The sequence below is a fragment of the Pseudorasbora parva genome, chromosome 14 (assembly GCF_024679245.1).
Source record: "Pseudorasbora parva isolate DD20220531a chromosome 14, ASM2467924v1, whole genome shotgun sequence".
Lineage (NCBI taxonomy): Eukaryota > Metazoa > Chordata > Actinopteri > Cypriniformes > Gobionidae > Pseudorasbora > Pseudorasbora parva.
Window position 1 is genome coordinate 22941233 of NC_090185.1, and position 72089 is coordinate 23013321.

The 72089-nt window shown below is 36.8% G+C and overlaps 3 protein-coding genes, 2 long non-coding RNA genes and 1 pseudogene across 5 annotated transcripts; 4 read left to right on the forward strand and 2 right to left on the reverse strand.

Moving 5' to 3' along the window:
- The window catches only part of LOC137039762 (mast cell protease 1A-like), an 18748-nt pseudogene extending 16206 nt beyond the window's left edge, over window positions 1–2542 (forward strand).
- A 20687-nt stretch (window positions 2543–23229) lies between these two features.
- Window positions 23230–41302, reverse strand: LOC137039515 (uncharacterized). The gene is made up of 4 exons (XR_010897678.1): window positions 41206–41302; window positions 25329–25449; window positions 23379–23415; window positions 23230–23302 (listed from the first exon to the last, which is right to left on the reverse strand). It is a non-coding gene; the product is annotated as an uncharacterized lncRNA (long non-coding RNA).
- On the forward strand, window positions 25389–27928 carry LOC137039514 (mast cell protease 1A-like). Its single transcript, XM_067414820.1, has 6 exons — window positions 25389–25452; window positions 25613–25763; window positions 25883–26021; window positions 26393–26647; window positions 26732–26870; window positions 27918–27928. The coding sequence occupies exons 1-6, from the start codon at window positions 25389–25391 to the stop codon at window positions 27926–27928; spliced, it is 759 nt and encodes a 252-aa protein (XP_067270921.1).
- A 5224-nt stretch (window positions 41303–46526) lies between the features above and the next one.
- LOC137039518 (granzyme-like protein 1) lies at window positions 46527–47790 on the forward strand. Its single transcript, XM_067414823.1, has 5 exons — window positions 46527–46599; window positions 46704–46854; window positions 46972–47113; window positions 47211–47462; window positions 47545–47790. The coding sequence occupies exons 1-5, from the start codon at window positions 46536–46538 to the stop codon at window positions 47701–47703; spliced, it is 768 nt and encodes a 255-aa protein (XP_067270924.1). The 5' UTR covers window positions 46527–46535; the 3' UTR covers window positions 47704–47790.
- A 4584-nt stretch (window positions 47791–52374) lies between these two features.
- LOC137039516 (uncharacterized) lies at window positions 52375–54559 on the reverse strand. The gene is made up of 4 exons (XR_010897679.1): window positions 54168–54559; window positions 53770–53837; window positions 53473–53596; window positions 52375–52514 (listed from the first exon to the last, which is right to left on the reverse strand). It is a non-coding gene; the product is annotated as an uncharacterized lncRNA (long non-coding RNA).
- Window positions 54560–57645: 3086 nt separating this feature from the next.
- LOC137039517 (granzyme B(G,H)-like) lies at window positions 57646–69261 on the forward strand. Its single transcript, XM_067414822.1, has 5 exons — window positions 57646–57727; window positions 63769–63919; window positions 64048–64186; window positions 68721–68969; window positions 69055–69261. The coding sequence occupies exons 1-5, from the start codon at window positions 57664–57666 to the stop codon at window positions 69199–69201; spliced, it is 750 nt and encodes a 249-aa protein (XP_067270923.1). The 5' UTR covers window positions 57646–57663; the 3' UTR covers window positions 69202–69261.
- The last annotated feature ends 2828 nt before the right edge of the window (window positions 69262–72089 follow it).

Below are 72089 nucleotides of genomic sequence, written 5' to 3' on the forward strand. Positions count from 1 at the left end.
GCCTCGTCTCTCGTCCGTCCTTCGACGTGCCTTTAAACCTTCTTTAGCCACTTTTCCACTGGCCAGCGCGAGCACAGAGACTGAAATCATGCCTGCGGCACTTCTGTTAAAATCCGCAATAAACACATAGGCCTACGCCTTCACTGGACTATATCACACAATATCCAAAAGTTCTCCAGCAAGAGGGAGATGAATTGAAGTATTGAATTGAAGGAAAATGAAGTAAATCGCTATACAAAAATATATCAGAAGCTGTCATTTAATATTTAATTACTAACCTGGACACCACACGCGGCTATTGAATGAACACGAACAGGTAATAACTTGCATTTTTCATGCTTTAATGTGTGCGTCTTTTTTTTCCTTTTTATTGTATTGTTTTTTGTTGGGGGGGGGGGGGGGGGGGGGGTAACGCAAGCGTTACTGAAAATGTACCGAGTAAAATATTACTGAAAATTGATTAGTAATGCCTTACACTACTGCGTTACAGCAAAAAGTAATAAGTTACTGTAATGTATTACTTTTGTAATGTGTTACACCCAACACTGAGTTTGAACACTAGCATTATAACAGTTAATAATATATATGGTTAGGAACTGTAAAATATTCTAAATGCATGCTTACATGGTTAATTCTTATCACCCAAACCATCTGTGGCTTTATTGAAACCGCAAGAATTAACAAAGAACAATGCTTTCTTATCTTCTTATCTTACTGAATGCTTTTGTGTTGTGTTGCTCATACTGCAATACGTAGACTTGTGTATAAAACTGTAAGTAAAGGTCACCTCAGTGACTCCACCCACCTTCAAAGTATATTTATACTGTGTTCATCCAGTGAGAGCTCACTGATCATCTTCATCATGAACATCATCATCATCTCTCTGATCCTGCTGCCACACCTGACCTTCACTGGTGAGAATGATTATATAACAGCATATGTATTGCAATGATTATTGAAGAGCTTAATTGGTTTGTGCTGAATAAGTTGACTGACATCTCTCTCTCTCTCTCTCTCTCTCTCTCTCTCTCTCTCTCTCTCTCTCCTCTCTCTCTCTCTCTTCTCTCTCTCTCTTCTCTCTCTCTCCTCTCTCTCCTCTCTCTCTCTCTCTCTCTCTCTCTCTCTCTCTCTCTCTCTCTCTCTCTCTTCTCTCTCTCTCTCTCCTCCTCTCCCTCTCCTCTCTCTCTCTCTCTCTCTCCCTCTCTCTCTCTCTCTCTCTCAGCTCATGTAAATGTGGGTATAGTGAAGGGGCAGGGAAGCCAAACCCCACTCCAGACCTTACATGGTTTCACTTCAGAAGTGTGGTTCTCATACATGTGGTGGATTCCTGATTTATGATCAGTTTGTCTTAACTGCTGCACATGCTGGACTGGGTAAGAGCTTGTTTATTGTGAATGCTGAGTTAGATTAACTTTTACCTGTTAATGACTGAAGTGCAACCAGTATATCAGTTATGACATAAATGAACATTTATAATGCGCTCTTTCTACAGATGTGAGTTGCTGACGGCTGTTGTTGGTGCTCATGACTTAAGGAACAGCAGCAGTTCAGATAGCATCAGAGTGATGTCCTACATCCCGCATCCAAACTATTCAAGCAATACGTTTGAGAATGACATCATGCTTTTGAGGGTAACAACATGCAATACTTTTATTTGTTCGAAATAATATCTGGTCAGGAAACAGAAGCACAAACCACTATGTTCGAAGTTCTATTGCAATTTCTTGCTTTAAAAAAACTGAAGGAATATAAATAATTTCTATGGAAATGGTCAAGTCTGTTTCCTACATTATTAATGTATTGTTCCTGTGTAGCAAAAAAAATAAAAATTGTGGTTGTTGTTACGAAGCAGAAAATAAAGAGGCAAATAAAAAAGATAAAAAATACATACAACTTGAAAGAAACCTCTATGGCGTCTGTACTAAAATCAAAACCAACTGTATAATCCAACAAATTTCAGTCTTTTAATAGATTGTTTATTTTTAAATGGTTGTAATTTTGAATTACAGCTAGAGAAAGAAGTCAAACTAAACGACAAACGTTAGTCTGATACCATTACCAAAGGAAGGAGAAGACGTCGAAGCTGCTACTCTCTGTAGTGTTGCCGGCTGGGGAATTACGAAGACTAATGGCTCAGTGAGCGATGTTCTAAAGGAGGCAAATACGTTAATAGATTATTCTTCAAATTGTGAATCTAAATGGAACAAAAACAATAACTCCCCATTAAAGTTCTTGGACCCACAGATGATCTGTGTAGATGATAAGACGATCGGTGGCGGTGGTGGTGGATCCTGCTTGGTATGTACAAAAGATGATTCACAGACTTTATGGTATTTTAAAAACTGGTTTCACTGGTGACGTGTTGATCTGTGTTTCTTAACAGGGGGATTCAGGAGGTCCTTTGGTTTGTGAGGGAAAAGCTGTTGGTGTCACATCTTTTGGTGACAAAAATGACTGTAATTCATCTAAGAAACCTAATGTGTATACTAAGATTTCAACATTTCGTCAATGGATCAAAAAGGAAATTCAAAATAAGGAGTGATTTCATGTAAACTAAAAAGGAAGAAATATTTCTCAAATTCTTTCATTCTTTAAATAAACATATCTCATGGCAAGCATCAATTATAGTCAATGTGTTCTCATTGTCACAACCAAATATATTTTAGGCAACACCAGTCATGCCTGTAGACTCGTATCTAATTGGGGAAAAACTGAAATACCCAAAACTGTTGACAAAATACAACAACAACAACAACAACAAAACAATTGAAAAGAGGAATGATATTGTGCACTTTCCAATCAATAAAATAAAATAAAAACGTTTTTATTTGATACTTTTTTTTTTTAAAGACCGATCAAAAAAAGAAGAAGAAGAAAATACATGAAAAAAGATTCCCGGAAAAGCCTCCATGACTTGAGTTGTAAAATAAAGAGCTTCATAAAATCTTCCTACAAAATTACCAAAAAAAAAAGCTCTCAACTGATTTCTCACATCTACAGAATTTACAAAGAATTATTAGACATGGATTACATCACACATGGGGAAGATTCATTGACTCCCATCGAGAACACAAATATAACCGTTATCAGTAACACTTTAGAATAATTGTCCGTCATTAATAAGTAACTATGCAGGAAGTAATGCAGGACTAATGAGTAGTACTACATTAACACTTCAGCTACTACTATTAACTAATATAGAAACAAGCTTAACTAATCCATAAGTAATATCAAATTTATGAGATAATTCCTTATTAGGTAATCAATAATTACTTAACTATTATCTAACTGACAAATCATAAAGAAAACAATCAGACATAATTCTTACTCTAAATAAATTCATAAAATGCTTCACTAATTTCTTGAAATTCCTGCATAGTGACTATAACACTTGAGCAACAAGTGATGCTTTTTATGACCACTTTGAGAGTAAAAAAAAAGATAATTGCTTACATCTTAGACACATTAACATTATGAAATTAATTAATTGGCCATTTGCTATTAGTTCTTAAAGGCATCATGAACTTTTGTATATACTGTTGTCTGAGGTCAACTAATGACGCTTGCGTGGTTTTTACATTCAAAAACATCATTATGAGTAATAGGCTAATTTTGACACTGGTTTGATGCTTTCTCATGGAACTCAGTTTTTATGGGCATGCACTGAATGCTTGAACGTAAACGCCCACGGCTATGATTGGATAAGATTTGCCTATTTAATGAGCTTCTGCTCCCCTGTCAGTACATGAGGGATTGTTTTGGAAGCGTTGGGGGAAACGCTCACAGGGCTCCAAGGGCGAGGGCGTAGGTTTGATCTCAGCTTTTGTAGGGACATCCCACCGGTATATTCCAGATTATATTGTCTATTATTTATGTTACTGAGTATGGAAATGCACCATAGTTTAGGAATTAATACATCAATTAATTTATGAGGCTCTTCAGTTCAAATTATCCAGTACCAAAATAGTAATAAAACAAAATACTCCTTTAATTATCAAGTTCATAAATGATTTTCAAAACTGATTTGGAAAGAAAACAACACACACAGAGAAAATGACTTATTTTCAATAACAAAAATGATTGTTGACTGGATATTTTTTATACCTCTTACCACATTATTAGGCCTGTCAAATATTAGTAACAAATTTACACTGTTAAAAATTACCAGCATTTCACAATAATTAACAGTGTTATTTTACAGTAACTTGTTGTAATTAAGTTTCCCTGTAATATCCCACTGAATACCTGTAAAAAAAATACAGTATCCTTGGATTTTACAGTATTTAACTCTTATTTTACAGTAAAATCTTTTGATCTAAAACCTGTTATATCACAACAACCCTTGTGAAAAAGAAGTGTGCTTAATTGTATTGAAAGTGTCTTTTTTGTGCACTTAATATATTTAAAGTGTATTTTTTAAAAACTGCACTTGTAGATAATATGATATAATTAAAATTAAGTGCCACTTCAGTGTACTTAAAGAGAATACACTTTAATGACAATATTTCTAAACACACTTAAGTACACTTTTTTAAAATTCACTTTGTAATAATATCTAATTAATTTGTATTTTTAAAAAGTACACTTTCATGACAATATTTATAAACACACTTTAGTGTACTTATAATAAGTGCACTTTATTAATAATATCTAATTAATTTTTATTTTTAAAAAGTACACTTTTATGACAATATTTATAAACACACTTTAGTACACTTATAATAAGTGTACTTTGTAATAATATATAATTAATTTGTACTTTAAAAAAGTACACTTTCATGACGATATTATAAACACACTTTAGTGCACTTTTAATAAGTGCACTTTATAATAATATCTAATTAATTTGTACTTTAAAAATTACACTTTCATGACGATATTTATAAACACACTTTAGTGCACTTTTAATAAGTGCACTTTATAATAATATATAATTAATTTGTACTTTAAAAAAGTACACTTTCATGACAATATTTATAAACCCACTTTAGTACACTTATAATAAGTGCACTTTGTAATAATATCTAGTTAATTTTCACTTAAAGAAAGTACACTTTCATGACAATATTTATAAACACACTTTAGTGCACTTTTAATAAGTGCACTTTATAATAATATCTAATTAATTTGTACTTTAAAAATTACACTTTCATGACGATATTTATAAACACACTTTAGTGCACTTTTAATAAGTGCACTTTATAATAATATATAATTAATTTGTACTTTAAAAAAGTACACTTTCATGACAATATTTATAAACCCACTTTAGTACACTTATAATAAGTGCACTTTGTAATAATATCTAGTTAATTTTCACTTAAAGAAAGTACACTTGTATGACAATATTTATAAACACACTTAAGTGCACTTTTTAAAAATGCACCTTGTAATAATGTCTACACCTAAATTTACTTAAACCATTTTAATTATGAGTTTGTTACATAAAGTACACTTATTTTACTAATGACAAAGCACATGGAAAAAAAAATTGTTGTCCAATTTTACATTGGTTAATGTATTTTTCTTCAAAATTTTACTTGCTTACACTCCAGTACAACATACTGTTGAAATGTTATAACTAGCTCATATGAACTCAACTACAAGTGTCAGTTTTCTACATAATTTGACATTGTCAATCTTTATGAGAGGAGTTGTCTAATGTACTGTAGGCTACTTTACATCAGTGTACAGAATAACCTACTTTCAATATTATGTAGTTGTATGGCGATTAAACACACATTTAATTGCATTAATTACAAGAAAAAGTTGAACAAATCTAAACCAAATTAATTTGCATTAAAATTCAGTTAAAATAGGCTACATTTCATTTTAATCAGACTCACTGTAAACATGATTGACTTTTAGTTAGGTGAATAAGTCAAGTTCTCTGAAATACAGTCCAACTACACAGTGTGTTAGAACAACCTGAACAGAAATGGATACATAATAAGTGATTTATAATCAACATTTAATGCACGAAATATCTTATTTTATATTTATAATTAATATTTCAATGCGCATGCGCTAAAAATACTACGTCATGATTTTGAAAAATGCGCGGTCCGCCATGATTGCGTCATCGCGTGAGGAAAATGAAGCTGAAGAGAACAGACAACAGAGGAGCGAACCGTTTGGATCATTACAGATGAGACGTTATATGCTACAAATAACGAGTCAAGTAAGTATATCTTGATATAAGCTCTCTTGATTTTTCATTTTCACCGTAACATGGTAGCTCTCTATTACGGTGTAGTTATTTAGTTTAATCGCAGATAGGATAGACGCACTATGGACTCGGGAGGTGAATTAACGTTAATCATGTTTCCTATCATGTATTTAAGATTGCATTATAATAATTTCTTAAATCGGATTGTGATCGCCGGTGTGGGCATGTTCAATGAATTTGCCTGCTGTAAATACAATATTTTAATCGAACTCCTACTTTTTAAATGGACAGAAGACATTTAACGTTATATACATTTATTCCATATATTAACTTAACGTATAACAACAACCAGTAATGAAATAATGATTTTAATATGTTCTTTTCTTTTTGCATTTGGAGAGTAAGATGTTAAAGTACTATTTGTGTTTTTAATATTTTGTGCTTATTTTATTTTATTTTTTATTTTGTAGGATCAATACAGATGTGTTATTGGAGATCCAGTGCAAGCTGTGTGGAATCACAGAGCCATCTGAGGTCAAGTTAATGTTAATTATGAATTTATTGTTGTGGTCAAAAGCTTACACACAACGTGCAGAATAAACTGCTTCATCAGGGCAGTACTAGATAAAAAAAGAGACAACATGCTCATTTTTATGATCCCTCTTATGGCTATTTCTTTTTTTTCTTCTTTTTTTCATACAGATACTGCGGTGTGAATATAAACTGTACATCTATCGTTTTAATTTAATTGAGCCAATTATAATATAAGGGATAGATCTGTTTTATAAACAAGTTTTTTCTTTGCGTTTTCTTTTTCTTTCCTCAAGGTATATATTTTTTTCTTTCCTGCCTCTTTGGAACATGTCCATTCACATCTACTGTGGAGAGATGGTGCGCCAGTTTCCTACTGATGGAGAGCTTCTGGGACATTGACATCAACAGCACTTTCCAAACAACTTGAAAATAGTTGGTGACAAACAATTTTGTGTGCCTTTGGAGTTCTTCAGTTTTTTTTTTTTTTTTTTTTTTTTTCTTTCACTAATGCTGGAATAAGATTTTAGAATAAACCTTTTGGTCCTAATTTTGGTGCTAGTAAAGGTTTTTTAAGCTTATAAGTTCAGTAATACTTTACAATAAGATCTAATTTGTTAACGTTATTTAATGTATTGACCAACATGATCTAACAGTGATTTCTTTTTATTTAATTTTTTACAGTGTTTATTAATAGTTGTTGACCTTGCTTAATAAATTATAGTTCAAAGCTAGTTAATTAAATTTATAGTCATTGTTCATGCAAGTTAACAATGCATTAAATAATTAACATACACAACTTTTGATTTTAAGATTGCATTAATAATAGGGGTGTAACAGTACACAAAGCTGACAGTTCGGGGAGAGAACACTAAATATAAAAATGTTTTTTTTTTTTTTATTGGTTTACTGAACAAATTGTAATTGTCCTAAACTAAAGGTTTCTTAAAGAATTAAAAATATAATATAAAAAATATCTCTGCTAATTATGATTATTATTACCTTTATTTAACCAGGAGAAAAACTCACTGAGATTAAAATGTCCTGTCCTGGCCAAGATAGGCAGCTGTGTTTGCAAGTACAGTTATACATAAAAAATCACATAAAAAACATAAAACATACAACCAGTCAAAAACAATTACACACCATTCATTTACTCTCAAAATGTATGTAGTAAAATTTTAAAATGACTAAATGTCACCAGATCTTTTAGCTTCAACTCAGTCTGGAGCAAATTCCAACCTGAGGCTGCGACATATGTGAAGGACGTTTTACCAAGCTTAACTCTAACAAAGGGCACACAAAGATTATAATTTGATTCAGAATGTAATATATAATTGCCTTGTTTCCGTTTAATCAACGTGATCTCATGAAAATACGTGAGTATTTTTACGTAAAGTGTGATTCTACTATACGTACATTTACTAACGTTTTCACACACAATAAAACGTACAATATTGACTTATTAACAGCACTAAAATGTACAATATTGACGTATTGACAGCACTAAAATGTAAATTATCTACGTATCCAAGTGTGAACGTGTAAGTTACCAGCCCCCGGCTCCCATAAATCGTGGCATTAATATTGTTTATTTTATATCCAATAGTCACATCAATACATGTTTTCAGTCACATTTATTAAATGTATTTTACTAAGTTAATCAATCTAATATAAAATAACAGAAATATAAAATAACATTTTGCTCTCGTGACTTCTGCTACAAACTCATTTCGGATGACTAGATAATGTTAAAGGAAGACTAAATTTTAAAACCGTCAGATGAATAGCATTCTTGCCAACCATTTTGTAGTATTTAGCTTGTTGTTTGCTGTGAGACATAAAAAGGCATTTTCTCCTATTTAGCAACTGGCGATCACAAGACACACCAAAACACAACATCAATTCACAAAACACAACACTTTATTCGTTTGCTGTAATCCAAATCATTAGAATGTCCATATGTTTGCGAGAAACAAATCCAAACTGAGCCCAGTGATCTTCATCTCCATTAGCCTTCCATTAGTCTTCATCTCCTCTCAGTAGCGCGACGGTAAACATCAAATCTCGCGCTCGTTGTGAATTCAAATTTAAAAAACGCGCCCTCATGAAGCGTTACGACATGATTTACGGCAGTGGCATCGAACGCTCATTGGCTCTCGCCTGCTTCGTCACAGATTTTAACATGCCGTGTTTCGGTCGATTTGTATTTGAAATGAGAAACGTGCAACTTCACGGAGAGAAGCGAAGCCGGATTAATATTTTCATTGATTAATAGCTAACATTCTGCTCTGTACCTCATACAAAACTATTAACGTTTTGTTAACCCACCAGAGAGGACTGCGACTGCAACACATCTTCATTTGAACTACTCTTGGTACCGCTTTTGACATTTTTGCAATAAATAAATTATTGTGATTACACTGGACTGTCTGTTATGCTTTGATTTATAACAGTACGTTGTTTTAATAAATGCTAATGGGTAGGTTTAGGGGTAAGTGTAGGATTAGCCGTTCAAAATATTTTTTTAATGCTATATTGTTATCAAAATCGTCATTTTCCAACGTTTTACCTTTTATTTTCTTTATATTCTGTATTAAATTGGTAGGTTTAGGTTTGGGGTAGTGTTAAGGGATCGTACATTAATAAAATGGTCAAAGGGACGTTATATAGATATCTTTTTGATATAACAAAAAAAAAAAAATGTTTTTACCAGTATAAAGTTTTGTATTCTTAAAAAAAAAGATTTCATGATGGATTCGTAAATATTTTACGTTTTTTAGCTGTAAAAATGTAATAATACTACGTTTAAATGTTGCAAATACGTGTATATTTTACATTTTAGCACTTCTCCAAACGTACTAAGATGTACGTTTAGTCTCTTTGAAAGTAACGTATTAATACCTACGTATTAACGATGAGACCAGGCTGGTTTAATCAAACGACAAAGAATGCTGTGTAGACTATATAGGGAGGCCTTACTTGCACTCGCATTGTATACAAACATGTAAACTTCTCATAAGACCGTTTTTGCATTAACTTATAAATCTAATTATAAAATGATGTTCCTACTCCAATTCGTTGTTGAATTATAATAATTTATACACAGTGGCTGTCATTTTCATGACAGATTTATTTAAACATATAAGTTACTCCAATAAATTTAAATAATCAAGATATCACTAACAGGTTAAGTAGAATATGATGAATATATGGGCTAATATAATGCATATATTTAGTGAAAGAGTTCATCTCTCTAGTAAATTAACAGCCGTGTTTTATCGACATCTTTCTGCTGTTAAAACACTGAACGATTACAAGATGTGTTACGTTTTAGTAAGTTGTAATGTATCCTTAACATACCTTCTGATGTTAATTCATGTTTATTCTTTGACTATGACAAGGTGATCACATTCACTCGTGCCGCGTTGCTGCTTGACCTGATGTGTCTTTACAGTGATCTGTCATGTCACATTAAAGAGCATCAACATGGCATCACTTGAATTTCATGATAAAATTGACAGAATACATATGTTCTTATGGAAACTTGTATTGAAGTGTGTTCCACTCATTAAAACAAGCCGTCTGTTAACTGTTCAAGATTGCATTCGTACCGCTCGGTACACATGTGCACTGTACCGGAAGTCCTGTACCGAACCGGTTCGGTATGAATTCATGTGCCGTTACACCCCTAATTAGTAAATGTTGAAATTAACATTTACTAAGATAAATAAATGTTTATATTATTATTCATTCTAAGTTCATGTTAAATTAAGTAGTTAACTAATTAAACGTTACCCAAAGTTTTGAATCTTAGTGTTGTACATGAAACGATTCTTTTCTTTCCATTTGTTTGTATTTATTCATCTGTTGTGTGAGGTACTTTTCTGTGATGGGTAGATTTAGGTACCTTTGAATGAGGGAGATATATAATAATGCATATAATTACATATAATTGCATATAATCCTCATTGTCCTCCAGAATCTTTCTAAATGAATTTGTGTTTGTGTAAATAGTTTTTTTGGGTTTTTCATGGGCATAAAAAAAAAGTTTTTTTTTTTGTATATTTGTTTTACAGATTGTTTTGTCAATAAATGTAGAGGATTTAAATTTGGATGTGTTTATTATACGAAATTGCAGCTGTATTATTTGAAAAATGTAATTATGAATGTATTTAATTCTATTAGAGTGTACATGTAAATTACGTTAAGGTATATTTTAATTCACATTAATTGCTTGTTTTTAAGACAGTAGAATGGATTATGAAAGTACGTATAAAGGTGTATTTAGGTCCCAATTAAGTTGTTTCAAGAAATCACTCTTAATGGCAACTTATTGCATTTTATTTCAAATTAATATGTGATAAATTTGAAATCAATTGCATATAATGTGTGTTAAGTGTGTCGAAAACATTGCATTTAATTCAAACTTAAGTGTATATTTAGCTGACATTAAAGTATGTTTTAGTTCACATTAATTGCTTGTCAGTACATTGAGCAGTGCACTTTAATTACAATTTTAATACACTAGAAGCGATTATGAAAGTACATATAAAGTTGTATTTAAGTCCCACTTAAGTTGTTTCAAAAAATCACTCTTAATTGCAAATTATTGTATTTTATTTCAACTTAATATGTGATAAATTTGAAATCAATTACATATAATGTGTGTTAAGTACACCGAAAACATTGCATTTAATTCACACTTAAGTGTATATTTAGCTGACATTAAAGTATGTTTTAGTTCACATTAATTGCTTGTCAGTACATTGAGCAGTGCACTTTAATTACAATTTTAATACACTAGAAGCGATTATGAAAGTACATATAAAGTTGTATTTAAGTACCACTTAAGTTGTTCCAAAAAATCACTCTTAATTGCAACTTATTGTATTTTATTTCAACTTAATATGTGATAAATTTGAAATCAATTACATATAATGTGTGTTAAGTACACCGAAAACATTGCATTTAATTCATAATTAAGTGTATTTAGTATAAGTATATTATCTGTGTAATAAGTACACTTTATAAAAGTACACTAAAGTGCACTTTTTTTCACAAGGGAAGGTCTGTAATATCACAGCTACACAGTGAAAAGGTGCCCTAGAATGAGTTGAAACAATATGGTAAATTGTTCTCTGATACCTACAAAAGAGGGTATGTGGCTTATTTAAGGGCAAAAATGTCCAGATACAGTTGTACAGGTCCATTTACAACCCTGTTTTTGCCATATTTATATAAGAGTCTATTAATATTAAAGAATATTAATGTGGAACTCTGCTCTGATTGGCTTATTTCAGCCGCTCACAGCAATATGCATATAGCGTTGTGCACGCTATACATAATGGTCAAGCCCTTACGAAAGGAAAATATATTTACCAATATATTACTTGAAATATATTATAATATATTGTAAATACATGGAATAATATATTGATGTATTATACAATATATTATATATTCCTGTAATATATTGCAAAATATACAAATGATTGTCCTTTCATATCCTGCAATATATTGGAGAATATAAATATTAAATCCCATGTGAATATATTGCCTAATGTATTACATGATATTTTCCAATATAGTGCAATATATTTTTGTTTTGTAAGGGGGATGCGCCCTTAAAATAGCATAATGAACAACGCGCAACGCGCCACTGACTTTAGACTAGGTTTTTTCTGGTCAGTGGTGCAATTGTTTAATGGAACAGCAAAATCGCACCAGGGATTGTTTGCGCCGGAACACGCCTCCTTTTTTGCGCTGAACCGCCCAGGGAGCGCAAGTTCATTCACTAGTTTAGTGACGTGCTTCTGTGGAGGGAAAAGCGCGCTTTGCGCGGGTGCAAAATAGGAATGACACATGCGTCGGTGTACAAAGTCAATTGCACTGGGTGCAAGATAGGGCCCATGATATCATATACATTTTTAGAAATCATTACAATGTATTGCTTTCAATATTATTATTTTTTACTCACCATTAACTTTATTAATGTGAACAGTGATGTTGTGCCATGGATTTCAGATTTCAGGTCAGGAGTAAGTCGTGTAGTAGAGATACGAAGCAGATCACAGAGATGGGTGTCAGTGGACTCTTGTTCAGCATCATCAGCGAAAATGTTTGCTCACATATGTATGTGGAACCAAACAGTCTCATTATCCTTTGTGCACGAGCTGGTGGCGGCTGCGGAGAGAGTCATCGCACTGCAGTTATATGAGTTCCAGCTGCACATTCTCTTGCACTTCTTCTACGTTAACCGAGAAAGGGGTTGCGAACAGTTTGATGTCATTACCAATAGCGGAAAAGTCTTGAAAACGCTGATTAAATTCTGTGATCAGGGATGTGAGCACTGCCGAATATTTATCAATTTTTCCAGGTATGTTGGAGGCTGGAAACCTTGAGATAATCTCGGACAAACTAGGAAAGTGCACAGTATTGCAGTCACTGATTTGTCTATCAAAAAGTCTTGGCTTCACAACAAAGGATTTCAAGTGGGAATACATTTCTGATATCAGCTGGTCCTTGCATTGCAGGCTTTTATTCAGTGCGTTCAGGTGACTGGTCAAATCAACTAAAAAAGCAAGGTCTGCCATCCAGTCAGGGTCATTGAGTTGATCAAGTGTCAGATTTTTGTCTTTCAAAAACTGGTCAATTTCAGTTCTACCAGAAAGACTCGGGAGAATTAATGCTGTAACATTAACATTTATTTAGGAGCTCAGCAAGCAATCAAGTTCTTTGGCGTAGGCCCTGTTCGTAATTAGCTTTCCGAGGTTACGGAATCTGCGTATCCTGCCTGAATACGAAGGCAGGGGCGCAGCTCTCCTGCGAAGTAAGGAAGGGGGCCATCTGGTGGTGGTGGGGTGGATGGAGGAAAAGACATCCTGAAGTCTTTGGGGTAGAGGGGAGATCCCATCTGGTGGTGTTGAAGATGATAGGAGAGCCCGGCTGGTTATGTAGGGGGGGATGGGGGAAAGGTCCCATCTTGGTGGTGGTGGGGAGGATGGTGGTGCTGAAGTGCAGTATCTGCGAACTCAGACATGAGTAAGTACAACCATTATATGCTACGGTAAAGGATATGATTAGATAGATGAGAAGGTAATTAGTGACGTAACAATTGAGTCTTCCTGTCAGAACTTGCGTTAGCTTCATTTCATCCCCCCTTTAATTTTGCAATGTGCTGCGGCTGTGGCTGGATGTGCAAATGTTTGGGCTTTGTTTCTGTTTGATATAATTGTAAATATATCTATTAAAATACTGATATTCTGTCTATAACTCCTCTCTGAACCTCCCGCTGCCCTGTATCTCACTTTCTCATTGGCTGTCGGTCATCGCCGATGTAATTTTCAGTCAGATCTCATTTCACACAGCAGGCTTTTGAATCGCCGACAGGTCCAGATATTTAGCATGCCAAATATCTTACGGGTGTCGGCGACTCGTCGGCGATTCTCTCTGATCGCGATCATTCACACTGTGTGATTGTCACTCGCGTGCACGAGCACCGATTTGCCTATGATTTCGGGCATTTGTCTGCGATTTCGCAAAACCTGTCGGCAAGCCAAAATCGGGGCTAAAATCGGGCAGTGTGAACTAGGCTTAATAGAAATGTAATTTGAATCTAAAATTGTTTTCTGTATTGTTAAAGGGTTAGTTCACCCAAAAATGAAATTAGCCTCTGATTTACTCACCCTCAAGTCATCCTAGGTGTATATGGCATTCTTTTTTCAGACAAATAAAATCAGTTATATTTAAAAAGTCTGGCTCTTTCAAGCATTATAATGGGATTAATTGTTGTTCTGTCTTTGAAGTCCATAAAAATGCACCTGTCCTTGTATAATTGTCCTTATATAGGATCTATATAACATTCTTTGAAATGATGTAACTCTACTCTAGATGTACAAAAGAAGTCTATTCTAGAATAACTACCATGCACATGTGACATAAAGGTAAAATCCTTTTCTTTAGGATGCAAGTGTCGCCAAATATTCGTTAAGCCTAATTCTCTATTTATTCCTAAAAGAGCTTTTACTTTTTTTTGGCTGTGGTCCCCTTTCTGCTGGTAACCTATCAACATAGCTGTCTAATACGCAGTTAAAGTCTCCACCAATTAAATAAATTCCCTCGCCTTTCTGTGCCAAAAGAGAAAAAACGTTTTTGAAAAATTTTGGGTAGTCCTCATTAGGTGCATAAAGATTAAGAATAGTAATTTTTTTGCCTGAAATTGTTCCAACTACAATGACATATCTCCCTTCTTTATCTTTGTATACTTGCTCCATATTAGCAAGTATACAAAGATAAAATCAGTTTTTATACAAAGATAAAATCAGTACCTCCTCAGTTTTAAAAGTTCCCCATCAGACAGGTGTGTCTCTTGAAGCAGTGCAATAGAGCATTGCATTTTTTTAAGCTGATTAAATACTTTCTTTCTTTTAATTGGGCTGCTAAGTCCTTTCACATTATAACTGACACAAATTAAATGATCCATTTATATTATTATAGATATTGTGTGTGCTATTCGCCAGTGTGTTCCAGTAATTTATAAAAACAAAAAACATGTTAGCTGTCAAGGGCAAATAATTAACGTAGGCAAAAACAACAACAGAAAAAACTATGTACATGAACAAGACTTCCACACATCCATTCGGCCAAGTTCTTGTCTTGTAGGCCAAATCACAATGTAAGAAGGGCAGGGAGTTGTGACGTTTTCTCCCTGGGGTATCAAAAGTGCACCAAGTGTGTGCAGCCATTTTCGAACCACGGCCGCCTCCAAGAGTGATTTCCACTCAGCGAAATGTCAGCAAGCATCCGTCAATTAAAAATAACAATTATTATTGTCCCGAAATTAAAAATATTTTTTATTTCTATAAAGAGCCAGTCTCTTTTATAATTTAGTCAGAGTTTACTCACATTCTGAAGCAGAAATATCCAGTTTAGATGTACCTCTTTGTTGAGCGAATTTACTCCTTCTGTAAAAATGCTTGAAGATCCGCATCGGACAACATTGCTGTGCCCGATCCACGTCCACCTTTACCTTGCACTGACCATCTTGCCTTCGATATTTCTCTTACTTGTCGGTCTCGTTCATCCACTTGAACTTTAATTCCCAGATTTTGCAGCGGTGGTAAAGCATCCATCAGGGTAGGAAAGGTTTTTACTCCGGTCTCTAGGTAAATCCTTATCTGTGCTGGATAGACACACTGGGCTCGCACATCCTTCGTCTTGAGCTGTTTCATAACGTCTCGTACCTGCAATCTTTTCCTCTGCAACTCAGGCGAGTAGTCATTGTCAAAGTAGATCCGTTTCGCGTTGTACAGGACCTGTTTCTGTGACCAGGCTTGTCGTAAGATTGCATCCTTAACAGCATAGTCCAGGAATCTGGACTGGTTTGACTTTTGGTTTGGCTGCAAGGGCCCGGTGTGCCCTTTCAATCTTTATATCCATGTCCTGAGGTAACTGTAGAACTGTGGTGAGCAGACCCATAACAAATTCCACTGTATTTCCTCCTTCACAGCCCTCTGGAACTTGATATATTCTTTGATTATTCCGGCGAAGTCTATTTTGCAAGTCATCGCATCTACCTGTGAGATCCGCCTCACGTTCCAGTAGATACCGTAGCGCTCTTTCGTGTCTCATCCCACTCTCCTCAGCAGCGCTAATCCGTTCCTCCGTTTCCCCGATTCTGCTCTCCAAACCATTTATTTGGCATTTTAAGTCCTCAATTGAGGTCTCCAATTTTGTCAGTGATATTTTCGTTTGTTTATGCCCCTCTTGATTTTCTTTTCTTAACGATTTCAATTCTTCCATCACTTCAGTAAGTTCGGGAGCACGCGGGTTAGCTTTAGTAGGCCTAGGGCTAGGTGATCTTTTCTTATCGTCTCTTTCTCTTGAATTTTCATTCTTGGAGGTATTCTTTTGTCTTGTTGCCGCACTCATTCTGAAAAACTCTGAATTTATCTGTCTCTCACGTACGCAAAATACAGAACACTGGATTTTGATAGCTATGATAACAACCCATTAGGACTAAAGCTGATGCCCCAACTGTTGTCGTTAATGCAGATTCTAATCTATTATTTTATTTCGTTCAAAAGTCAGATTAATTTAGGAAGAAAACAAAAACCGATGTGAATACTTTTGTCATTGACAATTACAGACACTATTGAAAAAAGAAATAGCAAAACAGACGGCTGCTTTGGTAAATTTTTTTACTGATAGTTATAGCTAAATACATTGCAATGGATTAGCTAGCTAAATATATGTGGTGTGTTCTTAGCTATTACACAGTATTCTCATACCTCATTCTCAGTACATGCTTTATTTTTTTTGCATCCCTCTCTGACCAGCAGTTAAATATAGTCCGTTGTTTTGGTGAAAGTGCGTCTCATTTGTTGGCCGTTACCAATCGGTTCAATGAAGGGGGTGTATTTTTGTCCTATTTATTATGACAAACTCATATTTGATCAGGAACAAAATTATTGTTTCAAAACAAATTAATTCTACATATTTTTCTTTTGATCTACTGTGAGTCTCTTTTGATCTTACATCCCCCCCCATAAACTACACCCCTGAGTCACGTGCAGTTGCGCTTAAGAAAACCACACATCATTGGAAGTGTCAAACATCAATTATTAACTAGAAATATTAACATAGAGTAATAATCATGAATATTTTGAACGGGACTCGAGTGGACTCGGAAATAAGTCAGAGTCCTAACATGTTCGAGTACGAGTCAATTCCGAGTCCAAATGCACACGAGTCCATGACGAGACCGAGACCATTAAAATATGGTCTCGAGACTGAGTCCAAGACCGAGTCCGAGTCTCGAGTACAAATCACTGCTTGGATTTACTTAATTTTTTTTATGTCAACAGGTTCCACGTAATTGGGTTATGTTGAATTTAATTAACATTGTTTATTTTGGTAAACATATTTTTTTTATGTAAAGCTAATTCAATGCCATTTAGTTAAATTAGGTTAACATTCTTAATTTTGTCCAAAACTATTACATTTGATTACTGTGAAATTAATATAAAAAAAACAAAACAAGTAAGCCATTTTAACTGTTTATTTTTATTTAGTGAAATGCTATTTTTTACTAGCCTGACAAGCCAGACCCACATCAAGATGTTTGGTCTGGAAACTCACCATAGACAGGGCTCAATCCGAGGGGCGGGATAAACGGTTGTCTTTCAAACTCCCTCTGCACGCAATAGGATAGCGCTACACCAACCGGAGCAACGACGGTGAAGGGGAGTTCGCTGACTGATTAAACATTCGCCGTATACGGTCGGCTAAACTCCGAACACATCTTCCCTTTTTAAGAATGACTTCAGTGCCGCTCTTTGTTCTTTTCTCAGAGGAAAGCTTAACTCCAAGTCTTCCGGAGGCGCGGGCAGAGCTGATTCGAAAGACCGCCACCGTTCGCCAGTTTCTGTGTTACTAGAATCGCAAACGCAACTCGGCCGTCGTCATTATGGCCCCGCCCGCCGACTCTATACACGATGTGATTGGGCCCTCCAGATTCTGAGGAATACAGCTCAGATAGGAATTGAGAGTTGCTAGACCACACTTGCGGGCAAATTAAATTTGCTGCCGCTAGGGTGCGTCTAGATTTCTAGGCTAATTTTTTACAACATTTAGAAAACCTTCTACATTACAAGATTGTATTGGCTAGATGGTTTTGTTACATCCATGGCATGCCCAAAGTAGTTGTTTTTTATTATTAAAACAACTTTAATTGTTATCAGCAGATCCTTACTCCAAGCACATGCTCTACACTTCACCACAATGGTAATGTCCACAAACACTAACATAACACAAACTTTTAAATAACAATAAAACAAGACATTAAACATTAAAAAGTCTCCATTTTCTCATCTCGTTAGAAATGCATAAAATAGCACTTTATTTAAACATTTACTCTCCAAATTCAGCCCATCTACAAAGCATGATGGGAAGTGAAAGTCCTGTTTGTTCGGCTTACTTGATTGAATCATGAAATTTCAAAATAAACACATCAAGTTATGTCAAAGAGTAACGGTTTTAAGTCAGTTTAACATGAATCAATTACATTTGAACCAGAAACCTGATATAATGGTGTTAAATCAAGATGAATTGCTTAAAGTGAACATCATAAGTTCATGTTTTTTGAGTGTATCTAAAGATGTTACAAATCTGCCTGAAAGAGGACGTGTGTGTATATTGTCCTAATGCACGCCGAGGAGGAACGTTTGAGTGCACACAGACTCTCCAAGGATCACAGATGGAGAATCACAGAGATTAGCTGAGTCTTGGGGTCAGAAAGCCTAAAAAAAAATCAAACAACCCCTACATCACCACATGTTGTTTGGGAGGGTTTCAAGAAAAATCCTCCTTGCTCATCCATAAACAAACTCCAGCATATTCAGTGGTCAGACATTACTGGAAAGTCAAAAGGGACCTGGTTCTGTGGTCAGATGAAACTATAAAATAGGTTTTTGGCAGCAAATCTACCAGATGGGTTTGGTGCATACAGGGATATAAAGTACCCCATGCCCACGGCTAAAAAATAACACTGGATCTTTAATGTTGTGGGCCTATTTTTTTTTGCTGGAGGTCCTGGACATCTTGTTCAGAAACATTGTATCATGGATTTTAGCAAATACCAAAAGATAAAAAATCAAAACCTGATCGATTCTGCTAGAAATCTTATAATGGGCCGTGGTTGGATCTCCCATCAGGACAACGATCCAAAACAAACATCAAAATCAACACACAAATGTGTCACTGGGCACATAATAAAGCTTCTGCAATGACCGTCCCAGTTTCCTGACCTGAACCCTATAGAAGATGTAAGGCTGAACTGAAGAGAAGAAGCACCAGCATGGAGCTGGGAATCTAATGGATCCAGAGAGGTTCTGTATGAAGGAATGGTTTCTGATCTCTATTCAGGTGTTCTCCAAACTAATTAGGCATTATAGAAGAAGACTCAGAGCTGTTATCTTGGGAAAAGGAGGTTGCAAAAAGTATTTAATAAAAGGGTACCAACAATTGTGGCTAACATGTTTTGGAGAAAAGCATTCATTTCATAATGTGATTTACCCTTCATCTTAATTATTTTACTTTAATGAAAGGGTTAGATTCTTGTGAATTTTTTAATAAAAGATCAAAAGGATAAACAATGCAGATTTATTTTTTACAGCCATATTTGATCATATTTACCAGGGGTAGCAACAATTTTGACCACGACTGTATGTATGTACTGAGAAATATTAATTAACTTCATGTACTTACTACATGGTCACTACATGGTTAGGGTGGGATTTGAACTTGGTTAAGGGTTAGTTGCATGCAATTATGCATAATTTACTGTTATTACTTGATAAGTACATGTAACGTAACAATGACACTATAAAATAAAGTGTAACCATAAATGTGTATATTGCTTGTTTCTGCTTCTTCTTCACCTGTGTTTTGAGGAGATTTTGTACTGTTTCAGAATATGCAAAATAGTGTAATGTGTGGCCTTCAGATCAGCGCAAGAACAGTGCATAGAGAGCTTTATGGAATAGGTTAGATGGCCGAGCAACTGCATCCAAGCCTTACGTAACCAAGTGCAATGCAAAGCTTTGGATGTAGTGGTGTAAAGCACACCACCAATGGACTCTAGAGCAGTGGAGACGTGTTCTCTGGTTCTTCCATGTCTGGCAATCCAATGGATGAGTCTGGGTTTGGCTGTTGCCAGGAGAACAGTACAGTCCCCAAACTTTTGGCAATATAGTGTATCTGGTTTATTTGATTCTAAATCAATATTTGCAAACAAATCTATTCCACTGGATGCCAAACATGTTTGTACATTTATGTGACAAAAAGTATTTAATAGGCTACTCAATCAAAAGAGTAAACTCAACTATAGTCCAAGTTTACCTAGACTACTTAATTAAACCGTTAAGTATATATTGATCAAAAGATTGGCCAAAAAACTAATGGTCCAAAAAAGACTTTTCTCCGAGTAAGTCAAACATACTTAAGTGTAATTTATTACTTCTGAGAAGTAGGTCTACATGAAAAGTAGACTGAAAGTTTACTCACATATTTGTAGTTTAAAACAAATATACTAATAGCACACTTGATTAAACTATTTTTTTGTAAGGGACATGCATACATGCTCAATTATTTTCATCTAAAGCATATTTAGTCTGAATGCAAGACCAGAAGGCTTAACAGGAACTGTATCTTTTTATCACTGTTCTGCTCATACCGCAATAAGAAAAAAAAGAAGATAGATATGACATTCTGACAGTTGTGGTTGGTGTTCATGAATTAAGGAACAGCAAGAGTTTAAATCGCATAAACGAGAATTTTCTACATCCCACATCCAAACTATACTAATAGTTAAATAATTTTAATATAAATATTACTAATATTAACTACACTAATATTGTCATTTAATACTAATCAGGATGACATCATGCTTTGGAGGGCAACAAACTGTAATACTTTTACTTGTTCAAATATTTTCTGATCAGGAAACAGTGGCAAAATAAGATTGTGAATCGTTATTGCAATTTCTTGCTATAAGAAATAGAAGGGATTCAATACATTTCTAATGCATAAAAAGGCCAAGTACCTCATATTGAGTCTATGTCCTACATTTTTAGCTATGTGTAGCAACAACAAAACAAAAGGAAAAATGATTAAAATCAGAACAATTATTGGTATATACAATTATGTCATTGTTGTTGCTATACACAGTGAAAAAATAGTGTAGGAAATATACGTTTTTAAATCCCCCTGTAATGCTATTTTAGATTTTCTCATTTTGTTTTGAAGGTCTTCTACAACACGTCTACATGCATCCAAGGTCAACACACTTTATTTTATCATAATACACATTGCACATCACCTCATTTCTCAAAGAGTCTGAAACAGTTTGTTTGAAGATTCAATCTCTCTAAACTTCTACCCGTGAGCCTACTCTGCTATGATTGGTCAGACGTCCTGGTCTGTTGTGATTGGTCTATAGTCGGAAATGAAAACCACCTATTATCGGAATATCAACTCTGGAGGCTTCTTCAGCAGTTTTGCTCAGAAATTAACAGTATAGCATTATAGGGGCACTTTAACAATAAATATGCAAGAAAATTCACCTTAGAGATTAGGGCTTTTACTAACCTCACAAACAGCAGTATAACCAACCTCAGTTCAGTCTTAAAGGGGTGTTGAGTTGAGAAATTAACTTTCCCTTGAGCTTTTGATATATGAAAGGTCATGGTAATATAAGAATATCCTGTAAGTTTCAGAGCTGAAAACTGAAAACGATCGTTTGCGCATCTATACGTCATCACGTGACAAAACACAGCCTCTACAGAATAATAAGCACGTCTAATTCAGTAGCCCCGTCCACCAACTCATGGAGCTGTTCGGATTGCGCTAGCCAGCAGCAATAAACAAGCCGGAGATAGCAAGATATTGGGCTATACCTGGTTGTGGAAGAACACAGACGCTGCATAAGCTTCCTTCAGATCCTAATATTAGGAATGTGTGATACTTCATTTATTTTTAATGAAGTTCCAGCTCACGTGGGGAAGACATTTGTGCCATCGCTTCATTTAACTGCGGAATCATCAGATGCTGGATTTGAAGACATATTGAGATTAAAACACAATGCTGTGCTTTCACACTTATGTGAGTAAAACATGTTTCTGTATGTGATAGTATTGCATTGTTATATATCGTTCTAATTATGTGTAGCTTACTTGTCTAACAGAACATACCTTTAGCCCACTGGACTCAGACGTGTAAGTTATGGGCCAGGGCTCCCAAAGCCCAACGTCCCAGGACTGTGTGTTTTCCAGACGGGCTACCAAAACGTAAGCCCATTGACAGGCCAGTGAATCTCAAATAGTGAAATAATGTTCCTTTCTTGATCTCCGCTGTTCACTCTCCCTTGACTTGACATTTGAAGGGTGCGCGCGCATGTGTGTGTGTGTGTGTGTGTGTGTGTGCGCGGTTCGTGCTTATATCCACCGATCAGGTAGGCCATGTAATACAAAAATAATATTCATCTCAATCATGGGTGGATTAGAAATAAATCATTGTGTTTGATTGATAAAGACGTTACGAGCCCTGTGAGAGAATCATTCCGGTTGCCGCTTTCAAAACAACCCCTCCCTCATGTGAAATGACAGGGGAGCAGAAGCTCATTAAATATGCAAATCTTATCCAATCGTAGTTGTGGGCATTTATTTCTAACTCTCCAGTGCATCACACCCATCCAAACCCAGCGTTCAGAAGAGAGCCTCAAAACCAGTGTAGAAAATAGCCTATTACTTATTAGTTATGAGGTTTTTGAATGTGAAAAACACACAAACATCATTATTTGACCTCAGACAACAATATAAAAAATAAAAAAAGCCAGTGCATGACACTTTTAATGAAGATGATTAAATATTTTATTAATAACGGTTGTGTTTTTTTTTAATTACAGCTACAGGAAAAAGTTGAACGAAACAGCAATTTTAATGGATTTTATTACTAAAGATTGGAGAAAACGTGGGAACAGATACTGTCTGTAGTGTTGCCGCCTGGGGAAGACTGGCGATTGAAGGCCCACTGAGTGATCGTCTAATGGAGGCAAACATGAATATAATGAGTAATACAGAATGTAACTATAGTTGGAGAGAATTCACCCATAACTCACTCTCACAGATGATGTGCACACGTGGTCATGGTGGATCCTGCCATGTACAAAAGATGATTAACACACTTATGTTCATTTATGATTGAGTTTAAACTGATACAGTATGTGGCACTTTAGTGACGTGTTGATCTCTGTTTCTTCACAGTTTGATTCAGGAATCAAACTTCTTGCACAGACCGTAAATCTATCACTTAATGTCATTGTGGAGACTCTTTCTGGTTAAATCACAAAACAAAATGCACACAGACATGTCCCTGCTCTTAATATACAATCATTGATAAAAAATATTTGATTTTAAAGAGAAAAGGAGGACGTGATTACAAACTAATTGTTAAAGGGAGGGTGAAACACTCAGTTTCAGTCAATCTCATGTCAGTCTTTAGTACCTATAGAGCAGTATTGCATCCTTCATATCGCCGAAAAGTCTTTAGTTTTATTATATTTATAAAAGTAAGATAGGCTATACCGAGTCTTTCCGGAAAAAAAACGAGCGGCTGGAGGTGTATCGATCAATGGCGGCGTATCGTGTGGGCGGAGCTATAGAATCACAAGCGAGTACAGCTATTACATGAGAGCGTCTGAACGCTGAGTGGAAAAGAAAACGTTACCCTAAATAAACCATGGCTATCAATCAGATTTAACTTTACATATATGATCCAGAATTTGATCTGGAAGACGCAAGAAGTCTATGTGGTACTGTAACTGTATTTAGCGGCCTGTCAACATTTGTGTGTGTTTACTGGTGGTTTATGATGACATGATTTGGTTTATGGACTATTGTATGTGACTAAACGGTAGCAGTAGCAAGCGAAGCAGTTGGGGTTTTATGTTTGGGATGGTTCAATAAACAAACAGACACCTATAGTGGTCAGCCAAGCAAACCCATTTAAACACACACCATAGATCGCATGCTCCATTTATAAATTAACTATACACGATCATGTTGTTTACTTATGTTTACTTACGCGACAGTAACCAACTACAAACAGATATTTGAAGCAGTTTTACTCTGCTTGTAATTCACGACCGTGACCTTTATCGCTGGAACCGTTCTATCATAAACACACTTATTTGGTGACATTGTTGATTTTGTGAAGTCCTGAGAAAGCAGTGAGTGCAGTGTTTATGGGCGTAGTGTATTTGCTCTCTCGCTCTGGTCACGCTTGCACCCTTCCGGGAGAAGAGCCCGTACGGCCCATACAAGGAAATTCCACCCTGTTGACGTCAAGCGGAACCATACTGGAAAAAAAACTTCCCAAAACTTTGGAGAAACCGGAATGAGTATTTTCGACACAGAAATACTCGATCAAACGTCCAACTTAGTTTTTGAAACTTTGTCTATGTTTAGGATGGGAATCCAAGTCTTTAACAGTGTAAAAAGCTCCGTATGCTTGAAACAGCACCCCCCCCCCCTCCCCTTTAAGTAATATGTAATTGTGATTATGGGTTTTTTTTTGTTTTTTTTTAATTAGCTAATAGTTATGTGCCTCAACAAGTACAGTCACATAATAAAATCTTTGTAAATCATGAACTAATGATTAATTAAAGCAGACAACTGGAAGTTGAAATGCACGGCTTTGACCAAATGTGGTAATGTTCTAGACATGCTCCACCCCTTCATGGCATTAGTGTTAACTGATGGCAGTGGCCTCTTTCAGCAGATAAATGCAAAGCACATTTCGTAGTTCAAATACGTTTGAGCACTAGCATTATATCAGTTAATGATATATACGGTTATGAACTGTAAAATATTCTAAATGCATGCTTACATGGTTAATTCTTATCACCCAAACCATCTGTGGCTTTAATGAAACCACAAGAATTAACAAGAACAATGCTTTTCTTATCGTATTATCTTACTGAATGCTTTTGTGTTGTGTTGCTCATACTGCAATACGTAGACTTGTGTATAAAACTGTAAGTAAAGGTCACCTCAGTGACTCCACCCACCTTCAAAGTATATTTATACTGTGTTCATCCAGTGAGAACTCACTGATCATCTTCTTCATCATGACCATCATCATCATCTCTCTGCTCCTGCTGGCCTCTCTGCTGCCACAGCTGACCTTCACTGGTGAGAATGATTATTTAACAGCATATATATTACAATGATTATTTAAGAGTGTTTAATTGGTAATTGGTAAAAGTTGATTGACTCTCTCTCTCTCTCTCTCTCTCTCTCTCTCTCTCTCTCTCTCTCTCTCTCTCTCTCTCTCTCTCTCTCTCTCTCTCAGCTCATGTAAATGTGGGTATAGTGAAGGGCAGGGAAGCCGAACCCCACTCCAGACCTTACATGGTTTCACTTCAGACGTGTGGTTATCATACATGTGGTGGATTCCTGATTTATGATCAGTTTGTCTTAACTGCTGCACATTGCTGGACTGGGTAAGAGCTTGTTTAGTGTGAATGCTGAGTTAGATTAACTTTTACCTGTTAATGACTGAAGTGCAACCAGTATATCAGTTATGACATAAATGACCATTTATAATGCGCTCTTTCTACAGATGTGAGTTGCTGACGGCTGTTGTTGGTGCTCATGACTTAAGGAACAGCATCAGTTCAGATAGCATCAGAGTGATGTCCTACATCCCGCATCCAAACTATACAACCAATCCTGTGCAGAATGACATCATGCTTTTGAGGGTAACAATATGTAGTGATTTTAGTCAAAATAATATCTTGCCAGGAAACAGTAGTACAAACCACAGTGTTTGAAATTATATAGCAATTTCTTGCTTTAAAAATTACTGAACGGATTTATATGGAAATGGTCAAGTCTGTTTCATTATTAATTTAATAATGGGGCAAAAAGCCAGAAAACCATGAGAAATTGTTATGGAATTTTTGTAGTTGTTGTTACACAGCAGAAAATAAAGAGGAAAATATAAAAAAGAAAGGAACTTGAAAAAAAAACCTTTTACGGCGTCTGTACTAACATAAAAAAACAACTGTATGATCAACTTCAGTCTTATAATAGATTGTTTATTAAAATGATTCTAATTTTGAATCTACAGCTAGAGAAAAAAGTCAAACTAAACAACAATGTTGGTCTGATAACAATACCAAAGGAAGGAGAAAACGTCGAAGCTGGTACTCCCTGTAGTGTTGCTGGCTGGGGAGACCTGGAGACTGATGGTAATGGGAGCCATGTTCTAATGGAGGCAAACACGACTATAAAACATCCGGACACTTGTGTATCTGCTTGGGGAACAAAATTCTTGGACTCACAGATGATCTGTGTAGAGGGCGGTGGCGGTGGATCCTGCAGAGTATGTACAAAAGATGATTTACAGACTTTGTGGTATTTTAAAACTGGTTTCACTAGTGATGTGTTGATCTGTGTTTCTTAACAGGGGGATTCAGGAGGTCCTTTGGTTTGTGAGGGAAAAGCTGTTGGTGTCACATCTTTTGGATCTCCAGAACACTGCAGTTCAGATAAATTACCTGAAGTGTATACTAAGGTTTCAGCGTTTCGTCAATGGATCGACAAAGAAATTGGAGACATTAAGTAATTTCATGTAAACTTAAAAGGAAGAAATGCTTTTCTTGAATTCTTCCATAAACCTTCTTTAAATAAACATATCTCATGGCAAGCATCAATTATAGTCATTGTGTTCTCATTGTCACAACCAAATATTATTTTGGCAACACACTCACTCCAGTTATGCCTGTAGGGAAAAACTGAAATACCCAAAACTGTTGCTTAAAAAAAAGAATGAGGAATGATAGTGCAGCTTCATAAAAATAAAATATTTTTTTAATTGATAAACTTTTTAAGACAGATCAAAAGAAAAGAAAAGAAAAGAAAAGAAAAGAAAAGAAAAGAAAAGAAAAGAAAAGAAAAGAAAAGAAAAGAAAAGAAAAGAAAAGAAAAAGGGAGTCCTGGGAAAGCCTCCAGGATTTGAGTTGTAAAATAAAGAGCTTCATAAAATCCATGCTACATAATAAATACACAAAAAATAAATAAATAGGCAATTCTCAAAGATCTAACCACATTCAGTTTTTCTAAGCTCTCAGGTGATTTCTCTAACAGAATTTAAGAAATATGGATTACATCACACAGGGGAAGATTAATCTTCTCCCTTCAAGAACACAAATATAACCGTTATCAGTAACACTTCAGAATAATTGTCCATCATTAAACAGGAAGTAATGCAGGACTAATGAGTAGTACTACATTAACACTTCTGCTACTACTATTAACATAGAAACAAGCTTAACTAATCCATAATATCAAATTTAAGAGATAGCTCCTTATTAGGTAAGGAATATAGGTTTTATATAGTTTTAGAAACCATATAGCCATATAATGAGGAGCAAGGTTTTTACAGTCTATGTTTTTTACCCGGTGACTACCATGATCTTACATTTAAATGAAACTGGCCTACAGTTAAACTATAGTTTATAAAACTGTTTTAAAGTCTGGATCCCATGAATTAAGGCCAAAGCTTTTTTTTTCCTCTTTAAAAGTTGTATTAACTTTTTTTTAATAGATTTAATGAAATTTAATAGCCTCATGAAAGATAGATATCAGTGTCTTACTTAAATGATGCAAATTGGATAATATCTATCATTATTTGTCCTTGTCCTAGTTTTATTTATATACTCCAATTTAAAGCCCCAACACCAGCAAAAACATTCACGGGGAACTCATGGGCCGGATGTGCTGGGTATGCCAGAGCCGAATTTTAGCCCCAGTCCATTTGCGCACTTCGTGGTGCGCACTTCGAAGGCCATGCACTTCGAAGGCCAGGCCAGGCCAGGCCACGCCTTCAAAGTACACAAAGTGCACGAAGCGGCACGAAGGGCAAACCGAGGGACAGGGTTGCTAGGTCTGAATAACAAAACCCCTCCAAACCCCATATTCTAAAGTATCGGGATATCCCAAAATGCGGGGCGCGGGCGGTAGAAATATTGCTTAAGTATAAAGACAACTTGGACTAGGCTTCAAACACCACAAAGCAACAGTAGCCTAAATGCAACCCCATTCCAGACTTGGCAACAATGAACCAAGCGTCGTTAATGGCCTAGCATGTTGATATATATATTCTAAATTATTATTTTTTTGAGCTTTTTATTGGATTTTGACATGCTTCAAAGCCTGCGACGATGAGAGACCGGACCATAAGCATGTAAATATGTAGATGTTTAAATATTGTCAAATTGCAAATATTAGTTAACAGTTTATTTCTTATGTTAAATATAACTGTTACAATATATTTTAAACCTTTATATATACGTCCAAGTCTTTTTTTATGTAGGCCTACTTATTTTTATTCAACGCATCATCTCAGCATTGATGCATCTACTTTTTATTATTAATTATTATAATTATTTTATGACATGCCAGCCTTCGACCGATTCAGCCCCGCAAAGCTGCGGACAGTGAAATATGCACTCATCCCAGATGTCCAGCTCAGGCCTTTCCAGGGTCTCTATTGAGCATTATTCCCCATCCCAGTCCAGCTCCAGCTTCTCTCGCTCAGCGCAATGAAAGTGTAGAAAAGTGTTTTTTTTTTTCTGGTTTGGCTGATAATTAAAATTTCAGTTGTTTCTGAGGTTAAACTTAAGTTATATTAGGCCTATTGGTCTATAAATAGGTTAGTTGTCAAAAGCCTTAGGTAGGCTAATGTATAGACAAATTTATTTTCATTTACACATTTTAAATTACATGACAAGAAAATATATGTATAAACATATATAAATGTTTAATGTAGCTACAAATTATAACATGTATTACAAAAATAAAGTAGACTACAGAACAACCACTTCTCTTTAATTTAGCCTACGTTTGAAGTTAACGAAAATGAACAATAGACAGTAGTTTATTTGTTTAATTTACAAATAACTTGCATAAAAAATAATAATAAGCTAATAATATAGCCTAGCCATTTAAATTGTTCTGTGTCTGCCATGCATTCAGAATTTGGAGGATCGATCTTTCGGTGACCGCCGTCAGTGAACATTCATTCATTCATATAAAAAACTTTATTTTAGCATTAAGTCAGCAGTTTCCGTTTATTTGCATTTTTTCTTATAATTTTGAGTGACAGATGTCACATTTGATTTAGCCTATTTTTCTGTGATATTTGTTTTAGCTACGGTGTTGACAGTAGCCTAGACTATAAGAAAAATAAATGATTACACGGCCAATTCCTATCCCCAGTGTCTCTCTTTCTGTAAGGGGAATTTAAAATATAGATTCTGGAAACAAAATCTAAATTGGGGCGCTAGAGAGCAACACATGGAGTAGGACGCGTTTTCACTCAGCTCCGTCACACTTGAGGAAATAAATAATCTAAAACTTCGTTTTTCCTGCTAAATTTGATAATTTAGCATAGTTAACACACAGAGAATGAATAAATCCAAAAAGACTGTCAAAAAGGCTCCGTCCCCGGCTGCAGACACTATGGAAGGCAATCCAGCAAGTCCGAAGTTAGCCGATGCAAACACTTGCGGTCAAGTTAACTCCGTTAATGTGATCACAGACACCGATGTCTCTCAACCTTTGGAGGGTGAAGACGAGCCTTCACCTAAGGCTATTCTTTCAGCCATTAAAAAGATGGACTGTTCCATGAACGCCAGATTTAATGACTTGGAGGCTTCCCTGTCAGGAGTGAAGTCAACGCTAGCGGCCAATACATCCCGTATCGTTGACCTGGAGGAGGCTAACACTGATTATGAGCGCCGCGTCTCTCATTTGGAGCATCTTTGCGCCAATTTATCACAGGAGAATACATCTCTGAAGTCTAAAGTAACGGATTTAGAGGCCAGATCCCGCAGGCAAAATATCAAGATCGCAGGTCTCCCTGAGAACGTCGAGAAGGGCAACCCGACACAGTTTGTTTCTGGCCTGTTTCCTTCGCTACTGTGCGAAGCTAACTTTCCGGGTGGTGTAAAGGTTGACCGAGCTCACCGCATCGGCCCCGTCATGAACAACAGGCCGCGAGTTATGATTGCCAGGATTCATCATGATGCTGTTAAGACTGAAATACTGCGGCTTGCTCGTAACCAAAGCCCGCTCTTTTTTGAGGGGGGCCGTATCAGTATCTTTCCAGACTTTCCAGCAGAGGTGTCCTCCCAACGCAAGCAGTTTGACGGAGCACGGGAGAAACTAAGAGCTAAAGGAATAAAATATGGTCTGCTGTATCCGGCCCGTCTCATCTTCACCCATGAGAAGACGAAGAAAATATTCTCGTCCCCGCAGGAGGCCGAATCATACATTGACAGTCTCTCGTAGCGATGGAACGTGAAGTATACTGTGGTACATCATGGTAAGACATTATTCCAAGCTTTGGTGACCAATCCATTGACTCGATGAGCGTGACTTGAAGGATCAGTCGGCCTATACTTTGTCACTAAGGACTTAACAAAGTCGAAGATTGTCCATATGTATATGCTTTTGTGTTTATGTGTAACGTACATAGAATTTTCATTATACGCGAATTTTTTCCTGACCATTACGAGTGGAGGCGGAGCTGTGTGTGGTTTTTTTTCTTTGAAAAAGAAGAAGAACAGTTAGGTTCGCCGGTCGAATTTTTTTTTTCTTTTTTCCGCTTCATCTTTGTGTTCCGTTCAGCTGTCCCACGTTTAAATGGGGTATTTAGATTTTCGCTGGGGTTCGAGAAGCGAGTTTATTGGGTTAAAAGTATGTCAGCTCTTTTCTATATTGCTAATGTTTATTTGTTTTTCTTTCTGTTTTGTACATCTAACAATGCCTATCCTTGTACTTAATTGTCACTTATTTTACCCTATGTTTTACCTCAAGCTGCACTCTGATGACCTCCCTTAAGAAGCATTTGAATATTCTGAGCTGGAATGTGCGGGGTTTAAATGATATTGTTAAAAGATCTAAAGTCTTCGCGCATTTGAATAGTCTGCACGCAGATATATTATTTCTACAAGAGACTCATATTAAGCATTCCTGCGCTCACAGACTTAGATGTAGGTGGATAGGCCAAATGTACCACTCTACTTTCTCTTCAAAGGCCCGTGGAGTATCTATATTAATACGCAAAAATATTCCCTTTCAACATTTGTCCACTAAACAGGATATCAATGGTCGTTATCTTATGGTGACTGGCACTATTTTAGAGAAACATGTTACATTTGTGAACGTGTACGCTCCTAATTTTGATGACCCACATTTTTTCCGATCTGTTTTTAATATCATACCTAATGTTGACTCCACTCATCTTATTATTGGAGGGGACTTTAATTGCATCCTGGACCCTTTTATGGATAGGCACTCCCCCAGCCCTCCCAAACCATCTAACTCGGCTACTGTTCTTAATAATCTCATTCATTCACTGAATATACTTGATATTTGGAGACTTCATCACCCTATTGACAAAGACTATTCTTTTTTCTCTAATGTTCATAACTCGTATACAAGGATTGACTATTTTTTAACTGATTCCAAATTAACCCCCAAGATCTTAGCCTCTAAATATCACAATATTTTAATATCTGATCACTCCCCGGTTTCTATTGCAGTAGACTTTGGAATGGAACCCCCCCCCTATTCTTGGCGTTTCAATCCCACTTTGTTAAATGAGGACCGTTTTAAAGAAACTTTTGCCACCCGTATTGCTGAATTTCTTACTCTGAATGATAAGGGGGACGTGTCTGATTCAACTTTATGGGAAGCTCTTAAAGCTGTCATTAGAGGCCAGATTATAGCTTTCCAAGCAGAACAGAAAAAACAGAGGGGCAAAAGGCTTTCAGAAATAGAGTCGGAGTTGCCAGTGCTTGAGCATCAGTTCAAACTCACATCATCCAATTTAATTTTGTCGAGTATTATGAAGCTCAAATATGAATATAATACACTATTATCTGACCAAATTAGCTCCCTGTTATTAAAGATAAAACAGAAACAATTTGAGTTAGGTGACAAACCCAATCGCTTGTTAGCTCGTCAGCTGAGGGGCATACAAGCTAGTAGAGCCATAAAAACCATTAAGTTAAAATCCGGGGCCTTGACCAATAAACCAATAGAAATAAATAATGTATTCCGGGAATTCTATCAGGAATTGTATTCCTCTCAAAGTAGTGTAGACTCATTGGATATTACAAAATTCCTTCGTTCCCTCGGACTTCCTAAAATCAGTGAAGATGCGAGGGAAAACTTAAACTCAGATATTACGTTGGAAGAAGTTCTTACAGCTATTAGAAGTTTTCCCAATGGTAAGGCAGCTGGCCCAGATGGTTTCTCCATAGAATTTTATAAAGCTTGTTCTAATCAAATTGGCCCCTTAATATTAAGGATGTTTAAAAATTCTATTGAAAACAAGAAATTACCAGAAACACTTTACTCTGCAAATATTGCACTGATCCTAAAAAAAGATAAAGATAGTACGGACCCTTCCTCTTATAGATCCATTTCTCTTCTCGGTAATGATCTTAAAATATTTACTAAAATCTTGGCAAATAGGTTAAGTAAATGTATTAGCTCAATAATACATGAAGACCAAACAGGTTTTATCCCCGGTAGATTTTCTTTTCATAATGTACGTAGGCTCATGAATATTGTGTATCGGGGTAAAGGAAAACATGATAAAATAGCCATTCTAGCGCTGGATGCTTATAAAGCATTTGACAGTGTAGAATGGTCCTACATATTAAGCACCATTGAGGAATTTGGTCTGGGACAAAAATTTTCTTCGTGGGTTGAGATGTTGTACCTTTGCCCCTCTGCCTCTGTTCTTACAAATAATAACAGATCACTCCCTTTCCTCCTCCATCGTGGTACCCGCCAGGGCTGCCCATTGAGCCCTTTACTTTTCGCTATCGCGATGGAACCTTTAGCAATAAGTATAAGAAATCATCCGCATATATCCCCTGTCATGATGGGGGGTGTAAAACACCAGATTTCGCTATATGCGGATGATGTTCTTCTTTTTCTTTCAGAGCCAGAGAGATCGCTGCCTTTCTTGTTTGACCTAATCAGGGAATTTGGTACCCTCTCTGGATACACTGTTAACTGGCAGAAAAGTGAGTTCATGCCATTATACGACACTATGGATCCAGATTTTGTTAATAATCTCCCTTTTAGAACTGTAAGCAAATTAAAATATCTTGGTATCACTGTCCCAAGACATTTCAAAAATGTATATGAAACAAATCACAAAGTTATGATAGACAAACTGAAGAGTGATGTAGAGACCTGGCGAGTACTTCCTTTAACAATGATTGGTCGAGTCAACGCAATCAAAATGGTCACCTTACCCAGGTTTCTCTATTTGTTTCAAAATGTTCCAATCTCCCTAGCCCAGTCATTTTTTAAGACACTTGATTCAGTGATCATGCCATTTATTTGGGGGTATAAAGCCCATCGGATATCTAAAGCACATATCTGTAAATCGAAAGATGTAGGAGGTCTTGGCCTTCCCTGTTTTCAGCACTACTATTGGGCAGCCAACCTAAGGGCCTTAATGTACTGGCGTAGTGCATATCCCGAGGTATTGAATACCACCATTCCTGCATGGCTCGTTATTGAGCGGGATATTCAAAATTCCTCCCTTCCCGCTTTACTTTTTGCAGGAAATAAGCCTATTAGAACATTTAAGAAATGTAACCCCATTATTGTTAATTCTCTTAAGATTTGGTATCAGATTAGAAAGATCTTCAAACTTCCTCAAACGTGTTCTCTTACTCCTATAGCCTATAACCACGCATTTCCTCCCTCACAGACAGATAAAACTTTTTTATCTTGGAAAGAAAAAGGAATTGTATCCATAAGTGATTTATACATTAACAATGTATTTGCTTCTTTCGCCCAGCTTAGACAAAAGTTTGGACTACCCCCTTCTCATTTTTTCAGGTATTTACAAGTACGAAGCTATGTTAAAAGTAATATACCTAACTTTGAATCCTATAAACCCCCTGAACATCTTTATTATTGTATGACTTCTGAACTTAACATGAAGGGTCTTGTTTCTAAATTTGTTGAATGCCTAAATGACTCCAGAGTTCCTTCTACACAACATTTAAAGATGTCATGGGAAAAAGACTTGGGTATAGATATTTCAGAAGACTCCTGGGCAGACGCCCTCCGCAGTATTAAGTCTTGCTCCATCAGTTCTAATTTTCAACTGATACAATATAAAGCTGTGCATAGATTGCACTACTCCCGTACAAAGTTACATTCTATATATCCCTCTGTCTCACCTTTGTGTATCAAATGCAAGTCCAATGAGGGGACATTAGCTCACTTATTCTGGTTCTGCCCAAAAATATGTAAATTCTGGTCTGAGGTCTTTTGTTTTTACTCAAAGTTACTTAAGAATGATTTTCCCCATGATCCCCTTGTTGCAATATTAGGCTGGGCCCCTTCTTTAGAGACCTTTAGCTTTAATCAAATCCAGACGATAAAATATGGGATGACAATAGCGAAGAAGGCAATTCTGTTGATGTGGAACAAAGAATTTGTACCTAAATTTGAGATGTGGCTAGCAGAGTTTAGCAGTGTGCTACATATGGAAAAGATCAGATATGAAATTGCTGGTAAACCGAAGAAATTCTTACAGATTTGGAACCCCTTTATGGAATTTCTGGAAAGGGATGATTGAATTTGACATTTTGGATGCTCTAATGGGTGTGGTACTGCAGATTATATACTGTCTTGCAGGGTGCAACACCTAATTTTCCTCTAAAACTGGGCAATCATTGGTGTTGGCATTTTTATTGAAGTATTTGACTTTAATGTATGTGTAATTAGATGTTTATAATGTGTATCTGTACATATGTATGGATATTGTATGTTAATGTGGGTATGTGTACTTATACATGTATGTATAGGCATTTATCATTTTTTTTATTTTTTTTTATTTTTTTTATCATCATTTATTTGTTTGAATTATTTGTTACTCATTTGCTGGCATGGGGTGGGGGGTTGTTCTGTAAAAATGTGAAAAGCTGTAAATAAAATATTTAAAAAAAAAATCTAAATTTAGCTGGATCAGTCGCGTCGTGAATAAAATAATTTATAGCGGGTGAGCACGGAGTGAATTTTACGTGTGAGCGGAATGGTGCGGTGCGAATGGCGGGAGCGGGATGAAAATACAGCCCCGCGCAGATTTAATTTTGAAGGCTATCTAAAGAAAGTGTATGGAAAAAAAGAAAGAAACAGCGAAAAGTGTGATAATGGACTGCTTCCCCTTCTTGAGAGAATGGTTGAGAAGTGAATAGCATTTATGCAACTAAAAATTGGGAAATTAAAGTTTATCTTGGTTGCTCAGGGCAGGGAACTGGGAACTGTGCGAATGCACTAAACGTTTTATTTACTTCAAGCGATTGCGCTGTTGTAGGGATGCGCGGTATACCGGTACTGGAAAAATACCGGTATATATTTTATTTCAAACGGTACGATATCATGATTTTGCACATTTCGGTATATGCTGCTGTTTTGAAGTTCACCGCTAGATGGCAGCGCTCCACCCAAACTGACCCGAAACAACCGGCAAATGTGACAACAACATAGACGAACAAAATGGATAAAGCAGTTGAATCTCACTCAAGATACACAAAATGAATTAATAAAGAGAGGAGTAGAAGTGGAATTTGTAATTACTTTGCATATAAAACAGATGAAGAACCATCAAACCTAGCCAAGAAGCATCTGTCACTATCCTGACTTTAAGACTTCTTAAGAGATCGACAGGTGAGTGGATCATTCAAACCATCTCATTTAACGTTAGACGTTTATTTTCTTTTTACACTGATCAGCGCACACACATAGCCTAACATAAGATCGAATATCACAAAATCTCCAGCTTTCGTTTCAACCAATGACATTTAGATCTCATAATATTTGCATGCGTATATTGCACTATTTACATTCGCGTTAGAACTGACTGTGTTTATGTGAATACTCACTAAAGACGGACATTTGTACATAATTCTGTGTATTTGACTGTTTAAGGAAACTGTAATGTGCGAGCTCTAAGTTACAGGCGTGTGTGTGTGTGTGTGTCGTTGTTATGAGCTCATATCTCCTGTAACTGTTATTACGAAATGCTATAAAATCGCTTAAATGATTTCCGTTATCCATCCCGAGACGAGCGTGAAATGTTGAATCGGATTATGCAGATTGCTTTAGTGTAGGTGAGATGTCTTTTGAAATCAGAAGCAATTTGCTAATTTTGAGAGATTTTTGCTGCAATTATTTCTCACAAGAAAGTTTTCAAATGACTGATTTGATGTGATAAGCTTTGCTGATTAATTTACTAATAAACATTTGTGATAATATCCCACTTTATAAACTCAAAACTTGCATAATTGTACTCATTCGTGTGCAATATACCGGCGCCAATATCCGAATGTGTGGTATCGTTTTAATATCGGTACTTCGGTTTTAAATTGTAGTACCGTACCGAAGCCAAAATTGTGGTATCGAGCCATCCCTACGCTGTTGTGTTCAATAGTATCCAGGCTACACTTGAGTTACCGACCGCTATATATATGGCGACCGGTCCAAGATGGCGGCTCCACTGCGCGACCGTGCCAATAGGCAGTAGCGCTCGATAGGGCGTCTATCTACAGCCCCGTTTCCACCAAAATTACCTGGAACAATTTGTACCAGGAACTTTTTTTACAGGAACTTTTCTCCCCCCCAGACATGTAACTGTCTGCGTTTCCACCGCGATCTAAAGTTCCGTGAAGATTAGGCCAATTAGTCCGGTGATGTCGGACTGCTCCTCCAAGTCAGTGACGGACAGTAATCATTTTTGCGCGATACTATATCCACGTTTGCAAGCACACTTTTTTTAAAATTCCGATTGAAATATTTAGTGGACTGTTTACATGAGACATTATCTAAACCGATCGGGTGTTTACATGTGATGACTTTCAATCGCAGTCATTTTGTGACATGCAGTTTGTCTGCAGCATCAAAAATGTCAACGCTGTTTTCTCCAGCAGCTGGACTGTGTTAACTGTAGCCATAGCAACTCTAGCCATAGCAACTCTTAACGGCCACCAGGACTAATACAGTAAGCTATTTATTTGTTGTAAAGTGTAATAATCATCTCAGAAAAAGAAAAAAGAAATCTTCTGTCAGGTGCAGTTAAAGTAAAAACTGCCTGGGGCAATATACACTGTGTCATTATTCCAACATTATCTTCATAACTTACGAAATAAAAAGTTTACCCCTCAGAAAAATGAACTTTCCTCTCTTGTCAACATAAGCGCGGCGTGCGCTGAGTAATCGGTCAGGTCGTTTACGGTGAAAAATAGACTGTAAAAAAAATGAATAACGAGTATGGAAGAGATTCAAGCAGTGCTGCTTTTGCGCGTTATGTATAGGTTTACTAAAGAAGTAATTAACAACGACAGAAAATAGCACTAGCATATTCAGAAATCTTGTAAAGCTAGATTAAAAATGACAATGTATATTATTATAAGCTATTACGGACATTGAACGTGAGATGGCTGAGACGAACGCGCGCCCCATCAGACAGAGAGCAAGACTGATATTTACTGAACGCAGAACGAACCTCACAAAAGACTTTTAAAAATGCTGGTTGAAATAAAAGGCTGCGTGAGCTCAACCAATCCGCATGTTCAGCGCCCAAGTCCCGCCCTCGAAAGTTCCTGAACTTTGAAAATGTACTACCTCGCGAGCAGGGCCGTTTGGAGGGGGAAATATTTACCCGGAACTTCATTTAGACTCTGGTTCCTGCAGTCAAAACACACCGAGTACCACCCCAAAGTTCCTGGGTAAAGTTCCTGCGGTGGAAACGCAGCTTAAAAGATGTCTATGGCCTCAGAGATTCAGAACCCATATGTTGCGTAATGCACATGCGTGGTCAACACAAAATGAACGAATCACTCTGAGACAACTCGGTAGTCCCGAGTCATATTAAAGATTTGAACGAATCGTTCATGAACTAGGCTAATAGCTGCCTATACAGAAGTTAAAGATCTCACTATTTTAGTTTTCTTTCTTTAATTCTTCATTTAAGATTAAATGGGAATGATATAATTGTGATCTGCTCTCGTGATGATATCTCACAGCTGAAGCAGAGAGCTAGCTGATCGTAATTTCTCTCACCGTGCCAATAGGACAATCAGCTGTGAGATACTCTCACGAGTGGCAACCAATGTCAGAAATTCATCTAAACGTTCGATCACCTCTCGTTTCTACACTGACCCTATTTTAGTATCAAAATGATTATTAATCTGTGCGTGCAATACTGACGAGTGTGCATTTGTGGATCCGGTACCGCGCATGCATTTTTTGACTAGATTTTGAGTCGATCTTATATTGTCTCAAAATCCAAATTAATGAAATAGGAGACTCACAAGTCAATGAATGCATGTGCGGCACTGTTTCCACAAATCCACATCTTCGTTGCTTATACAGATTACGTTAATCATCTCTATCATCCCATAGATCAGGGGTCCCCAAACTCGGTCCTGGAGGGCCGCTGTCCTGCAGAGTTTAGCTCCAACCCCAATCAAACACACCTGAAACAGCTAATCAATTCCTTTATAGGACCTAGTAAGACCTTGATTAGCTGGTTCAGGTGTGTTTAATTGGGGTTGGAGCTAAACTCTGCAGGACAGCGGCCCTCCAGGACTGAGTCTGGAGACCCCTGCCATAGATAGACGAACAACAAACAACGCACACACAAAAAAAGAGTTGCACGAGTCAGAATTTAGTTCGAAATCTGACTAAAATCACAAATTATGCCAATCTTAAGAAATAAAGATTAATAAAATATATGATAGGGTTTGGTGAAAAACAAACTGAAACATAATTTGTTAAGATTATCCTAACCATAGGTTGTGTACGAGGGCGTTCACGTGACTATTAACATCACAGTTCACTTTAGGTGTGTTCGACATCGGCTGCGGCTGGATGCATGCGATCGGCGAGAGTAGTCGAGTGCAGGCGGGGAGGAGCTGCAAACGGAGACGTGAAGTCGGACACTTTCTGCTTCCCGTGGTGACGCTTGCGCTGTGTTTGCAAACTTTATAACAGCTGAAGTTAAATTAATGCAATATTTCCTCAAACACACATATGTTTTAGATGACATTTTCATTCAATACTTAATGTACTGCTTAATAAAGCGATCTGTTTGGACAAGAATAAAGTTCAACATATAAACCTACACTATCAATGAAGTGTTGTCAACGGTTTTTATCAGTTTTAGTTTGATAAACATGAAAATATAAGCTTGCGACTACATGAAAGTTTTACTGTAATAAATAAATGATTTGTGAGCATTAGTGTAACATGAGGTTTTAGAATAAACACGAAACACACGTGATCGCTGTCATGCAGTGAATCCGGCCAATCGTGGATCAGCTGTGTCGTCATCAGAGCTCGAGCAGCCTTCTGCAGTCCCCCTTGAAAATAGACCTCTCACAAAAAACGGAAATACGTAATTGTTGTGGAACTGGAGTTCCTGTCAAGCGTCAACACATCAGAAAAACATACCCAGGAAATAGAAAATGGATCAGAGAGTCTACACAACTTCGTTAACGGATTTGACATAGCACATTTGATGGAAACGAACAAATGGGTAGTGATGGGCAGACCGAGGCTTCTTGAAGCACTGAAACAGTTAACGCTAATGTGCCTAAGCTTCGAAAAAAGATCCAACACTCGTCTTCATGACGCCATCTAGTGGACACCAGTGTGTATTGATCTGAAATAACCTTGACAGTCATCTATGTTCAGTGAAAAAGTTAACATCTGTCTGACAACTACTTGTTTTTGGAACCTGTAGCCTCCTCATTGTAAATAACTTTTTTTGTCATGAAAGTGAAGATTAATAAAAGAAATAAAGCCACAAAACATTTTTATTCAAAAATATAAATTCCTCTGTTTTGAGGGACTTTTTTTTACATATAATTTCTCCAGCCTTTGAAACTATTCTCTCACGAGGGACACTTGTTGCTGGCATGCATGCACACAAATATTTTTGTGAACCTATTATTCATTTTGTAAATAAAGCGTGCTTCACTTGTGTCATAATCCACGTAGAACACACACACACTACACAAGCAGAAAAGTTTGGTCCTTTGTCCCACCGGGTAGCCAGAATCAATTTCCGTCTAACTTCACCATTAAACAGAGAAGGAATGAAACGACAGGTATGGCTGTGTGGCAAACAGCAGGCGAGGGATCATGAGAGCGGGCCGGTGGCGAGTGTTAATGAGCGGCAGCTGGAACACCTCGTCTCACGACAGCGACGGGAGTATAAAAAAAGGAGCGAAGATGAGGAGAAAGGCCAGGCCTGGACTTTATGTTATGGTTTTGTTTATGTTTTAGTATGTGTGTGCGGGCATTCGTCCGTGAGGGGCTGCCCGCGTTACTTTCGTTTTGTTTCTTGATTTAAATAAAGTTGTTGAATGTTCGTCGGTTCCCGCCTCCTTCCTTCTCATATTTATGAACTTTATTACAGGCTGCTTTTGGGGAAAACAAGAATAACCCGGTACGCTACAATAACTCTTGCTCGTTGCTTCTTCGCCATTTCTTTACCCGTTGCTCTGACGGGTGAGGAAGACGATTACCACAACGATTGCGTATTTCCGGTCACAAATACGGAAGTTGTGAGAAAGGTCTATTAGCTGGCTGCTCTCGAATTGCTCTTGCGGTACTTTGTTGACATACGTCACCGTCACGTGCCGTCGGTACTGCCTCAAGTCGGACAAAATTTCAAACCGGCATGCAGTGCTTCAAGTCAGGCGCCGATCGGTCTGCGTATCGCTGGGTGAAGTCGAACAAGCCTTTGACTCGCCCAGGAGAAGCACACAAGTTGTAAGAAATAAAGATTAATAAAATAGAGATGAATTGTATTCATATTTTTGCACTTACCTGTAAAAACACTGTCGCTGTCTTTTTCGCGTCTGCTCAGCTGCACTTGCTTTGATTTGATTGGTGGTTGTCTTGAAGGTGTACTACCGCCACCTGCTGGATTGGATTGTGGTTAAATTTGTTATTAACCCTGTATTCTTTAGATAAATATTTAAATGCCTATAAATTCTACATGATTTAAATAATAATACTAATAGCCTTTTTTTTAAAAAAAATAAAACAGATAAGCTATGTGTTTTATGTGCTTTATTTATAACTGGATGACCACAAGAATTAAGGACTCTGTGACATTATATATCTCACTGCATGCGCTGTTGCTAGCAGAAAAAAAATAGGCGATCGGAGATGTTTTCCATGATTTTTAGAACGATAATTAATAATAATAATAATAATAATAATAATCAAATAGTTTATCCCATTGAGTTTAATTTATGGTATGAGTTCTTTGTTAATCCACACACTCGTTGGCGGAGATTCATCCTTTAAGGTCAATTATGAATTTGCTCAAGTTTCACAGAAATGTAGCCAATTGATTTGGATTTGCTTTAACATGTTTAATGATGGGATGGATAGATTGATTGTAAGCCTCACCTCACCAGTGGAGAAATAAGTTGACCAAACAACAGCACTTATTCAATGTTTGTCTTTTCAACACTGAAAATTGTGAAATTATCAACATTAATCCAATATTATTTAGCATTGAATTTTCAGCATTGGTCCAATATGTTTTTAGCATTGAACTTTCAACATTGATCCAATATTACTTATTATTGAAATTTGAGCCTCAACCAAAAGGATGATTCTGATAGAATTTCAACATTGACTCAATGTCACAATGCTATCTGGGGAGGAACGGTTCCAATTGTGTTTTCACTTCAGTCTGGTACGGCACGGCACGATTACAAACTGTTCTCGGACCGGTTGTCTAACCGTGCTTAACCGTGCTGTTAAAATACATGAAGTGACTTTACAGCTCAGGATTGGTCACTTGTCTGTTGCCTGACTAACAGTTTCTCTGTAGCTGACTAAGCACTCTATTTGAGCAAATAAACACAAATAAAATAAAAAATATCTTCTATAATGCGTCGTTATTTCATCTCATATCATCAGTAAACTGTTGTGTAACAAAGGCAATCCCAGCAGGCACAGTACATCAATGTGACATCAGGAAGACGTTGGACTCCAATTAATCCAACATCATATTATGATTGAAAATCAAAGTCGAGGTGACGTCGCAACGTTTGTTTGATGTCAAGCTTCAGCGTCAGACAAACGTTTAATTTTGGGTTGGACAGTACTGTAAGAAAAATAAAAATAAAAAATATTCTTACAAATATTCTTACATAATAGAGGTTTTGTTGTTGATGTTTAAATGAAAATAATACTTTAGTTCGAAGTCACCAATATGGTGATCATAGTTTGATCATAGTTCATAGTTAGTTGGGTGGTTTGAATTGACTTTCCAACATTAGTTTTTTCTCTGGCTGCTGTAACTAACTTTACGGTGCTCTGAGTGCCCCTAGTGGTCAGGAGCATTTCCATTGTGTTGTGGCTTGATTTTGTTGTGTTGTGGCTTGATTTCATTGTGTTGTGAATTTATGTTTGCTTTTAAAATTTTGTTGTGTTGTGCACTACTGGGCCACCATAAAAGTTGAGCTAATTGTTTGTAACTTTGCAATGGAAGCAATATAACAATGTATGTTCATATAATAATATGGTTGTAAATGCATATTGTTGTAGTTCAGGCCTAAAATGCTAAACTTAGTTTTGAATAGCCCTTTAGCACAGAAAAGCACAAAGGTGAGAATTTCGAGTTGACAGTTGTGGTTGGAGCTCATTATCACAATCATGCTTCTAGCTCTATAGATGTCAAGTTTTACCACATCCACCCTAGGTATGAATCTAAAAGTCTGCTAAACTACAATATGCTACTTGGTTTTTACAAATAATCAATGCACTAAAAACGTTGAGTATGAGAAAAGTATCCTTAATATACTAATCCACTGTGTTCAAATTGCGCACAAATTTTGCATGTGAAGAAATATTCAGTGATGTCAATGTCTTGTGTATCTACACTGTTCGTCATTTATGATATTACTAAAGTATTATTTCCTATGGAAATTATTTCTTAAGTAGCAGTACTTTTACTTAGGTATAATTTTTGAGTACTCTTTCCACCACTGATTACCACACCTTAAAACACTTTAAGACGGGTTTAGGTTTTTGTCGTTAAAAAACCTTGTCCTTGTGGAACATTCTGATGCATTCTATTCCAATCTTCCATTAAATTCAAAACATTTCAGAATCAAAATAGTGGCTAGAGCTACATTATCACTTTGTTACTGAGAAATGCCATGTAGTCCTTCAGTACCGTAACTATTTGATTTTGATATTTGATTATTTTTGTCCTGTTTTTTATTTTTATTTTTTTTATTTTAGTTTATTTGCTTCAGTGTCTTTTGCTGTTTTTTATTCTTTTGCTGTTGTACAAAGCAATTGTGAAAATAATGTGGTCAAGACTTGGCTGAAACTTTAGCCATGAAGTAATATATAATATAAATAATAATTATGGGGCATGTTTCAACCGAACCAGGAAAGACATCAATTGGATAGACCTACAACCAATCAGGCAACGAAACGTCGTATTGTCAAATGTCAACAGAGTTCAACTGCACTGTGTTGCCAAGTCCGCATTTTTTCCACGGGTTATTCTATGTCCGTGGGTTGAAGCGATTATTATGTGATATATAAACCCATGAGTGTGAATTTTAGCAGGCAACCTTGCCAAAATATCACATTTTACCCCTCAAACACCATTTTTCCCCCGGAGAACCCCCTGAGAAGCTATTGTTTAGGGCTAGTAGTTGGCGGATTTTGTTATAAAAACTTGGCAACCCTGTTTGCACGTGAGCTGGAATCAGGCTGGAATACACGATCTTTGCCGGTGTTGTAAAAAAAATAAAAATAAATGTGATGATACACAGAGTACTTACCCAACATGATCATCATTTCTGAAATTGTGAAGGTGAATGCATACAAACAAGCGTTTAGGATTTGAACAAATATAATCAAAGCCCCTTTGATGACGTGCATGATTACGCATTGATCATCTGTCCGTCATTGTCTAAAGCCCGCCCTGATGATTTCATTGGTCCAAACAGTTTCTGTTCGGGGATAATTACTCCTCTATGGAGCGAGGCCTGACCGAAATGCCCGACCACAAACAATTTGTGGGCGGGGCTAAGTTCGGCTCGCATCCAGGCTAGACAAAAGCCCCTTTCACACTGCGATTCCGGCAAATACACGGATAATGCGACCCACCATTTGTTCCCGGGCCGCTAGATTTGGCCCATTCACACTGCCAGCGAAATACCGTAATATGTGCGCTTTCACACACAACCCGTAACGGTCCCGGGTCGAGCTGACACGTGACATCCTGATGTGACATATAATGGCGAGCGATCTCAGCTTCAGCGTGGATAGTAAGGAGCTCCGTGGTCTCGCGTTGTGTCCAGTTTGCGCACATTTCTGCTTGTTTAATTTTAGTTTCTTTTGTATACGAACACTCTCTGCGTTTAAAACACCGACGAGCTCTTCTGGCACAGCAGGGTTGTGTTATTGAAGAAACAAGCTCTAGGAGTCGCACGATAACTACGTACACGTTGCGGCATTAGTTTCGGCTTTTGTTCACACAGCACTCGTCCCGGGTCGAATACCGCAATATTACTAGGTCCCCGACCCCGGGTCGAATTCGGTAATCAATGCCGGGACGTGGTTGCTTTCACACAGAAGGCGACCCGGCAATGTTCCGGGAATATTGCGGGTCCGACGTGCAGTGTGAAAGGGGCTATAGAAAGTCAACCAACCAAAATTGTATGATTAAGTTAATGATCAAAATCGGATGATTAATTGCTGATTAATACTTATAGCAGGATGTCTTTTAGCCATTAGGATATAACAAAGGTCTAAGGAGAAATCTGTCTGAGTTGGATTGTCCTTGTATATCCTGCAAAATTATAGATCTTGGCCTTTTTTGGAATGATGTTGTACTTTTAAAGGAACACACCAAGTTTTTGGGACTTTAGCTTATTCACCATATCCCCCAGAGTTTGATAAGTCCATACATACCATTCTCATCTCGGTGCGTGCCATAACTCTAGCCTAGCTTAGCACAAAGACTGGAGGTAAAGGGCTCCATCTAGCCTACTGCTAAATATGTGACAAAGTAATGCCAACATTTGCCTAATCACATGTTGTGATGTGTAAAGTTACATTGTGTATTAAGACCGACGGAATATAGCTAGGAACTATAACCTCATTTCTGCGTAATAATCGAGGAACTTTGCTGTTGACTATGGGTGCAGCGGTGCAATGATATTATGCAGCGCCTGAAAATAAGCTAACTTCCGTCAACATAGCCAATGTGACGACCTGCTGGCACAGAGAGAGTGCTGGGGACCATTTTCAGGCGCTGCGTAATATCATTGCGCCGCTGCATCCATGGTATGGCAGCAAAGTTCCTGGGTTTTTACGCAGGAATGAAAGTATATTTTTGTCAGACATTAATTTAGCGCATGTTCACAGAGGAAAACAACTGAAAAACAGCGCTGGTTGTTCTCTCAGTGCTGTCTGTTTATTTTACTGACTGAGAAATCGCTTCAGATAATTCAGTGATAGAGAGCAATCCAAACTAATTCAAGTGGATACAGGAAACACGTTTGAGCCATTTATGATTTAGAACATAATTTAAGAGTCAAATTTCGTTCACAGGGTTAAGGTTAGAGGTCAGACTTACCCATGATTGCGGTTTTGAGTAATGAACCAGGCTGGGAGTTTTTAAAAGCCTCAGGAAACTTTTGCAGGTGTTTAGAGTTAATTAGTTGATTCAGATGATTAGGTTAATAGCTCGTTTAGAGAACCTTTTCATGATGTGCTAATTTTTAGATAGGAATTTTGGGTTTTCATGAGCTGTATGCCAAAATCATCAGTATTAAAACAATAAAAGACCTGAAATATTTCAGTTGGTGTGCAATGAATCTAAAATGTATGAAAGGTTAATTTTTATCATTACATTATGGAAAATAATGAACTTTATCACAATATGCAATTTTTTTAGAAGAACCTGTATGTATGGTTTCATATTTAGTACAGATGATGCAGCCAACAAAAATAATAAAAAAAAACAATTAACATCCTCTTTACACCTCAAGCTGAGAAAATAAAAGGTGTTACTGACACCTCAAACTGAGAAAATATAAAACAACTTTCGGCCAGGGTCTGCACCCTTATATTTAGTGTTTTGTCTCGAGAGCTCACTGATCATCTTCATCATGACCATCGTCATCATCTCTCTGCTTCTGCTGACCTCTCTGCTGCCACAGCTTACCTTCACTGGTGAGATTGATTATATAACATCCTTAGCCTATTATGATGATTTTGAACTATATTTAATTGGTATGCCCTAAATACATTGACTGATAGCACTATTTCTCTCTCAGCTCATGTGAATGTGGGTATAGTGAACGGCACAGAAGCCAAACCCCACTCCAGACCTTACATGGTTTCTCTTCAGAAGAACAGGCAATCTACCTGCGGTGGAGCTCTAATTTCTGATCAGTTTGTCTTGACTGCTGCACATTGCCATAAAAGGTACGGCTTTAATTTAGTATGAACTGCAATATGTGTTAAGATTGTAATGTCATAGTTTCAAAGTGTCAGGTTAAAAATTGCTATTGTTCATTATACTAATATGACTTTCTTCTACAGAAATGAGAGACTAATTGCTGTGGTTGGTGCACACAACCTAAAAGATAAGAGTGAAAATTCTGTCAGAATCCCTGTGAAGTCCTACCACAAGCATCCGGACTTTAACAGTGCCACTTTGCTTAATGATATTATGCTACTAGAGGTAAAAGTAGTTCAAATGACCTTTATTAAAGAATTAATTGACGCATTAAATATGATTCAATCTGTCTTTTAATGATGGTTATGTTAATGTATCACAGCTAGAGGAAAAAGTCCCTCAAAACAACAATGTCAAGAGTATTTCCATACCAGCACAAGAGGAAGACATCAAATCGGATACTGTTTGCAGTGTCGCGGGCTGGGGTAGACTGAGCTTTAAAGGCAAAAAGAGCACTCGTCTCATGGAAACAGAAGTGAAGATAATGGAAAACACAGAATGCAAAGATAAATGGAAAAAATACTACTCAGCCCCACAGATGATCTGTGTCTATGGCCATGGAGGAAGCTGTAGTGTATGTAAAAACAACTTCATTTGAGACCATCAGCAGTGAGTGAAATATCGCGTTAGTCATGTGTTGATCTGTTTCTTAACAGGGGGATTCAGGAGGTCCTTTGGTTTGTGGAGACACTGCAGTCGGTGTAACATCCTTTGGTAGTCCAAAAGTCTGTAATAGCAGTAAACGACCTGAAATATATGCAAGGATTTCAGCATATCTTCCATGGATTCGCTCCATAATTTCAAACGTGAAGTGATTTTTGCAATGGAAAAGGTTGAAGTATTTGTGTGATTTCTTTTGAACTCTGAAATTTTCAATAAACGAACTGTTTGTCAAGCATCAATTTCTAGTTATCCTCATTATTAAACCCCTAAAAAATTGTGAAAAGGATCCAGGAAGCCAAAATGACTTCTGTCACATTAATACAAAAGCCATTTGCATGAAAACTAAAGTGAAACGTCCACACTTATAAATGTTCTTTTTCTTATTGTGATCATAAAAAGTATTTGAGATTTTTTTTTAAATATATGATTTTGCAACATCCCACCAAGAAGCATAGATCTATTCTTTAAACTAACTACAGTTTTACGATTTATGAATGTATTTAAAGATACATGCAAAAATTTCACTACAAGAAAGTGTCCAAACATATTTTTACGTAGTTACATAGTAATTATTTTGCCTGAAAGCATTTGTGCTCTAGCTAATTATTTTAAATAAATGCCACTGGGTTTGATATTTTGTAATATAATACAAAGACATCCATGTACAAACCTGACGCCAAAAAAGTTGGGACACAGTGTACACATTGTGAATAGAAACAGAATGCAACGATGTGGAAGTTTCAAAATTCAATATTTTATTCAGAATACAACATAGATGATATATCAAATGTTTAAACTGATCAAATGTATCGTTTTAAGGGAAAAATAAGTTGATTTTAAATTTCATGGCATCAACACATCTCAAATAAGTTGTGACAAGGCCATGTTTACCACTGTGTGGCATCCTCTCTTCTTTTTATAACACTCTGCAAACGTCTGGGGACTAAGGAGACAAGTTTCTCAAGTTTAGGAATAGGAATGTTGTCCCATTCTTGTCTAATACAGGCTTCTAGTTGTTCAACTGTCTTAGGTCTTCTTTGTTGGATCTTCCTCTTCATGATGCGGCAAATGTTTTGGACTTCAGGTTGGCCATTTCAGTACCCGGATCCTTCTACGCATGTGGTGTGGCATTGTCAAAATGTAAGGTCTTCTCTGAAAGAGACACATTTTATTTGTAATACACTTTATATTAAACAAAATCTTAAATTGCTACAGATTTAAAACAATCAACAACAACAACAAAATAAATAAAATAAATAAAACTGAAAATTAAGAAGTCACAAATCAAATAAATTAAAAGCTCTTCTAAAAAGGTGGGTTTTAAGACCACATTTAAAAGCAATTACAGTCTGTGTGGTCCACAAGTGGTCAGGGGCTGCTGAGCAGAAGGCCCGATCTCCCATAGTACAAAGTTTGGTCCTGGGAGTCCTGAGAAAACAAGTCGAAACAGAGCGGAGGTTACATGTGGGTACGTCCCCATGGATGCATTGCTGGGGAGGGAGATCTTATGAGCGACAGGAAGCCAGTGGAGTGATTTGAGAATGGGGGTGATATGGTCGTATTTGCGCACCCTCATATGGATCCTAGCAGCGCTGTTCTGAATATACTGCAGCTTCTGGAGATTTTTGCTAGGGATTCCGATAAGGAGCGCACGTCTCCTCATTTCTCAAAGAGTCTGAAACAGTTTGTTTGAAGATTCAATCTCTCTAAACTTTTACCCGTGAACCTACTCTGCTATGACTGGTCAGACGGCCTGGTCTGTTGTGAGTGGTCTATAGTCGGAAATGAAAACCACCTATTATCGGAATATCAACTCTGGAGGCTTCTTCAGCAGTTTTGCTCAGAAATGAGCAGTATAGCATTATAGGGGCACTTTAAGAGGCACTTTAACAATAAATATGCAAGAAAATTCACCTTAGAGGTTAGGGCTTTTGTACTAACCTCACAAACAGCAGTATAACCAACCTCAGTTCAGTCTTAAAAGGGTGTTGAGTTGAGAAATTAACTTTCCCTTGAGCTTTTGCTATATGAAAGGTCATGGTAATATAAGAATATCCTGTAAGTTTCAGAGCTGAAAACTGAAAACGGTTGTTTGCGCATCTATACGTCATCCCGTGACAAAACACCGCCTCTACAGAATAATAAGCACGTCTAATTCAGTAGCCCCGTCAACCGACTCACGAAGCTGTTCGGATTGCGCTAGCTAGCAGCAATAAACAAGCCGGAGATAGCAAGATATTGCGCTATACCTGGTTGTGGAAGAACACAGACGCTGCATAAGCTTCCTTCAGATCCTAATAGTAGAAATGCGTGATACTTCATTTATTTTTAATGAAGTTCCAGCTAACGTGGGGAAGACATTTGTGCCATCGCTTCATTTCACTGCGGAATTATCAGATGCTGGATTTGAAGACATATTGAGATTAAAACGCAATGCTGTGCCTTCACACTTATGTGAGTAAAACATGTTTCTGTATGTGATAGTATTGCATTGTTATACATCGTTTTCATTATGTGTAGCTTACTTGTCTAACAGAACATACCTTTAGCCCACTGGACTCAGACGTGTAAGTTATGGGTCAGGGCTCACAAAGTCCAACGTCCCGGGGCTGTGTGTTTTCCAGACGGGCTACCAAAACGTAAGCCCATTGACAGGCCAGTGAATCTCAAATAGTGAAATAATGTTCCTTTCTTGATCTCCGTTGTTCACTCTCTCTTGACTTGACATTTGAAGGGTGCGCGCGCATGTGTGTGTGTGTGTGTGTGTGTGTGTGTGTGTGTGTGTGTGTGTGTGTGTGTGCGTGTGCGCGGTTCGTGCTTATGTCCACCGATCAGGCGGGCAATGTAATACAAAAATAATATTCATATCAATCATGGGTGGATTAGAAATAAATCATTGTGTTTGATTGATAAAGACGTTACGAGCCCTGTGAGAGAATCATTCCGGTTGCCGCTTTCAAAACAACCCCTCCCTCATGTGAAATGACAGGGGAGCAGAAGCTCATTAAATATGCAAATCTTATCCAATCAATTTTTTTAATTACAGCTAAAGGAAAAAGTTTAACGAAACAGCCATTTTAAATGGATATTATTACTAAAGATTGGAGAAAACGTGGGAACAGATACTGTCTATAGTTTTGCCAGCTGGGGAAGACTGGCGATTGAAGGCCCACTGAGTGATCGTCTAATGGAGGCAAACATGAATATAATGAATAACACAGAATGTAGCTATAGTTGGAGAGAATTCATCCATTACTCACTCTCACAGATGATGTGCACACGTGGTGTACAAAAGATGATTCACACATGATCTGAGTTTAAACTGATATGGTATGTGGCACTTAAGTGACGTGTTGATCTCTGTTTCTTCACAGTTTGATTCAGGATAAACTGCTTTTAGCTCAATCTTCCTGCACAGACTGTAAATCTATCACTTAAATCTATCACTGTCGTTGTGGAGACTCTTTCTGGTTAAATCACAAAATAAAATGCACACAGACATGCCCTTGCTCTTAATATACAATCATTGATAAAAAAAATCTTTGATTTTAATGAGAAAATGAGGACATGATTATTACCTAATTGTTGGGGCGGGGGACACTCAGTTTTAGTCAATCTCATGTCAGTCTTGAGTGCCTATAGTATTGCATCCTTCATATCCCCGAACAGTCTTTAGTTTTATTATTTTTATTTTTAAAAAAAGATAGGCTGTACCGAGTCGTATCGTTCAATGGAGGCATGTCGCGTGGGTGGAGCTATAGAATCACGAGTGCGTGCAGCTTTTGCATTGAGAGCATCTGAAAGCTGACATCCTCAAGCGTGGGAAAGAAAACGTTACCCTAAATAAACCATGAGCTATCAATCAGATTCAACTTTACATATATGATCCAGAATTTGATCCGGAGGACGCATGATGTCTCTATGTGGTACACTGTAAAAAGATAACTGTGAAAAATACAGCAACTTGCTGGCAGCAATTAGCTTGTAAGTTGCTGTATTTCATTTCACAGTATTCTTACTGTAAATATAATCGCAGTAACTTTTTAATTACTGTAAAAAAATGTACAGTAATAATCACAGTACTGTATTTTATAATTATACTGTAATCAGGATTACTGCATTAATTTTGTGTACTGTAAAATAAAGACACTGTCACAAATGCCATTTATTTTCTCACTTTTAATTTCAAAAATTCATAAAAAAAATAGTATAGCATAATTTGTTCAATGTTACAATTTATCTGTACATTTTTTATTTCATCACTTTTCTGAACATACAAAAAAACACTTTTCTGAACAAACAAAATCAATATTTATTAAAATGTTTGGATAAAATTACAAATGTATAAAAATGTAATTATTTAAAAACAGCGGGATTTCAAATCTATATATTTTCTGAACATATAAATTTTTTTCAATAAGTTAACATTTCTCTGTGAACAATTTATTTCATTTCAGCACTTTTTTGAGCAAACAAAACAATCAATATGTATTCAAATGTTCAAATGTAAAATTACAAATCTATAAAAATTAAATGATTTAAAGGGATAGTTCACCCAAAATGTTTAATTGTGTCATCATTTACTCACCCTCAACCTGTATAAATTTCTTTCTTTTGCTGAACACAAAGAAAGATATTTTGAAGAATGTCGGTAACCAGACAGTTGATGGGTCCCATTGACTTCCTTAGTAGAAAAAAAATACTAAGGAAGTCAATGGGACCCATCAACTGTCTGGTTACCGACATTCTTCAAAATATCTTTCTTTGTGTTCAGCAAAAGAAAGAAATTTATACAGGTTGAGGGTAAGTAAATGATGACACAATTGAAATTTTTGGGTGAACTATCCCTTTAAAAACAGAAGGATTTCAAACCTGAATATTGTTTTTCTCCAATAATGTTTTTTTCCATAACTATTATTCTTTTAAAACTTGACCTGGACTTCCTGGGCCTGAGTCTTCTACCCTGTAGAAGAAGAAATTCATTATTAATGTAAAAGTTTAAAAGTAAGACAGATGGGTTGATGACATACACATAAAGTTTTAAATAAATATTAGTATTTTTTATATGCTTTGTTGGTGGTTTGTGGAGTAGCATCCCCCGGGGCTGATATTTTTTTATAGCTTTACAAAAGATGTAAAATGTAAATGTATTTTCGTTAACACAAACTGTAACATCTGTAAAAATAACAACCTATTTTTAAAAGATAAAATTTAAATATTATGGAGTTGCAACTCGACTCTTATTAGACAGAATTGGTTTCTGTCATTTGCCATTACTTTAATATTTAATAACTGTCTACATGAATATTATAAAATTGTACATGAATATCCCACATTTCTGCCACAATACCATGTTTGCAGTTAGTGATACAACAGTGAAATTTATGTTTGTGAGTTCTGAATGGAAAAGTATTCTAACTGGCTGGTGTTGTCACACAATGTTCCTCCTGTTTTTCATGTCAGTGTTGTTGAATCACCTTGTGTTGACGCTGTAAAACTGCCTGATTTGAAAATGATGCTTGGCAGGCCTAAAGGGATAGTTCACTTTAAAATGAAAATGCTATTATCACATACTCAACCTCAAGTTGTTTCAAATCTGTATGAATTTCTTTCTCCTGCTGAACACAAAAGAGGATATTTTGAAGAATGTCTGTAACCAAACAGTTAACTGGAGCCAGTGACTTCCATAGTATTTTTTTTTTACTATTATGGAAGTCACTGGCTCCAGTTAACTGTTTGGTTACCAACATTCTTCAAAATATCCTCTTTTGTGTTCAGCAGAAGAAAGAAATTCATACAGGTTTGAAACAACTTGAGAATAAATTTTAAAGTGAACTATCCCTTTAATAGACAAGTTGCTGGCCACCCCTGACTTTCAATCACCATTTAAAGGTATTCAAGGTAACAATTAAAAGTCTCACCTGGAATTAGTTGTTCTGCCAGTCATACTCGATGAAGTCCCTGATGACCACCTTCCCAGTTTGTCTGCTAATCTGGACCTTTGAATTGCACTCGGTGTGCTCTGGGTTAATTCTGACGAAGAATCTGAAAATAAAAACATTAGGCTATGCATTACCCTATCCAAGAAAAAATACCTATTTTTTTCTATTGGATCAGTAACAACTAGAGATTTTTGGAATGTAAGTGCAAGATGCTTTATATGTGAAGTAACCCTTAATATTGGCATCTATTGTGTATGTTGAGTGCTTGGATCTTACCGAGCATGATGAGTCTCGGAGTGTTTGGCAGGAAATCTGAGCCTCAGCGTTTGCTTAGGTGGAAGTTTCTTGTAACACAAAATAAAACGAAAACACAGTTTTAGAAATCACAAGTTCAATATTCATAAGAGAAAGTGTGTGGCAATACTGTAAAAAATTACAATTTCAAATAATTTTTATTTAAAGCTAACGTAGCTACTATTTAATAAAATAAAAGACGTTATAAATGTAATTTCGCCAGATAAGACAAATATTAATACAATATATGCTCCCAAAAGTCGGGAATGGCAATTAACAATCTAACTTATAGTTTCTGCAGCTTGAAGGCAATGAAGTTCAGAAAAATCATGAAATTATTAAGAATATGTTAAGTAACGTAGCTTAACAGATAACGTTACCTCTAGCTGGCTGCGTTTTCTCGGCCCGCTTAACTTCAATGTCTGATTCCTCAGGCGGCAACAGCAAGCAAGAGAAAAGAAACGAGAGATTATTAAACGGCTACCGCGCCAATAAATACAAAAAATTACACCATTTTAAATTAATGTCATTTCCCAATGCTAACGTTAGTCTTTAATCAAATTAAAGACGTTAAAAATGTAATGTTGCCGGATAAGACAAATCTTAATACAGTAGCCTACAGCCCATGCATGCTCCCACAAGTTTGAATAGCATTTTACCAATCTAGTTTCTGGGGGTTTCCATTCAGAAAAATCATGATTAATCACTATGAAAAATATGTTAAGTTAGGCCTAACGTACATACCTCAGCTGCGTTTGCTTTCAGCTCGAGACCGTCGAAGAGTCGGCAGGCTTTGGCTCACTGCCTCACGCGCATGTGGTGACAGGAAAAAAAGCGATCACATTATGTGACGGATCAGCACCAAAAGACATCACATCCACAATTAAATTTTTATTTAACAATACTATCCTTCTATAAATTAATGACGTTATCAAATGTTGCCAGACTAGAAAATATATCGAAATCATGCAGAAATATTTGTGGAAATAAAATTATAAAATGCACACACAGCATGAGACGAGTTTACTAGAAAGTGTGCCGCTCATTACTCTTTTCTCTCTCAGTGCACTCTTAAAGTTGAACAAACAGTTGACTTTACAAGAGTAAACTTTGGAAATACATTGTTACCTTTCTGAAGTAAAAATTCGGATGAAAGTGGGGAATCTCGTAGCTTTCCTTGGCTGAAAAAAAAATATTCTAGAAAATGCTGTATTGTGATTCACAGGAGAGAAAAAAAATACTGTAGAATTTACTCGCCATTGAAAAAAGACCATGATGCTTTGCAGATCTACAGCAACATGCTGTATACAGGTTCTACAGTACAGTATTTTCTCATTTTACAGTAATAATGCTGTGAAAACTACAGATATTGGTTACAGTGTACTGTAACTGTATTTAGCAGCTTATCAACATTTGTGTGTGTTTACTCGTGGTTTATGAGGACATGATTTGGTTTATGGACTATTGTATGTGAAAGAGAAACGGTTGCGGTTTTATGTTTGGGATGGTTCAATTAACAAACAGACACCTATATTGGTCAGCCAAGCAAATGTATTTAAACACACACCATAAATCGCATGCTCCATTGATAAATTAACTATACACGATCATGTTGTTCACTGATGTTTACTTACGCAACAATATCCAACTACACAAAAATATTTGAAGCAGTTTTACTCACCGCCTGCTTGCAAATCAAGACCGTGAACCTTTATCGCTGGAACCGTTCTATCAAAAACACACTTATTTGGTGACATTGTTAATTTCGTGAAGTCCTGTGACAGCAGTGAGTGCAGTGTTTATGGGCGTGCATTTTTTCTCTCACTCTGGTAGCGTTTGCACCCTTCCGGGAGAAGAGCCCGGGGCCCATACAAGGACATTCCGCCCTGTTGACGTCAAGCGGAACCATACTCAAAAAAAAACTTTCCAAAACTTTTGAGAAACCAGGAGTATTTTTGACACAGAAATACTCCATCAAACGTCCAACTTAGGTCATTCACTAGGTCCCCCCATGTGGTTCTGGGATTTTTGCTCACCGTTCTTGTGATCATTTTGACCCCAACGGGGTGAGATTTTGCGTGGAGCCCCAGATTGAGGTAGATTATCAGTGGTCATTGCTACACAAATGCAGTCGCTTTACCAGTTACGCCACCACATAGATATGAGTGTCCACACCCACTGGTGTTACTTTGTGTTCTGTTATAAGTATTGCTATACACAAACTGATTTTTGACAATGGTAAACGGCCTGTATAGAACTTGTGCTTAACTAGGAGCTGTTGAAGAAATAAAGCCAGCAGACACAACATTAAATATCATCTGCAAAATGTTTTGCATTCCTTTACCTGGTATTGGCTTTAAGGCAAGGTTGGAACCAGATAAAGCACAGCGGTCTGACGTGTCAACTTCTGCTTAAATCTTTCAGAGTTATGTGCATGATGGTGTAGACACATGTAGGGGCAACGAATCTGCCCTAGTCAAAAAAACTGCCAAAATGTATTTAAAATAGGCCTACATTTATTTTAAACAAACCCATTAATATATTTACTGACATATCGCTTGAGACTTACTGATATAAATATTATAATTAATCTTTATTGCACAATGCATATTTCTTAATATTAAGCCTAAAATGTGTTTAATATCACTAAGGATAGTGTAATCACTGTTAAATTTAAATACAAGATATTTAAAGTGCACCTAAAGTATTCTTGCAATAGTTCCACTTTAGCACAATCAAATATTGAAGTATATCTTTAGTCAGACCTCAGCATTCATCCCCTCATTTATGGATAACTAAGGGACATTAAGTACAATATTTATTGTTCAAATTTAAAAGACTTTAAGTATACCAAACCAATTGAGTAAACTAAAAGTACAATTGCAGGGTATTTATATTGAGAACACAAATATAAATGTATTTGTAGTATATTTAGCATTAAATAAATGTATTTAAAATACATTTTAGTATGTTTATTTTTCACTAGGAATAATAAAAGGTAATTTAGTTTAAAACTGTTAATATAACATATGTATCCTGTTGCTTTTATCATGTTTATCTGCTTAATCAGTGCTGGGCTGTAGGCCTATTTACCTCATATTGTGCAATATTTAAAAAAAAATAGAGAGAGTTAGATAGAGAGTATAGAGAGTTTATTGAGTAAAGAAAGGTGTGACTTATAGTCATGATTTATGGAAAAAACTACAAAATATGAAGATACAAGGTTTCTGCCTGATGTCTAAAATGTTGTTAATTTAGATAGTAATTGTCTTAACGTGTTTTAGCATTAGAGTGAAATAATAATAATAATTTTAAAAATATTTTTATTCTCCTCATTGTAATTGTACACCAGCGTTTTTTTTTGTTTTTTTATTTTGCTGTGGTACACTGCAAAGCTCTTGTAAATAGATTAAATAATTTGGCAAACTGGCATGGAAATTGACATTTGTGAGACTGAGTGACAGACCTCTCTCCATAATAATAATGGAAATTTGCCTGGGACTACTTTAGTGATGCAGTTAAAGAAGACAAATAAAGTTTAGAATGTGTCGACCAATCAGAATCAAGCATTTTTGGGGGCCTTTTAAAGGTGATTTTTATTGGTATGTGCTGATTAAGATGACTTATTGCAGAATTTCTTTCAGCTATCTAATATTCAAATGCATGCATAGAGTACGTGCTGAATTCTTATCACCTACACCATTTTTATTCTTCATGCAACACTGGGAGGATTTACAAGAACAGTATCTTTTCATCACTGTGTTGCTCATACTGCAAGAAGAACAAAAAAAGACTTGGGGACTTCTCAGTGACTCCACCCATTTTACAGTGTATTTATACAGTGCTTTGCCATGATAACTCAGTGTCATCTTCATCATGACCATCATTATCCTCTCTCTGTTTCTGCTGGCCTCTCTGCTGCCACACCTGACCATCACTGGTGAGATTGATTATTTAACAGCATATTACAATGATTATTAAGAATTATTAATTTGTATGTAGTGAATAAGTTGACTGATATCTCTCTCTATCTCCGGGGGATGTCAGCATTGGTTTTGTTTTGGGGGGTTGTTGCTGCTCTCCCTGCGCTTATCCATGCTATGCTGCATAGATGCACAGAGAGTCCTTGCCCAGAACAAAACTATACCTCCAATCCAAACTGTATGCTAATAGTTAATCAATCATCTTTGACGATAGGGGTCCTGACAGAACTATCTTTTACTCACACTCTTTCCAAACCACATCCACATCCAGACTGGTGCATGGAAACTTATCAGTGCAACACGTGGTATTTTATCGATCAAATAAGTACAATAAATACATGGCATTTCTCTGTAGATAGGCGGAAATATCTGGCGTTACCGACACTCTAAAAAGAGATGTATTAACAATGCCACATTGAGTGTTGTTTTTTAACACATCTCTTTTTAGAGTGTTACGAGCCGCACAAATTAAGGAATCTCTCTCTCTCTCTCTCTCTCTCTCTCTCTCTCTCTCTCTCTCTCTCTCTCTCTCTCTCTCTCAGTGCATGCTGGGAAGTTTGGGGTGTGCGTGAGGTGAGGGTGTTCGTGGGGAGCGTGTGTTGTTTTCTTTCCTGCTAGCGAATTAGTTTGTTTTCGGTTTCGTTTTCGTAACTGTAACTTTCAATCGCCTTTTGGGAATTTTAGTTTTTTTTTTGTTTTTTTGCGGCATTCTGATGGCGTCTCACCCCGCGGCCGCGGAGGTGGCGGCGTCACCTGTGTCGCTCCGTCACGGCATCAGGTGTGTGCCCGCACAGGGCGTGACGGTGGAAGATGTGTTACTGGCGGTTGGAGAACAGGTCGGCTACGAGAGTATTTCTTCGGCCTCAAGAATGAATAGGGCAGTAGTTGTGTTTGTAAAGGAGGAGGAACTGGCGAACCGGTTGATATGCGATGGAATTGTGGTAGGTGGAAACTTTGTTATTGTTTCTCCGCTGGTTACCCCAACGACACGTATAACCGTGTCTAATGTACCACCTTTCATTCATAATGATGAGATTGAAAGAGCGTTGGCGAGATATGGGAAGTTTGCAAGTGAAATTAGAACAATTCCACTAAGATGCAGAAATGCCGCGTTGAAACACGTTATGTCTTTTAGGAGGCAAGTGTTTATGTTTTTGAATCAGCCAGAGCTGGATGTATCGTTTAGAGTTGGCCACGAAGGAAAAACTTATGTGGTTTACGCTAATACTGGTAGTATGAAGTGCTTTGAGTGTGGCGATATCGGCCATAAGAGGATGGCATGCCCACATAAGGCCCAAGATGTGGATGTGGCAAATGGACCTAGTGTTGCTGAGGAAGTCCAGGATAAAAATCAGGATGCCAATGGTAATAACGATACAACTAGTTCTGAGGAAGTACTAATTCAGGCAACAGAGGAAAGAAATGTTGATAGCGTTGAATTGATTGGTAATGTTATTAACGATCAGAAAGATTGTGTCAATGAGATTTCTAGTGGACAAAATGTAACGGGCCTATCTGAAATTGGAGAAAGTAGTGTAAGGGCTGATGATGTAAATACAGGAAAAGATGGTGATAGTTTTGAGGTATCTAATTGTGTGGAATTGTGTTCTGAATCTGAGATGGGAGATGATGATACCCTCTCTGAAATTTCAGATTTTGATTCACAAAGCATGGAAGACAAGTACACACTGCAGGAAATAAATACCTTTTTAGATGTGACTTTTGGAAAGACTGTGGAAGTGAATGATTTTTTCCCAGACACAGACAAATTTATAATGTCAGTGACTCTGTTGCAAAAAACTGTTGGGTTTGAGGCACTTAGTAAGCAGAAAAGATTTCGGTTGAGGAAGATTTTAACGAAGTTAAGGAAGAGTAAAGCAAATGTTTCATTAAAATGATTGAAATACACAAGGTGTCGGTTACTCATTGGCTTTTCACTCTTTTCCTGTCCTCTTTATATCTCTTTCTCGTTATGGAGTTTTTAAGAGCAGGCTCCTTAAATATAAATGGGGGTAGGGATAGAAATAAGTTAGCAATGGTGTCAGAATTTTTCAAAATTAAGAATGTGGATGTGGGTTTTTTACAAGAGACACATTCTAGTATAGAAAATGAGTTAGAATGGGATAGATGGTGGGAAGGGAAATGTGTGCTGAGCCATGGGACAAATGTTAGTTCTGGTGTAGCAATATTATTTTCAAAAAATATAAATGCAAATATCTTGCTTGTGGAAGAAGTGGTAAAGGGAAGAGTATTATTAGTGCATGTTGACTTTGAAGGAACAGTGTTTGTATTTATAAATGTTTATGCACCAAATAGTGGGCCTGAGCGGGTGGAAGTTTTTATGAAACTAAAAAAAGCTGTTCAAAAATTTGGAGATGATGTGTGTGTTATCATTGGAGGTGACTGGAATTGCACTGTTGAGTTTATAATTGATAGGAATGGGGAAGAACCTCATAATGAGTCAAGTGTGGTGTTGTCAAAAATTATAAAAGAACTTGATTTGATTGACATTTGGAGAAAAAGAAATATAGGCGTTAAACAATACACATGGCTTAAAGTATCTGACAGTAGGATTAGTGGTGCAAGATTAGATAGATTTTATATTGATAAAACATGGAATAATAAGGTGATGAATGCTGTTATTTCACCTTGTGGGTTTTCAGATCACCATTTGGTTTTATTTGATTTAAATATGAAGAAAACCATGAAGCCAAATTATTTTTGGCATTTCAATATTAAATTATTACAAGATTCTTTATTTTTGGATAGCTTTAAACTATTTTGGAATAAATGGAAACTCCAGAAGGATTCCTTTGAAAACATTTGTCAATGGTGGGATGTTGGCAAAGCAAATGTAAGAGTTTTTTGTCAAGACTATAATTCACATACTACATCAAGGATGAATATTGCACTAAAAAGCTTGGAAAAAGACATTCAAAGACTGGAAAGTACTTTTTTGAACAATAATGGAACTGGACAGAATGAGCTTTTGAGTAAGAAAAAGAGTGAACTTGGATCGTTACTACAGGAGCAAGTGAAAGGAGCACTAGTACGGGCAAGAATCTGTTCTATTAAAGAAATGGATGCTCCGACAACTTTCTTTTTTAACCTTGAAAAAAAAAGTGCCCAACAGAAACAAATATATCATCTTCGACGGCCAGATGGGACTATAACATCAGACCCTAGTGAAATAAAGACACTGGCAGTGAATTTTTACAAAGAACTGTATGATGCTGAGAACTGTGACGCTGAGAGTGCTTCTGACTTGTTGAGTGATTTACCTCAGGTGGACGAGGAGGGGAAAAAATCACTTGATAGTCAAATAACTTTTCAAGAGATTACAGAAGCAATGAAGCAGTTGTCAAACGGACGTTCCCCAGGAGTAGATGGCCTGCCAGTTGAGTTTTATCAAGTATTTTGGAATTTATTAGGACAAGACCTGTATGCAGTACTCATTCAAAGTATCAAAAGTGGAATCCTTCCCATGAGCTGCCGGAGAGCTGTACTGTCCTTGCTTCCAAAGAAAGGAGATCTAGGTCTTCTGAAAAATTGGAGACCAGTTTCGCTATTGTGTTTGGACTACAAAATACTTTCAAAGTGTTTAGCAAATAGGCTTAAGTGTTATTTAGATTTGATGGTTCAAAATGACCAGACGTACTGTATTCCAAAAAGGTCCATCATGGATAATCTGTTCTTATTAAGGGATGTAATTGATTTTAACCAACTCAATCATTCAAACCTGGGTATTCTTTGTTTGGACCAAGAAAAAGCATTCGATCGCGTTGATCATATGTATCTACTTGAAGTTTTGAAACAATTTGGACTTGGAGAGAATTTCATATCTTATATTAAGTTGTTATATTCGAATGTTTATGTGATGGTTAAAGCTGGTGGAGGATTAAGTGCACCCATACCTGTATCAAGAGGTATTAGGCAGGGTTGCCCGTTGTCTGGCCAATTATATAGCCTTGCTATAGAGCCATTGTTGTGTAGGATAAGGAGAGACCTCAATGGAATTTTACTTCCTGGTATAAATAGCAGTAGCAGGGTGTCATTATCTGCTTACGCGGATGACATCACAATTTTTATCACAAGTCAAAATGATGTTAATGTTTTAACTGAAAATATTAGAACATATGAGAGAGCGTCCTCAGCAAAAATGAACTGGGGAAAAAGTGAAGGGCTTATTATTGGTCAGTGGGAAGGGTTAGGACCTCCACAACTACCGGGTGGGGTTTTGTGGGTGAGGGAAGGGTTAAAAATGTTAGGTGTTTATTTAGGAAACAACAGTTTTAAAGATAAAAACTGGGAGGGAATGCTGGAGAAGGTGAATGCTAGATTGTCTAAATGGAAATGTCTATTACCACAATTGTCGTACAGAGGAAGAGTTCTGGTTGTAAACAACCTGGCTGCCTCTATCTTGTGGCATAGACTTTCTGTAATGGAGCCACCTGATGAATTGATCTGCAGGATACAAAGGACGTTTGTGGATTTTTTCTGGAGCGGAGAGCACTGGATTCGAGCAGCAGCGCTTTATCTCCCTGTTCATGAAGGTGGCCAGGGTCTGGTGGATGTGAGGAGCAGAATAGGTGCTTTTAGAATTCAAGCGGCACAAAGATTGCTCTACCACAAAGACGTGGTCTGGACTCAGATTGCAAAGGCAATTCTTCAAAAATCTGGGGGTTTGGGATTGGATAGACACTTATTTTTAATGACGCTTGAGAAGATGAGCCTGTCTGAGTTGACACCTTTTTACCGGACAATGTTGCATTCATGGAGATCTGTGTTTAAAGTTGAGAGAGAAGTGGATGAACCTGGGAATTGGGTTCTAGAGGAACCATTGTTTTTTAATCCAAGGACTCAAACAAGACTTTTGTCTTCTGTGAGTGTGAGTGCATGCTTACAGAGACACGGGATTGTAAAGCTGGGACACCTCTTGAACAGAGATGGATGGAAATCGGTGGAGGTCCTTAAAGAAATGACAGGCTTAAGGTCTTCACGTCTGACAGAGAAGTTGGTGGAGGAGATTGTTAATGCCTTACCAAGCAGTTACAGGAAGTGCATTGGGAGAGGACTTTTGACGGACATGATAAATGAACAGGATTTCCCAGAAATTAAAATCTCTCCTCTTATAAAGTCGGAACATGATGATGAAGATGTGGGGTCTATTCTATCTTTTGATACCCCACAACTGGAATACTTCAAGTCGGCATCAAAGAAAGCAATATATTACTCTGCAGTCAAAGTTTTACATCAGGACTCTCTAAAAGGACAAAAAGCTTCAAGGTGGCCAGGTTTGTTGAAGCCAGACTTCCTCGTGAGGGACAGGTGGAGAGCCCTGTATAAGCCTCCCATAGAGAAGCGTACCGCTGATCTACAGTGGAGGATTATTCACGGGGCGATAGCTACGGACAGACATGTGGCACACCTGGACCCAGCAGTTGATGAAAAGTGCAGGTTCTGTGGGATGGTAGAAAATTTGGAGCATCTGTTTTTAAGATGTGGAAGGTTGAAAGGTCTTTTTAATCTTCTTGAGAGGTGGTTTCAGGCATTTGATGAGGAATTCTCAGAAGCAGTGTTCATTGGGGGTGTGAGGTATAGATTCTTAATCAGAAGGAAAACATGTTTGTTAAATTATTTGATAGGAACTGCAAAGTTAGCAATGTGGAAGACAAGAAAAAATGAAGGACTAAAACTTCTTAGTACTGATGCTGAATTGATGTTCAAAAATTTGGTTGCTGGAAGGTTAAATATAGAATTTATGTATTATAATCTTATAAAAAATGAGGAGGTCTTTGATCACATTTGGTGTTTTAAGAATGTTTTGTGTATAGTTGAGGAGGGTCAGTTGTTTCTGAAATTTTAATTTAAGTTATCTTGATTGAATATTTGATGATGTGAATTGTTTTTATTTTTGAAAATAAAGTACTGTTAAACCTCTCTCTCTCTCTCTCTCTCTCTCTCTCTCTCTCTCTCTCTCTCTCTCTCTCTCTCTCAGCTCATGTGAATGTGGGTATAGTGAACGGCACAGAAGCCAAACCCCACTCCAGACCTTACATGGTTTCTCTTCAAATGAATGGGTATCATATCTGTGGTGGATTCCTCATTTCTGATCAGTGGGTCTTGACGGCTGCTCATTGCTGGAATAGGTAAGAGCTTGTTCGGTGTGAACTCCAATGTTAAGTAAAAATTGACTGCAACTGATAATAACTGCAGTGAAACCATACAGTGTTTGTATCATATAACATAAGCGCATAACAATACGCTCTTTCAACAGAAGAGATATTCTGACGGTTGTTGTTGGTGCTCATGACTTAAGGAAAAGCAAGTGTTTAGATCGCATTGGCGTGAAGTCCTACATCCCACATCCAAACTATAAAGGCGGCCCTATTCGGAATGACATCATGCTTTTGAAGGTAAAACCTGTAATAGGCTACATTTAGTTGTTCAAAATAATATCTGGTCTGGAAACAGGAGCACGAAACACTGATTTAAAGGTGCCCTAGAATTATTTGAAACAATATGTTAAATTGTTCTCTGATATCTACATAGAGGATATGTGGCTTATTTAAGGGCAAAAATTGTCCAGATACAGTTTTACAGGTCCATTTACAACCCTATAAATTGTCCCTAGGATGTAATGATCTGTTTTTGCCTTATTTGGAAGGGTCATGAATATTAATGTTGAGCTCTGCTCTGATTGGCTTATTTAAGCAGCTCACAGCAGTTCAGCAAAGCGTCTCGTGAGTCCTGACAGAACACAGACCGACTGAATGACACTTTAAGCAAAACATCTCAAATGGAGATGGATAAATTGCAGCCTACTTGTTAATTGGTGTTTTCAGATCATCCCCGTGCGAAAAAGAGCTTGTGCGGTTGCCAGATTTCAGTCATTTAAATCCCCCAAACTGAGTTTTTCTGTGAAAAGAACACATCCGGTGTTTTACCTAAACATGTCCAATCTGGCAACCATATGCACGCGAGCTTGCACGCAAGCTGCATTTCAGCAATCTCCATTTGCAGTGTATTCAGTCTACGTTTTAGACTTGTCTTTTTTCGTCAGCGATATTGCATGTTTATATAACGTTAGTCACAATTTAGGCTACGCAGTGACTGTGATGTATTCTTAATACAAGCATGCAAAAACATAATAGGCCTAAGTTACTTCAGTTTTCAAAAATATAAATATACAACTTATATTTTTACAAAATGAATAGCCTTGTCAAATGACTATTGTTTTAACTTATATGTTAGAAAAGGTGACGTTTGCTAGAAGGATCAAGTGAACGATCTGTAAGCAATGTATCTACAATTGTATTTTGTAATAGAAAATAATATTAACCTTTGTCATTAGACATACTTTTTAGTTTTGTATGGTACTTGGAGTTTTCTATTGTTACTGTAAGTATCTTGCATCATCTAGACAATGCTGTCTCTCTAAGAAACTTTCAATTTAATCAGAAAATGTTTAAACAGCTAACGTTAGTCAATAAGTGGATAAATCAGTACCTACTGCTTGCAGGAATACAGTGTCCCCTTTCTTCAGTTTAAGACGCTGGGCGAAGCTAGCTTGAAATGGGCCGAACAATTGAATAATTTGTTGTGGTATCCGATTATAATAAACCTCAACTGTCACAACTATGACAACAGTCCCCTGCACAGCCTAAACATGACGTGTGCCATGAGAGCAGAGGTGGTAAAAGTACTCAAAAGTTATACTCGAGTGAAAGTATATATACCTAAATAAAAAAATACTCCAGTAAAAGTAGAAAGTCCTCCATTTAAACATTACTTGAGTAAAAGTACAAAAGTATCAGATTTAAAACGTACTCAAGTACAGAAAGTAAAAAGTAAATATTCAAATTAACTGTAAATATCAATAATTAAGCAGATAAAATATTTTGGGACTGATACTGCAATGCTTTAATTGAACAAATGATAAGATTAGATACTGCAATTAAGAATTTGTTAGGTTTGCAATTAATAGGAGACAATGAAGCACCTTAACGCAGTGTAGGGGTTAAACTTAAAATAGACGTGTTCCATAACATTATCTCCATAAAACAGATGAGGAGCAAGATACTATTAACTAATTCAAAATTAATTCAAAAGTCATAACCACAATGACATATTACGTAACAATTAGTTAATAGTCATGTGCCTCAACAAGTAAAGTCATACTATAATTTTGCCAATTGTTATGATTAATGATTAATTAAACAGACAACTGAGAGTCGGAATGCATGGCTTTGAATACATGAATTTACATTATTAGTTAATGTAATATGTTATTAGGGAATTAATGATGTCATATTTAATTAATAGCAATTCATATATTACTTAATCTATTAATCATAGAGAATGTTCATTAGTTGCTGATGCAGTAATCATTAATAAATTGTTTAGTTTTTCATTAGTAATACATTAACTCATGATTATCTGTGCATTAGTTAGGCATGAATTATAATAGTGCACCTGTATTGTAAAATGTTACTGATGTTTTCATAGTAAATTGTGTGCCGCAAAATAAAAAAGTTGGGGAAACACTGAGCTAACGTTAGTGTGGCAAACCTGACTTGTCAGCTTTTCCAAGTCTATACCCGACTGGATCATCCATGACCAACCAGACCGGTTTGGAAATCAAGTGTAATAAATACTTAATACTTGGAGCGGGCATGGGGAAATGTATTGGAGTAAAAAGTAAACTTTGCCTTTAATATTGTAGTGAAGTAAGAGTAAAAGTAGATGCAAATAAAATATACTCAAGTAAAGTACAGATCCCCGAAAATACTTAAATACTTAAGTAAAGTATCAAAGTATTTTTACTTGATTACTTACCACCCCTGCATGAGAGCTGCCGTTTTTGCTATCCTTGAGTGTCTTTACCTGCAGTCTCAATGATTCGGGTCCGTGACGTCAGTTCCGCCTGACAATGAACATGTTTGGACAGATGCAAATGTCGGGGGCGTGAATATAAATGATCCCCAATGCTTGCGTCACAGTTGGGTTTATGTTGAGAAGCACTTTTTTTTTCATGGTGTTTTTCACAAACAAGATTAGCAAAAGAAGTAGGAGGCAATGGTGTTTGAGACTCACTGTATGTGATGTCCATGTACTGAACTCTTATTATTTCACTATGGCAAGGTTAATTCAATTTTTCATTCTAGGGCACCTTTAATCTCTATTGCAATTTCTTGCTGTAACAATTACTGAAGGGATTAGAATAATGCCTATGGAAATTGCCAAGTGCCTCTAAGTGTGTTTCTAACATTATTCATTTATTGGTCTGTGTAGCAACAAAAAAAGGGCAAAAACTGAAAAAAACATTTAAGCATTTTTGTGGTTGTTATACTCAGCAGAAAATAAAGTAATAAATAAATAAACTTAATTTTGGTCTTTACAGCTTCTTTATTAAAGCTGCAGTAGGAAACTTTTGTATTATTTACATATTTGTTAAACCTGTCATTATGTCCTGACAGTAGAATATGAGACAGATAATCTGTGGAAAAAAAAATCAAGCTCCTCTTGCTCCTCCCAGTGGTCCTATTGCCATTTGCAGAAATGCACCGCGTTCAAATTCAAGATTACTGGTGTGCCGCAGTTTTGCTTATTATGGCAGACAGATAGCCTGACAAGCCAGACCCACATCAATATGTTTGGTCTGGAAACTCACCATAGACCGGGCTCAATCCGAGGGGCGGGATAAACGGTTGTCTTTCAAACTCCCTCTGCACTCGATAGGATAGCGCTACCACCAACCAGAGCAACGAAGGTGAAGCAGAGCTCGCTGACTGATTAAACATTCGCTGTATCCGGTCGGCTAAGCTCCGAACACATCTTCCCTTTTTAAGAATGACTTCAGTGACATTCTTTGTTCTTTTCTCAGAGAAAAGCTTAACTCCAAGTCTTCCAGAGTCGCGGTCAGAGCTGATTTGAAAGACCGCCGCCGTTCGCCAGTTTCTGTGTTTACTAGAAGCACGCAAACGCAACTCGGCCGTCGTCATTATGGCCCCGCCCACCGACTCTATACACGATGTGATTGGGCCATCCACATTTTGAGGAACACAGCTCAGAATGGTATTGAGAGTTCCTAGACGACACTTGCGGGCAAATTAAATTTGCTGCCGCTAGGGTGTGTCTAGATTTCTAAGCTAGCAGACAGACAATCCAAACTGACAATTTCTTGAGTGGCACCTGCTCATAAAATAAAGACGGTAAACGGAAAAAAGACAGATGACGATGATAAAAAAGGCACAACAAAAGAAAGAATGTACTAGTAAACCTTATTTAGCATTACATATCAACAGAATAATTATTTGTATACTGTAACGTTAGTTACCGTTATATTATCTCACTAGCTATTTATTACTTAAAATAGTGCAACGTCATATGTAGTATGTACATATTACATGTACTGCAAGAGGAATGGGCTTTATTTAATAAAATAATAAACCAAGACAAACAAAAACTACCCCAAGGGGGAAAAACAAGCCAAACATGACATGAACATGCAGCTAACGACAACTCATAAGTAGCATGTTCACACAAAACATGACAACAGGAAAGCATGCAGCCAGTGAAAAACACCAGCTACATGCTACACAAGACGTGAGGATCATGAATGTCCGAATCCCAACACAAAACCAAAACCCAACTAGACCGACGTGCTGGGATCCAAATACCACGCCCCACACAAAACACTCACAAGGACAGAAGAGCACGCAGCTCGAGCATGCTCAAAGCTACGCGCTCATGCAATATAGGAGTGTCAGGGCTCTGCCACAAAACCAAGAGAAAGCTAGATTGAAGTGACAGAACCCTGACACAATGTTAATCATATTGTTGATGCTTCATCCATACCAGTGAATGTGCCATAACTGTTTATCTGCTGTCATCTGTGACAAAAGTTTGTTTATTGAAAATGTGTTTTTTTTTTTTTTTCAATTACAGCTAAAGAAAAGAGTCAAACTAAACAACAAAGTAAGACTGATATCTTTACCAAAGGACAGAAACATTAAAGCAGGTACTCGCTGTAGTGTTGCCGGCTGGGGAAGACTGGCGACTAATGGCCCAGGGAGCAATCGTCTAATGGAGGCAGTCACGATTGTAAAAAATCAGGCCGAGTGTCAGCGTAGCTGGGGATTTAGTTACTTGGCCTCACAGATGATCTGTGCATATGGCTACGGTGGATCCTGCAGAGTATGTACAAAAGATGATTCACAAATGTTATGGTAATGTACAAACTGGTTTCACTGGTGACGTGTTGATCTGTGTTTCGTAACAGGGGGATTCAGGAGGTCCTTTGGTTTGTGGAAACACTGCTGTTGGTATCACATCTTTTGGAGCTGGATATGGCTGCAATTCACCAGAAAAACCTAATGTGTATACTAAGATTTCAACATATCTTCAATGGTTTCAGTTACAAATGTGAAATGTTAAGTGTCCACATGGAAAATAAAAAATGAACAAATTTAAATAAAAGTATCTCATGGCAAGCATCAATTATAGTCAAAGTGTTCTCATTGTCACAACCAAATATAATTTAGGCAACACACTCACTTTCCAGTCATGCCTGTAGACTCTAATTGAATAGGCAAAAAAACGAACAAATCCAAAACTGTTGCTAAAAATAATAATAATTAAATAAAAAAGGAATGATATCATAAATTGTGATACTTCATAAAAGTACAATAATATTTCATTTGAAAAACAACTTCTTTTTTTCAGACAGATCAAAAAAAAGATTATGGAAACAGTCCTGGTAAATATGAAGGACCAAATTACTCAAAATTAAATAATTAAATAAATAAATAATTCAATAAGAAACAACAATTTAAATGTACGAGTTTATTCTGAAATAATTCAATAATTAATTTAATAATTCAATAATTAATTTAATTAACTAGTACTTAAATAAATAAATGCATCTATTTATTTTGTAAAATTGCATGAAAACAACCTTTATTTAATATATTTCACAATTACCTCTTTCACACACACTACTGTTATGTTTAAAAATCTATTTTTTCATTATTAAATGTGCTTTTTCAAAAAGCTGTTTTTCATAATAGTATGCTGCATTATGAATGACGCCTATTTGACGAATTTTGCATTTCCAAAGGTTTTTTCATAATAATAGAGGATATTTCACTAATGCCAATCAACAGGCAGTGGGCGGAGCGTGGCGCTGATTGGCTAACCCTTTCAGATTGATTACTTTTTTTCTGTCTGGGTCTGGCAAGTGGCAATGGGAAATTGGGGAATTGATGGGGGAAAAAAATTGATCGGAAATTGGTAGGAATTGATCAAGATAAAAACGCACTGCCTTTAACACAACCGCAGTTCTCATAGTTTTCAGGTTTCTAGAAAATTCAATAGAGTCAAAAAATACATTTTCAGTCACAAATAAGAAATGAGAAGCACACTTGATGTCATCACCACACACAGATCGATCTGTCATGTCTGTCCACTCTTCAACTTCAAACCAATCAGCGGCAAGCTCCGCCCACTGCCTGTTGATTGGCACTGGTGAAATATCCTCTATTATGACAACAATCTTTGGGAAAATCATGCTTTAGAAATGCAAGATTCGTCAAATAGGCGTCATTCGTAAATGCAGCATATTATTATGAAAAACAGCTTTTTGAAAAAGCACATTTAATAATGAAAAAATAGATTTTTAAACAACAGTATTGTGTGTGAAGGAGGTAACTGTGAAATATATAAAACAATAAATGTTGTGTTTTCATGTATTTTTACAAAATAAATAGATACATTTATTAATTGTACTATTTAATTAATATTTAATTAAATTAATAATTTAATTAATAATTTAATTATTCCAGAATAACCTGGTACATTTAATTGTTGTTTTATTGAATTCATTGTTTATTTAATTATTTCATTTTGAGTAATTTGGTCCTCCATAGGTATAGCCTCTAGGATTTGAATTGTAAAATATAGAGCTTTTTAAAATCTTCCTAAAAAATTATTTAAAAAAATTGTCTAAAGAATCTAACAATTAAATAAATGCAGCATATATATATATATATATATATATATATATATATATATATATATATATATATATATATATATATATATATATATATATATATATGTAAAAAAATGTAATACAGTGAAATATTATTCTGATGTAAATCATCTGTTCGCTACATGAATATATAGTAAAGTGTCATTTATTTCTGTGATCAAAGCTGAATTTATCATCATTACTCCAGTCTTCAGTGTCACTAATCATTCTCATATTAGGATTTGATGCTCAACAAACATTTATGATTATTATCAGTGTTGAAAACAGTTCCCTTTCGGGGAACTCGAGCTGCGTCGAAACGCTGTGAGAACGCCTCTGCGTTAATGCGTCGTGAAGCGCCTGTAGAACCATTCCATCGGAAAAAAGATTGATCGTCGGCGTGATGACGTCATCGACCGGAAGCTATAAAGCGTCCGTGAAAACAAACAGGAACTAGCTTCTGAGCCTTCAGCAAGCTATCTGTGTGAACCTGTCTGTCTATTTGGTGTTTTTGTCTGTCTATATCCAGAGATTTTCCACCCTTTTTGTTAAATATCAGTAGTTTAACAAAAATAAAGAGAAAATAAAATAGATAGAGATGGCGAGTGAGAGCTGCAATTTCAGAAAGTATGTTCCTCCCTGCCCACGCTATATCACGGGCGGGGACACACACCTTCTCTGTGTTGCATGCTTGGGAGCGCAGCATGCCCAGGCAGCCCTCGAGGGGGCTGCTTGCGAGCATTGTGAGCGATTACCACTGAGAACGCTGCGCTCCCGCCGGGCACTCTTCGAGGAGGGTGCCTCGGCTCGTGTTCCCCGCGGCTCTGGTCCCGCTGCCGCCGAGGCGGAGCGAAGGCTGCAGTCGTGGGGATCACAATTGGATGTTGCAGAGGGGTTAGAGACGGGCGCTGCCTTATCTCTGCCCTCACCTGCTCCATCCAGCGGCTCTTCTCGGGGCATGGAAGCACGCATGGCGGTTTCTTCCCCCCCGAGAGAGTCGCCGGTGCTTCATCTGTCCAGCTCTGAGGAGGTGGACGTTGAAAGCATCGAGACTGAAGACTCGCCACTTCAGTCCCCTGCTAGTGAGGAGCTAGTTGAGGTTCTGACGCGAGCAGTGGCCAGATTAAACATCGACTGGCCCACTGAAAGAACTGAGGCAGGAAGAAAGCGTCACAGTAAATTAGACGAACGATTCCTGCCGGGGCCTGCCGTTCTTCCATGACTTGCACACCGAGGTGGCAAGATCATGGAGGAGACCGGCATCATATAGAGTGTTCAGCCCGCAG

Coding starts and splice junctions, on each gene's coding strand:
- LOC137039517 (XM_067414822.1), top strand. CDS start 57,664: ATGACCATCATTATCCTCTCTCTGTTTCTGCTGGCCTCTCTGCTGCCA. Junction 63,920..64,047: donor GCTGCTCATTGCTGGAATAG/GTAAGAGCTTGT, acceptor CTCTTTCAACAG/AAGAGATATTCTGACGGTTG. Junction 68,970..69,054: donor GCTACGGTGGATCCTGCAGA/GTATGTACAAAA, acceptor GTTTCGTAACAG/GGGGATTCAGGAGGTCCTTT.
- LOC137039514 (XM_067414820.1), top strand. CDS start 25,389: ATGACCATCATCATCATCTCTCTGCTCCTGCTGGCCTCTCTGCTGCCA. Junction 25,764..25,882: donor GCTGCACATTGCTGGACTGG/GTAAGAGCTTGT, acceptor CTCTTTCTACAG/ATGTGAGTTGCTGACGGCTG. Junction 26,022..26,392: donor ATGACATCATGCTTTTGAGG/GTAACAATATGT, acceptor TTGAATCTACAG/CTAGAGAAAAAAGTCAAACT.
- LOC137039518 (XM_067414823.1), top strand. CDS start 46,536: ATGACCATCGTCATCATCTCTCTGCTTCTGCTGACCTCTCTGCTGCCA. Junction 46,600..46,703: donor GCCACAGCTTACCTTCACTG/GTGAGATTGATT, acceptor TTTCTCTCTCAG/CTCATGTGAATGTGGGTATA. Junction 46,855..46,971: donor GCTGCACATTGCCATAAAAG/GTACGGCTTTAA, acceptor TTTCTTCTACAG/AAATGAGAGACTAATTGCTG.